Source organism: Taudactylus pleione, unplaced genomic scaffold (assembly GCF_031769625.1).
Source record: "Taudactylus pleione unplaced genomic scaffold, aTauple2 ptg000391l, whole genome shotgun sequence".
Lineage (NCBI taxonomy): Eukaryota > Metazoa > Chordata > Amphibia > Anura > Myobatrachidae > Taudactylus > Taudactylus pleione.
In genome coordinates this window covers 8,493,678-8,565,766 of record NW_028284792.1, presented here as the reverse complement: position 1 = coordinate 8,565,766, position 72,089 = coordinate 8,493,678, and the positions used below count along the sequence as shown (strand labels likewise).

Genomic DNA, 72,089 nt, shown 5'->3' with positions numbered 1-72,089 from the left:
ATAATTCCCTGAGAGGGATCCAATCGTATCCCTTGCAGCACCCCCCGAGGCACGTGTGTCACTCGACACATGCGCAGAAGGACTCCCAGGACCCCAATCATTCTATCACAAAGGACAGCTCTTACTGAGAGAACTGTCCTTTGTGACTTTAAAATACAAGCATATGGCGTTAGTAAATACCGTTATGCTTGCAATGAGTGGTGGGATGCATCACATTCAAAATGCAATGCGTCATGTATCCCGCCCTAACTCTCAATCTGTATGCAAAGTGCTACAATGCTATTTTATACATGTTTAAAACTAATGCTTGTGCAGTTAAAGTATCAGCCCAGCGTCCGTATTGCGATGCGGCTCAGAAAAAGGTGGTACTGTACGGTACACTTCTCAGAGCTGCGCAGTCACGCCGGGCATCTGGCACCATTTGGTGTATTGAGGCTAGATGTGTGAGAACACATCTTTACTGTATATACTACTCATCATGTAACTGTTTTATCACAGCTAATGTACAATACAGCACTTTATTCTGTAATATGTTTCTATATTAGATCTGCAATTTATAAAATCAAGGGAACAAATGAACAATAGTGAGCTAAGAAAACAACATTCTACATATTTCCTGTTGTGTCCACTTGTTCCTTTTTCCTATTCATCATACATTTAACCTATAACACTACCTACATATGGGAATTCCACAGTTAAATATAGTTGAGTTGGGGGCTTCCTAGCATCCTCCTTCAATGCTCAATAGGGCTATAATTGTTTCTTTAAATATTTATCACATGTCCTACACACATCCCACAGCTTTAGGAAAAGTATAAAACCTGAGGCAAAAATCATAAAAGAAGCCATTGCCTTCCAGGTCATTGATTGCAATATTCATCATGAGAGCTGCCTGCTTTTTCGTCTTTGTGGCACTAGTGTTGGGAGTTCAATGCAATAGTATATGTGAGTATCTCTCATTCTCTATAGAAATCATGTAGAATGCTATTGAGTAGTAATAAATTATAATGTCTTAAGTTCTGTCACAGTATTGGGGATTTTAAATTAATAAATAAATAAATATATATGTACATATATATATACATATATATATATATATATATATATATATACATATATATATATATATATATATATATAGAGAGAGAGAGAGAGAGCAATTATGGCCGGCACTCAGTCTGGTTGAAATGTGCGCCTGGTGCCTTCCTCAATTACCCTTCCCAACCAAGGACAGGGACAAAATCTATAGAGCAATCGGCAGCACTCGCGGCGACTTCACAAAGAAGGCAATGCACTCGTAGGTAAGTATATCAATGTTTCAGAACTCTAATCAAGGTTCTTTCCTCGGGATACAATCGATTGATTATATCCTGAGGAATGAACCTTGAATAGAGTTCTGAAACATTGATATACTTACCTACGAGTGTATTGTCTTCTTTGTGAAGTCGCCGTGAGTGCCGCCTATTGCTCTATATATATATATATATATATATATATATATTTTATTTTTTTTTTGGAATGTTATGTTCATGTAGGATTAATATATTTTCTTACATTTATTGGCTATTTTAAACAACTCTTTATGGTTTGAAGATATATCAGTGTCACAGGAAATAACTTATTTTTTCAGTCTGCCAAAGCAGATATTATACTCAGTGCAGGGGTGTAACTAGGTATTTGAAGGCCCCATAACAAAAGTTTGTAAGGGCACCGATGTAAAATGTATATAACACGTAACTTTGACAAGGAAGATGGGCCCCCTAATCTCTGGGCCCCATAGCAGCTGCACCCCTTTACACCTATGGTAATTACATCCATGACTCAGTGTTTGGCAAAGATTGGACTATCAATTTGAAGAATATTGTAACAATTTCATTTTATCAAACAGCCAAAAATATGAAAAAATACATCTTTCCAAGATGCTCTCTAAATCAACCAATTATCTTGAGAACACAGGTAACATACAGTTGTTGCAATGAAGTAGAGTCGAGAGAGCGTGGACACAAAAGGTGTCCTTTTTGTGTAGGTTTGGTACTATTCGCATTCATGTTTTTTTATTTGTTCTAATGGTGATCCAATGCTAGTTGCTCTCTCATGACGTTTACATGTCTGTCCCAAGACATTTTAAAATGCCAACCCCAATGTAGAAGCACTGTTTCTGCAGTGGGATATATAAGGGGCAATACAATTTTTAGCAAAGGCCATGGGTTGCCAGCATTCAAACTATTTCTCTGGCAACTCATGGCCACAAACATAGCGGAATTTCCTTTGCAGCCATAATTGTAATTGTACTGTAATTGTCAGCAGTGTGCGCACACATTCTAAGAATTTAAGTGCCTTAGGGGTAGATTTGGCCACTGGGAGAGCGGGGCACTTCCTTCTGGCCCAGACCTCATCTTTCAACAGTACAGTGCTATATTGACAGCCGCTGTCACTCAGTGACAGTGCCGAGGCCATGCTCAGGGCACTGCTCTCTGATCTGTGCCTGCGGTCAATCATCACATCAGTAACAGCCAGGAAGTTTGTGGCGCGCAGGCTCAGTGTACTATACAGAGTCACACACTTTGGCCATGCAGACTTCCTGGGTAGAGGGACTGGCCCTGCCTCCTTATGACAGTCCGTGGCTGGGAAGTTGGCAGTGGAAAGGCCCCACCCTCTCCTGTCAGGCTGTGTTTATGAGAGCTACCATGGCAGGATTGGGCATGGGGGTTGTTCCCTGGGCCAGTGACGTGCGGTGAGGTCAGTAGCTGGGGAGGCACACATGGAGATGGGTCTGAGTACTGGGAGTCTGTCTCACCTCCTACTCACTGTAACTCTCCCCTCACTACACTAAGCTTCAGTGACCATTGATTCTCCTACCTACATCACTGTCATCTCTTGCTGCTGCACACTTAGCTCCAATCTCTAAACACTGCAGTGCACTTCCTGGTTACATGACAGATCCAAGGTGTCCATCAAGGAATGCCCCCTATACTCAGAGGCATGCCTCTATTAGCTCTTGTTCTGTGCAGCTTACTGCCCATAGTGTGACCCCACCCCCCAGCTCAGCAAGCAGTGTCTGACTATATAAAAGTGAGGCTGAACTGTTGTTGCCTCATATCTCATCTGCCCGCAGTCCCAGAGAGCTCTACAAAACTGGTAAGTGTTAACTATAAAAATTATTACAATAAACAAAGATGTTTATAATTTATAAATATCTTCTTTGTATTATTCTAATAATTTTTATATCAAATCTCAGCATTATGACAGGAGAGGTTTTGCCTCACCTGCCTACCCTGACTGTACATCCCTGTCCTGGGCCCCTTCTCTCAAGCAGCTTCACTGCAGAACACTTCTAATACTATATAGTATGTATCCCCGCCCCCAGCTCTCTTCTTCCCCTCTACTCCTCACCCTGGTACCACAGGCCAGACCATTTCAATTTTACTAGAGGCACTCAAACATGGGACTTTTATAACTGTAGGCATTATCCTTGTCTGTACTTTTCATCATTGCCGCTCCAAACTTTATGGAGTTCAATTGCAAAGGTCTGTAAGTACGGAATCGGTATGAAATACCGGCGGCTGTTTAAATCCCGATAGGAGAAGCCCAACAGGTCAACATGCCGACTAGTGCTAGTAAGTACCCTAACACTCTCCTCTCCCCCCCAAACCTTAACTCTCCTTTAGTGGTGCCTAACCCTAAAACTCCCGGGGTAGTGCCTAACCCTAAGTCCCACTGGGGGTGCCTAAACCTAACCCCGCTTCCTTCCCGCACCCTAAACCTAACCCTCCCTGGGGGGTGCCTAACCTTACCCTCCCCCCAGTGGTGCCTAATCCTAACCCACCCTTCCCCTAGCCTAACCCTCCCCGGGGGGTGCCTAGCCCTAAGACCCCCCACCCCCATGGCTAAGTGCTAAGACGCCCGGACTTATCTCGTTCGGTCCAGCGTCTGTCTATCTTCCGGCATTGGGATTAAGACAGGCGTCGGTATTTTGACACCTATCTTAAGTCCCCCGTTGGGCTTTAGCAGTCGGGATATAGACCGGAGGCATTTAGTCTGCCGATCTATTAACTACATCCCGTAAGTATTACTGTACATCTTGGAGGACATTTACCCCTTTCCCCTCTGCCTAATGTGCATTTAAGGTGCACTATCTGGCCCGGCTCCAGGTCTACTTACACCCTGTGTAAGAAATTTTGAAGTGCCCCCCATATCCATAATTAATACTTTTTTTTACCTGAAAAAAATATATCCTATTTTTTAATTAAAAAATTATTCCACAGAAGGGAAACACATATCATGGAATCAAGAATTTAAGCAACAATGCCATTTATTCTAAAATAAATTATATCAACAAACATTATAGCATGATTATTAACTTTTTGTTATAAAAAATATCAGTTTGTTTTCGACTTAGTACATACTCAAATTCTCAGCAAGCGCCAGTGACAGTCACTATTGACACAGTGTCTGTACATACTATCACACCCAATTGCCATGAACTTCAAGGGGCATGTCCAATTGGATGTAAGGTTCTGCCCACAAAAAGTTAAGCGGACCTCGTGACCAATTTTGGATTACCTTGGGTATGCATGGTCCTGACACAAGCTATATCCAATTTAATAAAAATAAATTGCAAGATTTTCTGCAGGCAAAATCCAGCTAGAGGGAATCTGTGTGATCCCTGTCACTGTGCCTGAAGCTGAATCACCTTCTGAAATCACTCTGCAGACCAACATTGAAGACCATGTATAGCAGGGCTGCCATCGGGGGGGGATGCCAGGACAGAAGTCCCATTCCCGGAGAGAAGAGGGCCTGCCACAGTGGCATTGTGTGGCTGCGATCAATCTCCTCTCCTGATTATAACCTCCCTATGCTAAGCTTTGCCAGGAAAAAAGATTGTGGATTGATTATTCTGTCTTCCACAGTCTGAATGTATCGAGTTCTGAGCTGCTCGTGAACCTGCCAGAGGGTGACAGTGTGTGAATGAAACCATCTCCTCAGCCCCAGAACCTGTATAATTTAAGAGTGTCTCAGTTTATGGGATTGTGTGACAGTGTGTGGCTCTGACGAAGTTCAAACCTAGGCAAAAACCTAATCCTGATCAAACTACACCACCTTGCTAAATTTGGTGGCGCTAGGTACAAAACTCTAGCTGTGCATAAAGGACAGACACACACACTTTCTCGCTTATTAGATATTTGATGAATCCCTAATGGGAATTTCTCTCCTCATTTATTGTTCTTGGTATGGGATATCCTCTTCACTTGCCCCAATTTTTGTGAAGTCTGAGGTAGATTACCCTCACCCTCCATGTAGCCTGCGTAATGATGTTGCACCTCCTATAATAAAATTAGAATTTTACCTTTAGATCAGCATTCCTCAACAGCCCCAGGGCCAGGCTCAGCAGCAAGCATCTCCAAATCCCAGCCAGACCCTGAGAATCAAGACAAAGTTCACCTCCTCACTCGCCTCACGGATTCCACCTCTACAGGCTCAGCCTCACTTCCGGACTCTAGAGTCAGCAACACCAATGTGGCCATGCTCTGCCCTGTGCTTGCTTTGTCACTGCAACAGCCATGGCTCTTCACTTGCTGTGCACGGGCGGGATGGCTATGTGACCTGTGATGTCACATGCCGCCTCGCCATCTGTGGGTCACGTCCAACCCACGATTGTGCCCTGGAGAGCCCAGCTGGCTGCTATTAGGACTAAGTTAACTGGCAGCAAGTTTAACTTAGTAAGCAAACGAGGGTGGGGAATTGGTGGCGGCTGCACTGCACCCACTATGGGGTGGGGCCCATGTGCGGCCGCACAGCTGGAATGGGCCTCAAGCCGGTCCTGTCCGTTATAACAGTGTTAGTATTTTTAACATTACACATCCTTGGACGCAGTAGCAATGTGAAAATAATGCAAATGTAGCAGGAGGCATCTGAGGACAACAGACAGCGTCACAGGTCCGAGTGCTGTATCCTAAGATGCAGTATTGGATCACCCGGTCGCAGCCATCAGCCATTCGAGAAAGCCAAAGGCTACTCAGAATGGCTGTCTTACCTGCGTAACCGAGGCCAGGAAATCTGAGCCTTCTGATGCAGAGCATCATCTCGGCACTCCCAGAAAATAGGGGCGACATGCCCCTGTTTTTGGGAACGCAGGCCAGCACCACCCCCTCTCAGCCCCCAAACGACTGCAGCCTGTCAATCAGGCTGTGGCTTGGAGACACTGTGAGCGAACTCGCAGATGAAGGCCTTCACTTGTGTAGTACACATCCTGTGCATGCGCAGTCCTCCCATCATCAGAGATGTATGCAAACTATAGTGATTGCATGCATCTCTGAATGAGGTCCTATATCGCACAATTTCTGATGGCATCCCTGGGGACAGGTATGGAGGCACGTGAGGAGGAGCGGCTGCAACAATGAACCACTCTCTCGGACATTTACTGAGCGCTGCAGCCCGTGACTGTAAAGTAAGGAGAGGAGAGCCAGGGTGTGAGGGCAGGGTGAGGGTGATGGAGGAGAGGATGTGGCTGGGGTGAGAGGGATGGAGGAGGGTGATGAAGGAGAGGATGGAGCCGGGTGTGAGGGAAGAGAATGAAAAGTAACTGATCAACCATTAGGCATATCAGACTGCAGCCTATGATGTCAGGACTTGGGTGGGTGCCAACCATCCCTATTGGGACATAGCCGGAGCAATCATGGGCAACTTTGAGAAGCACCCAGCTCCTCCCAGTATTTTCAGCATTGTGAAACCGCAGCATTGGCAGATGTCAGTGTAGAGGAGCTGAAAGGGAGCAGTCACCATGTCTGTAAAGAAGATGCGCACTCCATTGTGAGGTCCAACCAGGACCCCAACCACTCCATTAGGCATCTCAGACCAATTGCTGCTTTGCTGTGAAGTTTTTAATAAAAATCCATCCAGTGGAAGGCCCAGAACAGGCTCCCCAGGTCAATGTTCTGCCCAGCGTACACCAACTGGAGGACCGACCGGGACCTCAACTCCCTAGTATGTCTTCTGGGATCCAATGTTACCACTTTGTGAAGTTTTTGTTCAAATCCATCCAGTGGAAGGCTCAGAATAAGCTCCCCGGGTCAAAGTTCTGCTCAGCATACACCAATGGGAGGTCCAACTGGGACCATAACCCCCCTAAAACCTGGCCAGGATGCTACTGGACCATCTTGCATTGGTTTCATCCCAATCAGTGAAGGGGTGTCCGAATGCATAACCAGACAGACAGACAAACAAATACTTTTATATGTAAGATTATGCTATATACATGTGTGCTTGTTGCTGTTAAAAAATAAAGTAATGCAGTCTATACAATTTGTCAGGGAAGGTAGCAGCCACAAAAAGTCTTGGAGGGTCACAATGTAAGTGCATTGATTATTGTACAAGAATATATTTGTTGCTGCTCTTAGTAAATGCCCTGCTAATGTTACTGATACTACATTTCAGTGACATAATGTAGTACATCCAGTCAATTAATATACACATGACTAAATTTGGCTGATCTGCTCCAGTGACTTACCTTCAATACAGTATGATCAAATTAAATTATCATAATAAAAGTGCCCCAAAAGTGAAAAAACAAATAACAATTTGGATACTCACTTTTCAGTTCTGCATTCCAACATACAGTACCAGAAAGAAACTAAAAATATTTTGTGTTAAGCCTAACTTCCTGTTGTGTCCTATTTGTCAAAATGAACCTATAAATACTGTATGTCTAACATATTTTTCTGAACACTACATATATTTAATCTGCAGCAACAAGCAGTACAAAGTACATACTGAAGATACTGTATATGAAAAAAGCATTATATTATGTTTCACATTATGATATATTTAAAGTATTAAGTGTATTTTGCAATGTTAAATGAATTTACAGTTGCAAAAAATATGTACAATACCTAATGCCCTTTGGAGGATAGGTTGTCACAGTAAGATATGTACAAATAGACTGCACATGTGTCAACCAGAAATACTAGTATCAAGTATCATGTTATATAAAAAGCCTTTAATAGCTAATGATCGTTGCACACAATAAACATAAAGTTAGATAAAACACATCAATAAACTTTTGATATTACAATGCATGTAAACATGGAAACCAATAAAATAAGGATATAAAAATAATAAAAAAGTGCTGTGCTTATGGGTAGACTGCAGCTACTGTGTATATGGATATGTACAGCAATTAATGTTTAGCAATGTACGCTATATGTCATGATGAGGAAAAAAAACAATGTTCATTCTGCAAATACAGGTTGAGTCTCCCATATCCAAAATGCTTGGGACCAGGGGTATTTTGGATAACGGAATATTCCGTATTTTGGAATAATTGCATATCATAATGAAATATCTTGGGAATGGGACCCCAATATACACACAGAATGCATATATGTGTTATATGCACCTTATACACATAGACTGCAGCTCATTTTATACAATATTTTCAATAATTTTGTGGCTCAAGCAAAGTTTGTGTACATACATTAAATAATTTTATGTTTCATTTACACCCTATACACACAGCCTGAAGGTAATTTTATACCATATTTTTAATAATTTGTGCCTTAGACAAAGTTTGTGTACATTGAACCATCAAAAATCAAAGGTTTTATTATCTCAGTCATGCCAAAATTATTCCGTAATTCGGAATATTCCGTATTTCTGAATATTTGGATATGGGAGACTCAACCTGTATAAATGAAAATATCCCCGGCGATATGGATATACTAATCAAGGCTGGTCCGTGATTATTAGTACATCGACCTCGTAGACTGCAACTACTTGAAAACTGGCTGTATAACGAGGACAGGTCTGGGAGATGGATGGGTACATTCCCACAAAGTACTTATATATATATACCAGGTCCTTTATACAGACTGTGCTCATGCACCAAGAACCTGTGTCAGAAATGTAGACTTACCTCTGCACATCTGTGTACCATGATTCTAATTGCAGAACAAACAATGGCGTAGATGTATGAAGCAGTGAAAAGAGTGGAGAAGTGGACTAGGGGAGAAGTTCCCCATGGAAACCAATCATCTCCTACCTGTTATTTTATAGAATGTACTTGATAAATGTAACCTCAGAGCTGATTGGTTGCCATAGGCAACTTATCCACTGGCACACTTCTCCACTTTTTCACTGCTTCATACATCTACCCCAGTGTTTTTTTCCCTCATCATGACATATAGCGTACATTGCTAAACATTAATTGCTGTACATATCCATAAATACCGTGGTTGCAGTCTACCCAGCTCAGATGGTATTAACCCTCTAAACCAGTGATTTTCAATCTCTTTCAACTCGAGGCACACTACACAAGATTTTAAAATTGCAAAGGCACATTATACGGCAATGCAGCATGCGTGACCAATGAAAAAACACATATGTTGGCTCCCACATAAATACACACACTATATTGGCCTCCTCAGGAATAAAACACACACATTGGCCTCCTCAGGAATAAAACACACTACATTGGCCTCCTCAGGAATAAAATACACAAATTGGCCTCCTCAGGAATAAAACACACACATTGGCCTCCTCAGGAAAAAAACACACACATTGGCCTCCTCAGGAATAAAACACACACATTGGCCTCCTCAGGAATAAAATACACAAATTGGCATCCTCAGGAATAAAACACAAACATTGGCCTCCTCAGGAAAAAAACACACACATTGGCCTCCTCAGGAATAAAACACACACATTGGCCTCCTCAGGAATAAAATACACAAATTGGCCTCCTCAGGAATAAAATACACAAATTGGTCTCCTCAGGAATAAAACACACTACATTGGCCTCCTCAGGAATAAAATACACAAATTGGCCTCCTCAGGAATAAAACACACTACATTGGCCTCCTCAGGAATAAAATACACAAATTGGCCTCCTCAGGAATAAAACACACTACATTGGCCTCCTCAGGAATAAAATACACAAATTGGTCTCCTCAGGAATAAAACACACTACATTGGCCTCCTCAGGAATAAAATACACAAATTGGTCTCCTCAGGAATAAAACACACTACATTGGCCTCCTCAGGAATAAAATACACAAATTGGCCTCCTCAGGAATAAAACACACACATTGGCCTCCTCAGGAATAAAACACACACATTGGCCTCCTCAGGAAAAAAACACACACATTGGCCTCCTCAGGAATAAAACACACACATTGACCTCCTCAGGAATAAAACGCACTACATTGGCCTCCTCAGGAATAAAACGCACTACATTGGCCTCCTCAGGAATAAAACGCACTACATTGGCCTCCTCAGGAATAAAACACACTACATTGCCTCCTCAGGAATAAAACACACTACATTGGCCTCCTCAGGAATAAAATACATTACAGTACAAGTGCTATGACCTGACTGTCGCGGCACACTTGATAACCACTCACGACACACTAGTGTGCTGCGGCACAGTGGTTGAAAAAACTCTGCTCTAAACATTAGCACAGCACAGCACTTTTTTTTATCATTTGATATCCTTATTTTATTAGTTTCCATGTTTATATGCATTGTAATACCAAACTTTTTTTATGTATTTTACCTAAATTTATGCTTATTGTGTGCAACGATCATTAGCCATTAAAATGTTTTTTATATAGCATGAATACTTAAGACTACTATTTCTGGTTGACACAAGCACAATCTATTTGGGGAAGCTTAGCACAGCTCTTTTGATCAGACAGCTGCAATGTTTGACCAACACTTGTTTAGACAGCTGCAGTGTTTGACCAATTAAAAACCTACTACTTAGCACATGGTTCTGACTTAATTTATACACATTTTATGTTGTCACAGTGCATGTGCACGCTTCATCAGCTAGTTGTGTAAGCAAAAAAATGAATGTAACATGATGAGTATAACATTACACTAATGTGGAATAAATAAATGTTCTGCAACAAATAGAAACTAGAGGGCCTGATTCAGACCCACTCGCGAGCGCTGGGCGCTCGCAAGCTGGTCGATGTTGCCCTAGTGCGCATGCGCACGACAGAGGAAGCTCCGTCGTGCGCATGCGCAAGACCCGAATAGCGTCGGCCAAGCCGTTGCTATGGGTCTCGCACCAAAGGGAGCGTGCTGTCGATGGTGAGTGACAGCACGCCCCCTTTGGTGGGCGTGCCAGGGGCGTGGCTGCCCAGATGGAGGCGTTCCCATGGGAACGCTTACCGTCTGGGTCCGGCCCCACTGACATCACTAGTGATGTCAGTGGGAGTGCTTTTGGCTCTGATAGAGCCAAAAGCACTCCTGGGCTTGCGGCAGCGAGACCCTACCGCAGGGTCTCGTCGCAAGCCCGATGGTCGTGATGGTCTTGACCATCGCGACCATCTTTTTGGCCGCTCGCATAAGTTGTGGATGGTCACCCACAGCTATGCGAGCGGCCAGAAGGCCGCTCCAATAATAGGTAGGACGGGCCTAATTCAGAGCGAGCGCTCTTGTCAGAGCGTCCGGCTCTGAATCAGGCCCAGAGTCCATAAGATATTGAGCTGCAAACATTTATCTTCACCAAAAACCTCTTGAGACACAGAGTCCATAAGATATTGAGCTGCAAACATTTATCTTCACCAAAAACCTCTTGAGATACGTTGAGCACTTAAAAGGCAATTTACAAATCTGCCTGTTGGTGCATGGACAGAGCTGGGCACTCCAAAGGCAGGACATACTCCATAATGCTATATTTTCCCTAATATGTCCTGTGTCTATTACATGAGGAACTAAACAGCACTGTTCATCAGTACCAGGTTACTTTCCAAATAAAACATATTTTAAAATAATCATGCTTCAGCACCATAATACAGTAATAGGATATACTTGTCTAACCAACCACCTAAAATATAAAATCAAATGCATAAAAATACATAAACAAAAAGTCCAATAAATCTGACTGTATCTGATATGTAGAGATGGAGCAATGACAAAATCTGTAAGTGTCAAGGAAGTACCAATTTAATTTAACCTATTGCACTTATTTTATTTCAGATTACAAAGGTACTCAGGCAAAATGTTGTGAACCAAAGGAGACATGTTTGAAGAGCCGAGACATTCTTAATTATGAAAGCACTTCTACAAACTGCCTAAACAAAACTTATCTGTAAGTATGACTTATAATTATTTCTAAGCTTCCATGATTCATTTTGTTCCTAAGACCTTTTTCATGCACTATTATATTGGATGTGGTACTTCCACTGTCCAAGCTCGAAATTATCTCACCATTTCATTCAGATGTGGACGCAAATTCAATATTTACGCAGTTGAGCATTTATCGGCCGACTTTACATGCATAGAGGTCGCACTGTGCACGCTCCAAGATACCTTAGCAATGCCGCTCACTGTGAAGATTTTTTTGCAAAATGACATTGATTGACAGATTGGGACAGTTACGACAAAACCGCAGGTTTGTCGCAGCCATTTTTGGGGCGTGTCAGCCTACTACTAAGATCCTGTCCAGAAAACTTGGTGCCAGTGTCTCAGTTCCTGGGGCCATTCTGCATGAGCATATGATTATCGAAGGATCTGCAACTACCACTGCGTGTTTGTACGCACTTGCTTGGATTTGCGAAGCCGCTAGTGGGCATCTCAATACATTTCCAGGTGGCTGCAGCATTAGCGTATTTTCACACAGCAGCTGCGTACGGGATCACAGCTGCAATTGCATTAGCCTACACACCTGAATCAGGCCCTCAGTCCCAATGTACAATTATAAATGGCAACTGACTTAAACAGTTGTATACTCAATCAGCTATGTTTTCTAGCTGTGGGTACGGGATGCCGGTGGTAAAAATCCCGACACCGACATCCCAACAGGGTTAGAAGGATACCGACACCTGTTGGTAGGTATCCTAACCCTCTCCCTCTGCCTACCCCTCCCTCCCCGGTGCCTGAACCTAACCTCCACCTCTCAGGGTTGTCTTAACAGCAGTGTGGGTCCTGGGCAAAGCAATGCACTGGGGCCCCTACCCACCCTTTCACAGGAACAAATGGTAAATGGTTAATAAAATGAAACCCTCCTGCATGCCCATCAGACCTCCCACACATGCAGAGAGACTCTATCTGACTGGTTTGAAGCTGGCGGATGAAGTGAAACTGTGACTGAGGTGAGTACTCGTCATCGGAGGGGAGATGGGGTGGGGGAGGTTAGATCAGAATACAGTGCACCGGTGGCCAACTTATAAAAATATCACAAATTTACCAACTGGCTGCGGCTGCAGGGGGGTGGGTTGGCGGGCCCCTACAAGCTTCGGGCCCTTGGGCAACTGCCCAACAAGCCCAATGGAAGAGATGGCCCTGCCACCTTTAGTACCTAAACTTAACCTCCCACCAACCTAAACCTAACCCTCCCCCATAGTGCCTAACCCTAACCCTCCTCCTAACCTCACTACTTACCTTTGGAATGCTGGCAGTCGAGATGTCGGCGCCGGGATTCTGACAGGTGTCAGTATTCCGGCGCAGGGATTCTAAGCGCTGGCATCCCATGTGCCGGGATACTGACCGTATTGTCAGTATCCTGGCACATATGTGTCTATACGTGTCCATCAGGTGCTGGCGGAGGCAGCATCAGGGACCTGACTCCCAGGAACACCTCTCACCTAGGGATGACCATCAATGGTTAACAAACATTGATGGTTAATCACTGGAGGTTAATGGTTTTGCAACACGATTAATAATAAATTTACCCCCTTGTTTTGCTATTTTTAATATTTTTAACTATGTATTGAATCTGCTTGTTCTTTACTACATCCCTGCTTGAGTGCTTGATGTACTGACTTCATCTTATTAACTTCTTACCTTTACTTCCTCATTCCTTCCACTCTTGTAACTGGACTTCATCTCTGATACCAGAATCATAACAAGTGGTCACTAGTGTATTATTATTATATGTTTACATGATTATAATGCTCTTGGTATATCACACTGAGCATTAAATACTACAGTATTTATTTTTATATTATATACGGGTCACAAGATTATTTCTGTATTATATAGAACTCACTAGAATGCTTTAGTACTAGCCTTGCAGTAGTGAATACAGTTGACCACCATTTTACTTGAATTACAAAATGGCATATATATGGATATAAGTAAAGTAGTGGCCATCTGTTCATCCCAAAAAGTTTAGTACTGTTATAAGACTCTTCCCACCCCCCAACCCCAATCCCTAATTTCTGTACCAGGGCCCCTTACTGCCCCAATCCACCATGTTTTGTAATAGTCATGGCAGCATACAAAGATGTCGCTTTCCAAAAACTTTTTTTTTTTTTTCAAATTACTTGTAGGTGTGAAGTATTGAGTATTTGAAATATCTTGTAAACACGTCTTTGGTAATACAGTATACTTTAATAGACTTTGATATTAAATAACAAATTACATCATACGGTAAAATACAAGGATATGATTAACTTCTGCACCATGTTACACCTATCCGGCTGGTCAGCCCATAGGCACTGCGAGTGTCCTGCCTAGTCATTAGAACCTTTCCATTCACATAGCAGTATAGTTGATGCTCCTTATCATTACCGTTGCCTTTATAAGTCAGGCAACTGGCAGTCAGGCAGTCTGACCGAGGATCGAAGTGCTGGACATTTGGAGTTTCCAGGCAAAATGTTGGATTGCGGTAACAATTCTTTCAAGAAAAGCAGAGTTTAGTATTTGATCTTCTGTTAGTGAATAGCACCAAAAACTATTTTTTTTTATCTTTAAACATACAACTAAAAAATGGAAGGTAGTTACTTAGATGACATTCAGAATGTTTTTACTTTAATCATAAAGGTATAATACAGACAAGGTTAAAATGCTTTGAATAACATTACTACCATGTCTGCATTTTCTGGTCGACATTAATCTGTACACATTCAATCAATGAACACATCATACCAAACCCCTTGATTCAGAGACAGACACAGTTACAGCCGCAGTTGCAATTTTCTGTGGAGTGCAGCAGCCATATCATACAAGCGCTAGTTTCAGCCTTCCCCTTGTGTTCTAGTGTCTACAGGGCAGCACCCGGCTCATGTCACTGAGGGGGAGTCTGCACCTTGGTGTCACCCCTTGGTGGGTGACACCAGGGTGCAGCCCGCACCCCCGACACCACCTTGTGACGCTACTGACTACACACACATTAGCACTGCTTCCACCTCTGAATCAGGCCCTTGTTATACTTTCAGAACCTGATACTTACTGCACAAAGATAAATAACATATTGTTTTTCTTTTAGGGTGACATTAAAATCAAATAGAACAGTCTGCGTTGCCGCTGAAGCTGATGATGTATTAGAAGCTATCCAGTGTTTTGAACAAAACAAAAATGGCAATCAGTCAGAAATGTGCAAAACAGAAGCCACCAAAATATGCCCAACAAAGAAAAGAAACAAAAATAAAAGAAGCAGAAACCCTTAGTTACTAAAATCTTTAGTTATTAAATATGCTGTTTTGTCTTTCCTATAGTTTTGTAACATTGCTTCACAGTCATTTCATTATTATTATTATCCTTTATTTATATGGCGCCACAAAGGTTCCGTAGCGCCTTACACAGTACATATATGAACACACAAGAAACACAGTTATTAGCAGTATAAAACAATGCGGGACAAGGACATGGTTTATAGACATAGCTGCATAAAACCAGCAGCAGGGCGTCAGAAACCAAGTGTTAGGTGCCAATTGGGGAGTTAGGAGTACATGATAGTATAAATAGGGAAAGGAGAAGCACGTGAGGGACGAGAGCTTACATTGTAAAGCGGAGGGGCAGACAGACAGATGGGGTAGATAGGGAGGAAGGAACATGGAGCAGTGGGTTAGGATATATGCTGTGGAATGTGTGTGTTTTAAGATGACCTTATGTTATGTTAAACTTCTTCAAAAAGTTCTTCATTCATCTATCTCTATAACAACAAAAAATATTTATGTTATTTACATGAGAAATGTACTAAATAAAGTTGTTCCACTTTCATTTTTGTCTGTTACATTATAGCATCTAAATACATCCAGTTAAAAATGCAGATATTAGGGACTGTCCCACCATCCTAATAGTGAATATTTCTGTTCCAGCTGCTGGGTGCTATGCCATGATCCTGTGAGTGGGTGCGTCTCACATGTTATATCCACCCACAAAGAGATGCAACCATGTCCAACATGCTGTGGCCACGATTCCTCCAGTGGGGGGCACCCAGGATGTTGCTGCACCCAGGCCCAGGATTTCTCACTTCTCTTGGCAGCCCTGGAGGCAGGGGCAGGCTGGGCCGGGGCGCAGGGTGCCATGTGCCCCCCGGGCCGCACCGTCACCTAGCGTACTGGGCCGCCACATCCACAAAAATGTAGTAAAGAAGGACTGTGATACTGCCACGCATAGGCAGCCGTATCACACCTGAAGACTGCTGTATGTGGCTGTGCTCACTGCTCAGTGAGTCACAGCTGACAGCCTGAGCACGCCAAGCAGGAAGGGGAGGGGGGGGTGGAATCGCCTGCTGAGCCTCCAACACATTCAGCGTTCAAGGCTCCAGACAGGGCGCGTGGTGTGGGCAGAGCGGCACTCACAGCTGCTGACACGCCCACGCCCTGGCCGTGCAGCTACTGTATGCTGGCACATGCAATAAATTTTTTTTCCTTTGTCTTTGAAAGCCCTGGCATGTGTGATGCTCTGACGTCACGTCGCTCTAGAGACAGAACAGAGGAGAGGAGCCACGTGCGTAACAAGGTAAGAGGAGAAAGGGGTTGGCTGGGGAGTGGGGACATTCGAAGGGGCCCAGCTGGGGCTGGCTGGGGAGTGAGAACATAAAAGGCTGGGGGCCTGGTGCTGGCTAGGGAGTCGGGGACATAGACGGCTGGGGCTGGCTGGGGAGTGGGGGAAATAGAAGGGGGCTGCCTGGGGAGTGGGGGCATAAAAGGCTGAAGCTGGCAGGGGAGTGGGGGACATAGAAGGCTGGGGCTAGCTGGGGAGTGGGGGACATAGAAGGCTGGGGCTGGCTGGGGAGTGGGGGACATAGAAGAGGGCTGGCTGGGGAGTGGGATACATAGAAGGGAGCTGCTGGCGAGTGAGGACATAAAAGACTGGGGCTGGCTGGGAGTGGGGACATTGAAAGGGGGCAGCTAGGGCTGGCTGGGGAAACTGAAGGGGGGCTGGCTGGGCACATAGAAGGGTTGCACCTGGGGCTGGCTGGGCACATAGAAGGGGGGCTGCTGGGGCTGGCTGCAGAATTAGAAGGGTGCTGCTGGGGACACAGAAGGGGATCTGCTGGGGCTGGGGACACAGAAGGGGGCTGCTTGGATTGTCTGGGGACACAAGGGGGTCTGCTGGGGATGGAGAAACAAAAGGGGGGCTGCTGGAGCTGGGGACACCATTTAAGGATGGGCCATCACCTATGGGCCAGTGCTCTGTACTTGCCCCCCAGGCTAAAAGTTGCCAGCCAGCCCCTGCCTGGAGGTGACAGGCAGAGACAGCAGGGAGTGGGGCTTAGTGGTGGGGTAGCAAGGCCATGGAGGGAAGGAGGTGATTGAGAGTGGAGGAACAGGAAATATGGGGGAGGAAATCAGAGGGTTGGAAGGGAGACTGAGGAGAGAAAAAAGGGGGAACAGCAAATGGAGACTAGAGAGGGATGATAGGGGTGGAAAAAGTAGGTAAAGTAGAGGATTATGCAGGGGCACTGAATAAGAGAGGTGGTTGACTTACCGCCAGTCACTGCATTCCTACTATTCGCATATGCACTAACATATGCGATTAGTAGCGCAAAGGACAGCACTTCCGAGTTATCCTTTACGATCCACCCTGCGCCGTGGACTTCTGGGTTTATGAGTTCATCTGCACATGCGCAGAGTAACGCTGCGGCCACGGGGCATGCTGGGAGGGATCCGGTCGGATCCCTCATAGCAGCGCGATGCGGTAGAAGCCCATAGGCTTCTATAGGGTAATGCCAGCAAAACCTGGCGTTACCCTCCGCATCGGAGCCAGGCGGCCAGGCCAATAGTGCATATGGAAAATGCGGTAAAACCCCGAAAACAGGGTTTTTATCCCATTTTCCATATGGTGCGTCTCGCTGAATAAGTGACATGAAAACTTGAGTGGAGGCTGTGTGAAATGGAGGCAGTGTGGATAAATGTAGTTAAATGTTCAAAAATACAGGTAAAAGAACAGTGCTGCTAATGTATGAGCACAGCTACAAAAGTGAAATACAAATAGAAGTATGTGAGTAGTGGGTGCAGGAATTAGTTACTAAAATAAAGAATGTTTAAAGTGGACAGATTTGACGCAATGGAAAAAGGCAATACAAACAGTATTTTCAGTAGTATGAAGGCAAAAATGGCATTGTACAGAACCGATCCAGTCAGAGGTGTTTTGAACAACAAGATTAATCACTAAGAGCAGCACGCAGATAGGGGAGTACTTGCAATGTCCAAGTCGGGAGTGCAGTAAGGAGTTTCCTGGATATACATACAGCAGGTGTTAGTGATGGTGAATTAGCTAATTCACATAAGTATGTTGTATGATGTTCTTCAGAAGAAGTTCTGGCTTTCAGGATGTTCCCCTTCAGTTTTCCTCCTGCGTAACTCCGTCTTAGTTGTCAAATTGTAATTACACTTATAATCTAACACTGACTATAGCAGCCTACGGCTATGCAGCCATCTCGATCACTAATAGGTATAGCTACAAACATGTGTCTGTGTGCTCACTGATTGGGACCCCACCCCCTCCCCCAGTACTCAACACACACTAGATTGGGATGCAATAAAGTCTGAACAAATGGTGAGAGGGGAGTACAACAGCACAGATTCACAATAAATTAGTAACTTTATTTATAGTAATGGCTGCTAAAGTAAAAGTAGTGGCAAATTACCGAAAACTATTTTTCAAAGCTGTGCTATAGCAATCAAGGTAACAGCACCTGATGGGAACAGTAGTGGCAAATTACCTAAAACTATTTTTTAAAGCATGATTTGAGGAAACATAAGGGAACATGTAATGTACAAACAATCAAGTATACCAGGGGTGGCCAAAGCGTCGACCATGATTGACCAGCGGACCGCAGACACTTGACCGGTAGATCATGGTGGCATCCAGCAGCAGCCAATAAGAATCAAACTGATTTTAATTGGCTTGCTGCGCTGAAGTCATGGCTGGCTGAAGCCACAGCTGTCCCTGTTAGCTATTATGTGTGACAGCAATAAGAATGAGAATCAGGCTGATACTAATTGTCTGAGATTGACATGTGATTTCAAGAGTCGTGATCCTCTCCATCACCGCCAGTGGCTCCATGCTGCATTCGGGACACAGGACCTCATTCAGAGGGGAGGACCTCTTGAATTTTCAAGACGTCCTCCTTTGCGGTGGTAAGGCTGTGGGTTAACACCCACAGCCTTACGACCGCCTAAGCTGATGGTCGCGATGGTCAAGACCATCGCGACCATCGGGGCTTACGATGAGACCCTAGGGTAGGGTCTCCCTTGTCGTAAGCTCTGGAGAGCTTCTGGCTCTGTCTGAGCCGGAAGCTCTCCACTGACATCACTAGTGATGTCAGTGGGGCCGCCCCCAAACGGTAGGCATTCCCTTGGGAACGCCCCCGTTTGGGCTGCCACCCCCCCGGCCCGCCTTCCAAACGGGGCGAGCTGTCAATCAACATCGACAGCTCGCCCCCTTTGGATCGAGACCCGCTACGACCGGCGCTGTTGGTCGTAGCGGGTCTCACCATGCTCAACCATGCTCTGTGGGGGGCCATCGACCGGGTCCGAGCGCATCGGCGCTAACGACAAGGTCTGAATGACCCCCACAGTCTGCACAGCGCACGCACGCTGCTAGACAGCGGCTCTGCATCTATAAGTACAGCCACTCTGAGACACAGCGCCTCTGAACTACTGAGGCTCCCGTGGAGCATGAGCTGGATAATGAAAAGGTGGCACACTGTGTGGACTAGGAGTGTGATGAGAGAGTTATCATCCCACTGTTCAATTCAATACCACCTGTGACTAACACCTTGTTGCAAGGAGCAACAACTAACAAGCAGTTTACTGCTGGTTTCTATCTGCAGCATCGATATGTCTCAAACTGTGGACACTGGTTTCCTGATTGCAATACTAACCTGATATGTTTTGTTAGTTTACGGTTCATTGGACCAGAGCCCTAAAACGTATACCTCCCAGCTGTCCCAATTTTGGCCGGGACAGTCCATATGCTGCGCGATTGTCGCTGAGGAAACCAACTTGGTAAATTGCAAAGGATTTTTGACTTTTATAGCACAGATGTGTCCTCATACATCTAGGCTGAATGCGCCATGTGGTGCGAGTGAGCTGCCAGGTTTCATGCAACTCTGCTAGTGCTGGACATCTTTTTCGCCCCAAAGTGCATTTTATTTGCAGTATGATGTACTAGGACGCACCAGGAGACTGTGCTGATTACTTTGATATGCGACACTTATACACCTGTGTGCGACTGAATCTGTAAATGAAGCACAATGGAACTTGGAGTGGAAAATAACTGCGGACGCTGAATCGTAGAACTTTATATACAGATTCAGAGACTCAGTTGCACACAGATATACAAGTGTCACATATTAAATTAATCAGCACAGTCTCCCAGTGCGTCACATAGGACCTGATGCACTAAGAGGGGCTGTTTGGCGCAATTTGTAGCAAGAATGTATGAGAACAAATCTGTAGATCACTGAGTCCAAAAGTCTGGCCATCCTGAAGTATACTGTTATAGAATACAATATGTTGTTATATAAAATCATAACAATAAAAAAAATAAGAACATAAATATGTTTTGCAATAACGTCTTTTTGTGTAAGACCAAGTCATACTTTTACTATATAGGACATTATTCAGAAATACTAATTGCTGCTTATTTATGGCTAGACTATATTAAATAACCAAACAACTTTTTATTTACATTTTTTCACTGCTACTTTTGTTATTATGGGCAGATTCAATTAGCCGCTACTCTGTGCATTAAGCCCCAGAGGGTGCACTTAATGCAGATTTTTTTTCTTGCAGACTCATGGGAGGAAAAATCTGTGTCAAATACACCCTCTGGAATTTACCACGCGGGGTAACCCATTCATTCTGGGCATTTTGCCTGGGAAATTGCCTAATAATTGAATAGCTCCGGGCTTAAGCTGTGTGGTAAACACAGCAGCTAATTAAATCTGCCCCTTAGTGTACTCATATGAAATTAATTTTTTTTTTTTATTCTTCACAGTACTGTTAAATATTGCAAAAATAGAATTGTTTTTTAAAAAATTTATAAATAAAGTGGATTTATTGTCAATGCAAATCTATGAGGGGTATTCAATATGAAACGTTAACTTCACTGTCGAAGTTAATGTTTCATATCGGAGTTTTTACCTGTGTTAAAGTATCGGGCGCGCTCCCGCTTATCCCCGCATTCAATATAAAATTAACAAAAACGGGAAACTCCGAAGTTGGATTTGCGTAAAGTTACGAATTTTTCCTTAAAAAAATTGTAAGACCCCCCTAAAGTTGCAAAAACATGGGGGATCACTATGGGTACCCCCGTTTTAGCCTTTAATTGAAAGTCGGGGATTTAAATAGCCGCAGCAAGTGTTTTTTTCCCGACATTGAAGAAGTGTTGCAGAAGAGCACTTAGGTTATTTTTTTCGTTTTTTTAAGTGGTCCCATCAAATTTGGGGTACATGAAAATGGGTACTAGCATATTTTTATGTCCCTAAAGTAAGTTTTTAAAAATTAGAAACTCTGAAGCTCCGGAGCTCGTTACCAAAGGGGCGGCTGTCGATGTTGATCGACAGCTCGCCCCGTTTGGTAATTGGGCCGGGGGGAGTGGTTTGCAAAATGGAGGCGTTCCTAAGCGAACGCCTACCGTTTTGTGGGCGGATGCACTGACATCATCAGTGATGTCATTGGTGAGTTTCCTGCTCAAACAGAGCAGGAAGCTCCCTGGGGCTTACGAGTCCCGAGACCCAACCTTAGGGTCTCGCCGTAAGCCCCGATGGTCGCGATGGTGATCACCATCGCGACCATCCAACTGGTCGGTCGTTAAGCTGTGGGTGGTAACCCACAGCTTAGCGATCGATAAGGAGGCGGTCGTTCAGGATGCAAGCAGCCGCCCTGATTCAGTGCGACCGCTTTCATATAACAACCGCCTCTGAATGAGGTGCTATGTCCCAATAAACAATTCTTAAAATTAAGATATGTCTCCTAAGTGTGAAGAGATGTGTTTGAGGAACATACAGAGCTAGGTAACATCTACATGTCAAATGGTTAGATGGGAAACTTTCCTATTCGACATTCTCTCCTTAAGAAACCTCCTGCTCTACATTCAATAAACTTTGCTAATGACAAGACTTTAACAAAAGGCCTTCCTGTGCACTTACAAAACTAGTTCCTGTGAGTCATAGGCCTTAGCCTCCTATTGATTTTAGGACTTATCACTCTATTGACCAGTGTGCAGCAGAATTATAATTCAAATACTGACAAGAAACATAACTTGACAGATCCAATTATCTATATTACCTACAACCTGTATGATAGAAATATACAGTACAGAGCAGGGATCAGCATGAGTTTAGAGAAGCTGACAGGTGCTGAAACCTGTGCTACATGGAAGTTTGCCATGGAGATGCAGTGAAAGCTGGAGAAGTTATGGAAGGTCACTAGCAATCCAGGTGATAATCCTGAAGATGTAGATAGAGCTATAGGGACATTTGGTCTAGTAGTGGAATCATGTTTATTTTATTATCCATGGAAATGCTACAGCATATATGTGAATAACTCTACAAATGGCTAATGAAGATAAAGGTTTTTTGATGAGAATTACACATTGTATGCAACTAAGTTTAGAGCATGTAAGATCATGAACGAATACATAGTAGAAAGAATGTTATCTCTCAGCAATTGACTTTAGTTGGTGTCATAATAGATGATGCAGAGGTTTCTATGGTGATGCTGCAAAATCTTAGACTAGAGTACAACTTACACTAGAGTACAACTTCTTGGTAGTAGCATTGGAGCCAAGTACTTTTTAGCTGACCAGAGAGATTATACGTACTAAATTATTGCATTTTCAAGAGCACATACCTACAGAAATAAATAATGAAAATTGTCTTACTGTCTAAAATTTGAATGCACAAAAACCCTAAGATCAGATGTTTCAAGTGTCACACATTGGGACATAAGGCCTCAACATGCAGATAAAATGCAACAAGTGACACGTTATGAATGAGTGCACCTTAAATGTAGCAGATAGTAAGAATTGCTGGTACATGGACTCAGGAGCCATGAGGCATTTCAGCTGTAATCCAAGTTGTTTCAAGTCATTCAAATTATGTGGGTCAATCATAGTCTGAGGGTAAAGGAGGCAAGGTCCTAAATGCCACTAACAGAAATAAAACCCAGGCGCTTTTTAGAGTTATAAAATCCTTCCAGTCTCAATGCAGTTGAATGAGGTAGTCAGCCTCATAAATGTAAAGACATACAGTATATGTTGTGATAGGATCACTGGTAAAGTGGTCTGTGGCAGGTACATTTGTCCCAGATTCCTGTCTTTTGTGTTTTAAACCCCCAGGAGAAAGTCTGCAGTGTAGCAGGCTTGAGTTTCGGCTTTTTGAAAAGCCGGTTTGGGACCTGGGGGTTGTGGGTGAGAGGAGAGGGAGGGCTCCACCCACAGCCACTCCAGGTTTTGGTTCTCGCAGCCTGGTAACAGGCTTGTTAGTTTTCCACCTGAGAGTGGCCAATATAAGCCTAGTGTGTTTAGGGCTGAGTGTCTCACCTGGGAGAGCAGGCAGGGAGTTTGCTCAGAGACACTTGGATACCTAACTGTGAGTGTTGTGCTGTGCTTTTGTTGCTGGCGAGGGCATTAGGCCCTGCCAGGTTCTGGTAGTGAGGGAACTACCTGTGAAGTTAGTGCCCCGACAGGGCTAGGATTGATATTTATGTTTTCTTTATGTTTCTGACATTGTACAATAAAGACTGGCGCCGACCAGCTTGTACTTGCATCCAGACTGGTGTGCTGCTTCCCTGCTGCTGTGTGTGTGTGTAAGGAAGGAGTCCTCTACCCAGGAGAGGGACCCCCTAACCTAACTGTGTCACAATGTATACAGAAAGCACAGTCACAGAGATTGGAGGTTACAGTTATTGCACTCAAACCAATGTATCAAAAGAATATATAACATTTATTTATAAAATAGTCACACACATAATCTTGGCAACTAACAGTAAATAAAAATATTTTAGCAGACTAGTAATAATGACCTTAAAAATATATATATAGTATTATTAGACATATGTCATTAAATACTTGATCTCTGGATATGGCCCAGAAATGAATATTCTCTTTTTTCCGAAGAGGTAGGATAAGTCTTTTTTATCAAAGTCACTGAATGTTAATGTGGCTAAGTAGACTTTGTAGTTATTAAGAGTATCCTTTCAATAGATATTTTTTACCTGCAGGTTCCAATCCTGTACAGCAAGGGTATATGCCGGGGGTTATTTCACTCTAGTACCTGGATGGTACTGCGCTCAACCCGACCCGCAGGGAGCGACTAACACCAGTGAGTGTTATTTTGGGAATCCTAGGGCCGCATGAGCAGCGGTGAGAGAAGTCCCACTCCGTGCCGTTTACAGCTCCAGCTGTTTGTGTGGTGAAGGCAGGCTCTTTAGAGGTAGCCCCAGGCTGTGTCCAACAGTCCTGTCTTGCACTCTATGTGCCGCCATATGTTATAATGGCAAAGTCAAGTCCATTCCCCCGACTGACTTGTAGCTGGGCTCTTTTCTGTGAGCGGGGACTGTGGCTCCCCAAATTCCTACGATCTCTACGATACGGCTCACCTCGGCTCCTACCTGACACTGGGAGATCCAACGGCTACTTGCTGACAGCGTTCAGCTATACAAGCCTCCAAGTGCCTACCACCACAGTCCCCGCTCACAGAAAAAGCCATTAGTGGTCTTGAGAGGAGGGGATACAGTGTCCAAATGACACGGAGTAAAGCTGGCCACACATCTAAAGATTATCTGTCCAACCAGCCAACTAGTTGATTGGTTGGAAAGAAAATCTGGTAAGGTATGGGAGTAACTGATGATCAGCAGTTTGCTCCTAAATGCCAGAAACAGATGAAAATGGTCATCAGACAAGTTTGTTAAATGTTTGATCTACACAATTTGTTCAAACAACAGTTTTTGTCTATTTTCCGGCGTTGTGAGCAAATTTCTGATTGTTACTTGCTTTCATACCTTATCAGATTTTCTTTCCAACTAATCAACTAGTTGGATGGTTGGACAAATAATCTTTAGATGTGTGGCCAGCTTAAGTGCATTGTGTACAACCAAAGAGGGACTGTTATTGCTACACAAACCCGGTACCATGCAAATGTCGCAGAGGAATCCAGCCAATCAATGGAGCTGTGGCACAGGTGACTAGGACACCTACAGATGTGTCCTTGCTCATATCCTCCATTCTGAAGAATTAAAACCTTAATGTCTTGTTCATGGTTAACAAACTAATTAGAAATTTAGAGAAACCTAAGCAGTAGTTATTTTATGGTCTTGCTGTTTGCAGCTGCTGTCATTGGTTAAAAACCTGGCTCCTCTGTGACGATTCCTCCCTGTTACCGGCAGCCTAATGCTGACAGCGTATTGTGATTTGATCTGGGAGGGGGGACCCAGCACAGCCTCTCAGAACCCCCAATGACTGTTCCATCTAACACCATCCTGAAATTATGATATGTTTTAACCATAAGCTTCATAAGGTTAAGATGTTTTTGCTTGACAAATTGACTCTATTAGGGGTATTCAATATGGGTGCGATAACATCGTTTTTTGCGTTAATATCGCACTTTTTAACTTTGTTGCGTTAATATCACTGGTTTTAGTTTTACACCGTATTCAATTTCAAAGACTTATCGCAGTTTTGAAAAGTCTTTGATAAAAAACGGTGATAACTTTTCACCATTGAATAGGTGTCGAAAAAAAGTGCAGAATTGGGGTTTAGGGGTGCAGGCTTAAAAAAAATAGCCTGCACCCCTGAGATTGACATTTAAAAAAGAACTGTGTCAAAAAAAGTTTTTAAAAAAAATAGGGACACCCCAAAAAATTAATTTAAAAATTGGGGTGCAAAAAAAAAAATGGGAAAAAATTGTTAAACAATAGGGAAATAGGTTCAGGGCTATTCTGCAAGGATGCGGCAGGTGTTTTCTATAATAGAATTATAGCGGCAGGTGCACAAAATGCAGAATTTTTAAAAACTGACTTTAGGGACTTAAAAATATGCTAGTACCCATTTCATGTACCCCAAATTTGATGGAACCACTTAAAAAAATGAAAAAAATAACCTAAGTGCTCTTCTGCATCACTTCTTCAATGTCGGAAAAAAAACACCTGCTGCGGCTATTTAAATCCCCGACTTTCAATTAAAGGCTAAAACGGGGGTACCCATAGTGTTCCCCCATGTTTTTACAACTTTAGGGGGGTCTTACAATTATTTTAAGGAAAAATTCGTAACTTTACGCAAATCCAACTTCGGAGTTTCCCGTTTTCGTTAATTTTATTTTGAATACGGGGATAAGCGGGAGCGCGCACCATACCTTTATGCAGAAAAAAACTCCGATATGAAACGTTAACTTCGCCAGGGAAGTTAACCTTTCATATTGAATACCCCTCTTAATGGTCAGATTCAGTCAGTAACTCCTTGGCCAGCGTTCCCCAAAAAAAGGGCAAAGTCTGACAGGCATTTTGTACTCTACGTTTAAAGAAAATCTTCTAATCACTCCAAATTGAGATCATTCTTTACAGTGACTAAAATGGAGAGGACGTCTTATGAGAGCTTTAATCATGGAGTGATTTTTAAAATACTGGCAGCAATGTTTGGACAAGTGTCCATAGTGCACAATAAAAAAAGGTTTGATTTGTTTGTTTTTTAATAGAAATTCAAACTTCTATTTCATCAGACTTATCAAATCCTGGAAAAAGATAAAGTACCAATCAATCAGCTTCTGTCATTTTACAGGTTGTGTATATCAACTTTGTATAGGGAAAAGGGGATGAGGATATCATAAGCACTGGTGGGACTACTGACAGAATCACTTGTAAAGTAGATGTATTCCAAAATAAGTATACTATGTGGGACAAAATCCCAAGATACTCTCTTTTTGTGGGGCACTCAAACTACTTTATTATAAAACTTATCTTTTAATATGTATGCTATTAAAACAATGAAATAATGTGACAAACATCTATACGTGAACACTGAAAAAAAAAACAAACACAACATGTAATCTGGACCACAGTAGGTCCAGTTATGAGTGACTGATAAGAGATAGGGAAATTTTTTTTTTATATATATATATATATATATATATATATATACGATCTCTAAATCCCAATATGGGACAGACACAAAAATTATAACACTGTGGTCAAAAAGGCGAAAATATGTATATATTGAAGGGGATTTATATAAGGATATCTGCCCTTCAATGTAATAGTCGGTGACTACCTAGCTAACTCCCTGTAAATAGGGGTGGTTCCAAAATTGCTGTCTATACTGATAAATTTCATGCATGAAGCATCATCATATGGGAACAAATGTATAATACCACAATAAATGATTGAGAAAGCCCCCTCCGGCGAAACACATGTTTGGGCACTTCAGGGAACCCCTTACAGCCACCAGGGGCACTCCCTGTCGGCAGACTACCACGAGCAGCAACCACAACAGGTATCTCCTGCTGGGAACAGAGTGCAGAGCGCACCCTGCCTCCTGCCCTGCACTGTTCATTACATCAGGGCACAGCAGGGCTAGCTCTGTGCATGGATGTCCCTCTCTCCTGTACTCTTTCTGATGACTAGGGAATCCCCAGAACCGCTCACCTATGGTTCACTGTGTATCACACACATACCATAGGAAGCAGCATTCTGAGGAATATTAACCCTTTTCACATTTTTTCTTTTGATTTCTTTTACACTATTGTGTCTTATTCCTCACACTGTTATCTGCTATAGGTACTCTCATTGTGCGAGGCGCAGGAGAGCAAGTCTGCACTGCATTGTCATCAGATTCGCCCTCTAAACGCCCTGTCCAACAGCAGGTACCTGTGTCCTATTATTTATATCCCATGTATAGGGTGGAATCCGCTCACACAGTGTCCTATGCAGAAAGAAGACAATCCAATTATCGCATACACAGGCTAATAGCCAATAGAGCTATGCTGAGTAAATTGAAAACATGTGGGTATGTGGTAGCTAACCTTTTTTATACAATGACATCACAGTCAAAAATCTGCTTACAGCGACGTTCAATGCACCTAAAATGCTGTAAGCATTTGCAATTTGTGTGTGTATTTTTTGGGACTTTCGTGAAGAATAATTTAGTTTTACTCATATCCTAGATACACTTCTTTAGCTTTAGTTCACTATGGGAAATACTAAGGGACAATTTTATTAAAGGCCAGTTTGGGCAATTTTTTTTGGGGGGGGGGCATTTATTTTTGGTAATTTTGCAAACCCCAGATTTACTAAGGTCATAACTGCCAAAATGTAACCAGTTTTCTAAAATGCCCATTTCAAATCATAATCCCAATTTCCCAATGTAAAACTGTCAAAAGACCATTGTAAAAACTGCTCAAGAACTGAGGTGTCTTTGATAGGAGAGATGGTTCAATCCACTGACAGTTTTGAATCCTCTTGTCTGCACAACATATGTAAAAAAAAAAAAGTATTCTCCCTCCTGTCCAAATATTGTCTAAAAATACAATGCATTTGTAGATGAAAAAAAAAAGGAAACATAATATAATCATGGTGCCCCCATTACATCTTTTATGTAATATTATGGGCCCACTACATTTCTAATACTCATTTTTGGACTCCTAATTATAAATAAGAAGTAATAGCTCCCAGATACACTTTATTAACAAACTAATGAGCCACATATTTTATTTAGCAATACCTGTATATTAAAGAGGATATCACAGATTTTATTTATTAATATATTGGACAGATGCACATATTAGATTTGTTACAGTAACGGGAGCACATACTACATTTATTACAGTAATAAAGCCACATACTAGATTTAATACAGCAATAGGGGCACAAATTAGATTTATTACAGTAATGGGGACACATAATACATTTCTTACAATAACAGGAGCACATTTACTCCCTGCAATGTGCACCAGTTCCAAACCACTACCATCTTTTCTTTTTACATTTCCCCCTAAGTCTTATTTATGAAAGAGCAAACACCCAGCACAAAGGCCTTTTTTGTGACATACTGCACCACCCAGTATAAATGTTTGCTCAATCCACAAGGAAGCATTTGGGGCAGGAGCGTATCTATAATGGGTGCACCCATACTTCCAAATACTTACCTCTCTGAAGTCCCACATCGGCTGGAGAGGCGCTACACAGAATGCCTGGAAAGTGCCCACAATGGCCACTTTCCTGGCGTTCTGCGCATGTGCAGTAGGGAAATCACCGGGAAAATGGCTGCCGTGCAATTCTCCCGGAGTAGTGCGCATGCTAGTGCCCGGAGTCTACTGAATGTGTCAGTACGCCGCGACCCCCGGAGAGAGAGGAGGGGTCCCCGGATGGTGAGTAAACACAGGCCCCCTCCTCTCTAAATACGCCCCTGGTTTGGGGACTTTCCTTACTCAGTGCAGATTAGGACCATGAGTGCGCCCACAGGCAAAGAATATACTTTTTTTAGCAGATTTAAATGAGATACAGGGGTTAGGAGCTGCATTTGGCGCAGAGTTCCCTTCTTACAAGGGCACACAGCCTTTTTTCCTGCAAAGGACATTGCTTTTCCCGGCCTAGTGGTGCTTCACTCTATACACCTTGCACATGCTCAGAGTGTTTGCATCTTAGACATGAGTCTGTATCATCTCCTGCACCTACCAATGTACAGTTAATGTATATGCTTTTGTAACATCCAATAAAGTCAGGCAATAGTAACCATAATATAAACATATACAATCTAAATAAAGAAAACAACATTTAAATCTACTGCAAGATTTAGTCATTATTTTTTATTTAAATTCTACATAAATACAAAGTAAATAATGGAGGGAATCTCAACATAGAAGGCATATTTTTAAAATCCTACAATATACAATCCTGCATTCTGTTTCTATCTGTTTACATGTTTTATCCCCTTTTGAGCTATACTTCTTATTTTTATTATTATTATATTAGTAGTATTATAATTATACCATTAAATATTTAGATAGACCTAAAAATTATAGACCAGGTATTCTATTGCCCCAGTATTCTATCTTTGAAGTATAATAAATGTTGATTGTTCCTCCAACCCCAGTTATACCCCAGAATATGTGGTATGTTTGTCTTAGTCACTGATATCAATAAAAATAGTTACCTGACTATTAAACCAAGCTCCCACATGTTGAGTTACACGAATGTCGTAAGTGCAATAAACTTTTTCCAAGCTTAGTAACTTTCGAGATTGCCTCTACCCTCTAGTGCTTTTCCTTATACTGTCATCTACTCCTCACTTAGACGCCTAACACCTTGTTGCTTACACCCTGTTGCTTATTGGAGTGTTGTGATCACTAATGCAGCATTGTATATAAACTGTCCTTGTCCTGCATTGTATTGTACTGTAAGTCACCTGTTGCTTGTTCACTTATTTGTCTATGTACTCTGTAAGGCGCTACAGAACACTTGTGGTGCCATATAAAGGATGATGATGATAGAGCAATGTAATAAACCTTGTTCTTATGCCATGAATTAGCATTGTCACCTCCAGTACACTTCAGAAGTTTTTTGGTCCTAAAGACATTTTAATAATATTCATTTGGTCCTGTTCCTTGATTGTTAGTGTCATCGGCATTTCACCACCAAGTGATTTTGAATTCATAAATAGGGCGCTTGCAATAATAGTGATTAACAAGATGCTTGTCACACACCCCGATGCACTGATGCTCCACAGTGATGCCTCTCTCTGAGAGATCGGTAACTATACAGTGCAGAAGATCGTACACGTCAGCCACCGCTTCCCAGGGCCCAAATGACACATCCACCTCACAGTGGTGCTCAAAGTGCTTAGATTCATTCTCGCTCCTCTCAAAACGTAGTGTGTTGAATTGTGGGCACTCATAAGGAGTGATGGGCATCTCTTCCTTGAAGACACAGACCTTCAACTTGGCAAATCGTGCTTTTCTCTGAATAGCTCGTAGTTTCCCAATCTCAATGATGCGCTCCAAGTGGTCTTTGAAAGACAGTTGTGATAATTATGTTAGAGAAAAATTAGTTGACATTTGCATTTTGTAAAATTTCAAGCTCATTATCTAAGAATTATCTAAAAGGATGCGTGTCATGCAGATCTCAAATATCTAACTATAGCAGTAAATCCTGACTAAAACCTATATGAAATGTAATTTTAAAAACATACCAAATGGTCTAGAACTGCTCAACATGTCTGCTAAAGCTGGGTGTTTTTCTGCCATTTCATAGCTCATGAAGTACAAATTTCCCACTTGTAATGTCTGTCTGTATGGTTTATTGTTGAATCACTATAAATATATCAGAGCTGCTCTGCTATTTTGGTGTCACCCCCTCAGATGCTGACACTGAGCAGCCACATTGTGCAGGGAGGCCGGGAGGGGCTGGGGACTGCCCAGCAGCTGCAGGAACAAAGGGCAAGTCCCCAGTGTGCCAAGAACGGTTGGCGTGACATGCAGTCACGCCCCCAAAATGTCACACAGCAGGGGACATGGCTTCATGGTTGCGAAGCCACATCTACTGGGGACTATGGACACAAGAGGATGTGAGACATCTTCTTGACATGGGCGTCTGAAAGTGAGGGGCAAGGGGGCGGATCATCTGACCAGGGCCAGTGCAAGGTTTTTGGGCACCCTATGCAAAACTTCAGCCTACTGCCCCCCACCATCACTAATACCCAGGGCCATAACTAGGGAGGTGCAAACGGTGCGGCCGCACAGAGCGCATCGCTCTGTCAGCTGTACCGCTGCTCACCCACAGCTCCTGCAAATGGCTAGCAGGGTATCTGTAATGGCACCCAGCTGCTAGAGTCTCTGCAGCAGTGCCACCTAGAGCATCCTTAGGATGCTCCAGACTGTCATATTGCTGCCATCGCTCCTGAGAATGCTCCGGGGATTGCTGTAATAACCCGCTACCAGCCACACCCCCTCCACGTGACGTCATATGGAGGGGGTGTGGCCTGCACTGCGAGCGCTAGCTACAGCACTTTTTATACCCACTTACTAGTCAGTAAGGTGATAGTGAGGAGGCGGATACTTATAAGTTCCCCTGACGCCTGTCTGCATTGAGTAGAACAAGGATGTCTCTCTCAGAGATATCCTTAATTATGTGATGGGTAGACTCAGTGATGCTCCCCTAGATCCTGGCGTCCTAGACAGCTGCCTAGAGCTGCCTAATGGTAGATCCGGCCCTGCATCTGACATGCATGGAAGTCTGTGAAGGTATCATCTGGTGATAGAAAAATGTAATGCAGGACATTTCAATATTACACCTGGGATGTAGTTACATCCATGGCGTATGTATAATGGGTGCAGGGTTTGTGATACATATGGGCCCTTGAGCCCAGGAGGGCCCACACCCTGCACCTATATATTATACTTACTTCTCCAGAGTCTCTTGTCAGCGCTGTAGAAATCTCCAGAAAAATGGCACAACAGGTAGGTTTGCGCATGTGTAGTAAAAACACCACCAGGAACAAGGCGCAGGGGTCATGTTCCCAGGGAACTGGCCATGCGTAGCAGATTCACTATAGTGCTGCAGTCTAAAGCGGTGCAAGAGAAGGGTGGGAGCTACATGGAGATTGCACCCTCCTCTCAAACTGCCCTTGCGTTACATAGTCAACATTTATGCTGTCAACAGTCAAAATGTGGACAGCACAATGTCAACAGGAGAATGGCAATATGGTTGTAATGTTATTTAAAGCATTTTAACAGTGTCGGGAAATTATAACTTTAAACATGACTGTAAAGCATCATGTTTAAAGTTAAAATACTTTAAAAAACAATACAACTGTGTTGGAATTATCCTGTCAACATTACGCTGTCAACATTTTCAAAACAGAATTCGGGTTATGCCTCAAACCAACGGATTGACTGATGACATCATCTCCAAGCATCCCCTGTAACGAAGACCTGGGTCCGATGTGAACGGCTCAACCCAGGAAATAGTGTAAAAAGGGTAAAACCCGGCTCTTGTCAATGCTCACTCCATGCTCAGTGTCCTGGGTTGGAGCCGGGTTTTTGGTGGAAAAGGGTTATTAGTGGCAGCATGTGAAAGAATGACAAAATCACTGGAGTTAGAAGACAATTTGATGCCTGCTGCATCTGTTCCATTCTAGAGAAAATTAGCTTATAACATCATACAATTTAGCTATTGGTGTTTTGAAGGACCTATTACACTTTAGAACTTGCACATGCTCATAGTGCTACAGGAAGAAAGAAGACTGCGGAAACCTCTTGGCGATCATTTTGTATTGGCCAAAAAATAAAAAAATAAAAATACAGTAGTATGCTGTTGGTAGTAAATACTAACCAAGGGCCCTGATTCAGAGTTGTACGCTAATGCAGCCGCTGCTGTACTTGTGTATGCTGTGCGAAAATATGCAAATGTTGCACCTGCCGGGATTTGTATTGAGATGCCCATCTGCAGCTTTGCAAAACCAAGCAGCTGCGTATAAAGATGCAGCATTGGTCACAGATCATTCGATTATCACAGTTCTGAGTAATCTAATGGCTGCTGAGAAAGGCTGCGGGAACTGAGGCACCGGAGCCAACTTCACTGCATAGGGGATCGCAGACGCAGGCTGTGACATAACCCAGAAATAGTCATGACATGCATGCACTCTTTGCCATCATTCCCTGTTACGTCCCACAAACATTCCCTGACTGTCAATCATACTGCGAGTAAATAGTAGCTGTGAGCGACTTCTGTAATGTACCTTGAGGCATGCACAGAGATAATCACTGAACTGCGACATCGGTATTGTGTACATCTCTGAATCAGACCCCAGTACTCTATTTACAACCCACAGCATCTAAAACACAACACTGATATACAGACAGGGGGGTAATTCAGAGATGGAGTCAGCCACCATTTTGTCTGTATGCTAATGCTGCCGCTGTTGGGTGTCCAATTGAAATGTCTACTGGCTGTGGCGTGATTAAGCTGATGTGCATACAAGGCTCTATCGGTGTACCATCGGACTCTGCTCCTGCCTATGGCCGACGCACAATGTCCAAGTGATCGTGGTAGCTAGTTTCAGAGCAACTGTATATCAGTACTAACAACAGAATCACACTGATACTGTGCAGGCTGGTGTTTGTATAATTCAAAGAGGTAAAATTGCATTATAATTCCTCCACCCTGTATATACAGATGTATCTTGCATGAAACACACTGCACATGCCCTAATTGGAGTATATCCAATGCACATACGTAGACCTGCACACATCTAACCTTATGACCGGAGAGGCATATCAGGGGCATGTTTATGTAGCAACAGTTCAATACGGGCATGTGTACGAAACTACGGCTCGGCTTACACAGATCAGCATTTACGCACATATGCGCCTGTACGAAGTGTATGTTTTGCGCCAGCTATAGCGCAGATGCAGGTACACACTGATGATGACTTGTTGCAAACTTGCCACATCTGCTGCCCATGCGGCTGCATCTCAAGATCTGTACATCTTGTCATATATGTGGATATAAATGCCAGAAGACCACAGTAACCCCAATAAACATGGCAGGAGGGTGCCATACTACCACGGTACCAGGGGTGTCTTAAGAGAGGAGGGGGCCCGTGTGCACTCCCTGTGCGGGGCCCCCTCCTCTCTCCCCGGTGGCCGGCAGCTGACTGATGCAGCTAGCCAGCCACCGAAGCCTTAGTAGACTCTGGGCACTAGAGCGTGCCCGGAGTCTACTGCGCATGTGCAGAAAGGCGGAAAGTGGCCGCAGTGGCCATTTTCCGGTGTTCTGAGCAGCGCAGACACCTGACGTGGGACCACGGACAGGTAAGTCTAAAATAATATGGGTGCAGTGTGTGCGGTGCGGGGCCCCCTGGGGGCCCGTGTGCCGCGCACACACTGCACCCATTATAGATACCCACTGCACGGTACCCTGTCTGTGCTGCAAAATATATTTAATTTCCTCTGTGTGTGCTATTCCTGCGTACAAGTGCTCCATCCTAAGGGAGCAGAGTGGGCAGTATCAGATCTAGCACTGGGATATGGGGGGTGGCGCATGGTCAATGTCATCTCTTTTGGGCATGTGTAGTCAGGCATCAAAGGGGTTTCATGCTGCATGCACCTGTGCCACAGCAGGGAGGTACAGGAGAACCCAACACTGGTTCTGCTCATACACTGTTTTTACAAACACTATTGTTTTTATTAATTCACATCCATTTTACTACCAGCTCTGATTCAGCCCCACACAGTATAAAAAAGAGCAACTGGGTAGTGGGTAACAACTGGTTAGAAATATGCTGTAGATACTGAGGTACAAACCACTTATGAAAAATAAGTTACCATATTGGCACGAAATGTGCTTTGCCTTTCATGACAGGTACACATTTCCTCACACACAAAAGGCGAGTGGTGAGTGCCTGTTTCTTCAGTACAAACAGTCATGATCAGAAGCAATAGAGGAATTTCATATCATTTAACCATTGTACAGCGCCATATTCACCCTATCAGTAACTTCTTGCACTAAGAACTATTTTTTGCTTCCCATGTCTTAATTAGTCTCCCTACCAAATGGTTGTTAGATCAAGCTACTGACCGCTCTGTACAGGGGAAGTTTAATTATGGCCACCCTAGTTTAATTATGGCCAGAGAAGAAAATGTTGCAATGAGATCTAGAAATGCAATATTGCCTTTGAGAGGATATCCCTTTCCTTACCTTTGTAATATGGCATTAAGTCCAGAAAAGCTTGCCTCACTTTCTCTCCAGTAAGTGGCTGCATTTTGTCTAAAAGGTCAAGCAGAGGCCCAATTGAGTAGTACTGAGCCTCCTTGTACACCATTTTCACACGGTCTCGTGAAGGAAGTTCACTACAGCGCAAAAAGTTTAGAATGTCCCTGAAAACACAAAAATGCATCAATATTAATGAAAACAAACATTGAACATTCAGAAATTCTTAGGTAAAATGAATGAGGAATATCTGTCCACCTGCTGATGCTTCTGTGCACGGCCCTGTTGCTACCACTGCTCCGCACTTCCTCTGCTGCCACTGCCCCACACACCTGCTGCCTGCCCCCGCAGCCATCTCTCCCTCTGCACCCCCAAAACACCTCCTGTGTGCTGTCCGCTCCTCCACCCATGCTAGTGTACCTATTTGTTGTCCTTCTGCCCTGCAGGTGGCCCAGTTTGCTCATCAAAACCCTCATGGTTAATAAATTATAAAAAAGCAATAAAATTCCATAGACAAAAAAACCTTATGGTTTCACATGTCCCATTAAGACTTCTTAGACATGATCTGAAATTTCACAAAACCTTCGGAATTTGTGCCACTCAAACTATAAAAAGCAATGAAATTATGATCATTAAGGTTGAAACCTTAATGGACATGTTACTTGCGCAATACAGATATGGTATGCCATCACACCCTGTGGTTGACTGCAGATTCAGCACTCTTACAGAGTGAGATTGCTGTCACTCACAAAATGGTGGAGCTGCTAATTCACAGAATTGTATGTTCATTGGAATACACACATGCAGTCTATGCAAGTGAGGTATGAGCAGAAGATACAGCTGCACATATGGGATAAGAGTGGAGTGGATGGAGGAAGAGATAGAGTGGTGTGGATGGGGACATATAAGTGTGGAGAGGTAGGGAGCAGCACTGATGGGAATAAACCAAAGTGATGCTGATTGGTGGAAAACAGTGGTGCGGATGGGGGGGACAAAGTGATGCAGATGCGTGCAAAACAGTCGTACAGATATAGGGGAGAGTGGCACGGTTTGGGAGAACAGAGCAACGTGGATGGGGTTGCACAGTGGCATGGATGGGGGAAGACAGAGCAGCGCAGATGGGTAAAGACAGATTGGTATGGAGGAGGGAATACAGACTAGCACTATGGGAGAACACACATCAGTAGAGATTGGGAAAGATAGATTGGTGCAGATAAAGGGAAAGACAGATTGCCACGGTTAGGGGGCATAGTCGTGCAGATGGAGGGATAAAAAATGGCACAGATGAGGGGAAGACAAAGTGGTGTGACTAGGGGGAAGGTGGTGGTGCACATAAAAGGAAACAGAGTGGCACAGATGCAGGAAGACAGGGCGGCGAGGACAGGGAAAGACAGATTGGTGCGGATGAGAAAATAAAAAACTAGCACAGTTAGGAGACCACACAGCTGTAGAGATTGGGGAAGTTATAGCAGCATAAAGGTGAAGATAGTGTACATTACAGAATAATATAGTTTTAGAAATTAAGAAGCTGAAAGTGTATTCTCAATTAGATGATTGTATGCAGTAAGAATAATGTTGGAACCCAGTGAGATTGTTGTGGTGAACAAATGGGAAGATTGTGGGCACTGAGTGTGCCACATAACTGCTCAAACCTCAGTTTCATAGACTGCATGTGTGTATTCCAATGAGCACACAATTCTGTGAAGTAGCAGCTCCACCATTTTGTGAGTGACAGCAATCTCACTCTGAATCTGCAGTTAACCACAGGGTGTGATGGAAACCCATATCTGTATTGTGCAAGGAACACGTCCATTAAGGTGTCAGCCTTAATGATCGCAATTTCATTGCTTTTTATAGTTTGAGTGGCACAAATTCCGAAGGTTTTGTGAAATTTCAGATCATGTCTAAGAAGCCTTAATGGGACATGTGAAACCGTAAGGTTTTTTGTCTATCGAATATACATATATATATATATATATATATATATACAGTGTATACACAGTCGAGTCACATTATTATGACCACTAGATAATATCCAGAATAACCGCCGTTTGCAGCACAGACAGCAGCTAGACAAGCTTGGAGTGACTCAATAAGGTGCTGGTAGGTATCTGGAGCCATGCTGACTGCAATGCATTCCACAGCTGCTGGAGGGTGCATGGTGGAGTATCCATAGAGCGAACGCAATGATCAAGGTGGTCCCACAAATGCTCAATTGGGTTCACATTGATGAGTGGGCCCAGAGAATGCCATGAAAACATTACCCAGACCATAACTCTGCCACCACCAGCTTGTGTTCTTCCAGCAATGGTTGCAGGGTGTTTTTTCTCTGATGTTTCTGTCCTGACATGCCAACATCCATCCATTTGATGAAGCAGAAAACGTGACTTATCGGAGAAGGCAATCTTTCGCCAATCAGCGGAGGTCAAATTCCGATACAGGCGTGATAATTGAAGCCTTTTCCACAGATGCTCCTTCGTTAGCATAGGTCCAGTGACCATCCATTTGCTTCGGAGCCCCATACGCAGCAGAGCTTGCTGAACTGTCATTTTAGACACACGTCTGGTGGCTCCCAGGTTCATTTTGACGGTGAGCTGCTCCACTGTAGTGTGCGGTCGGCCTTCACACACCTTCGTAGCCGACATTCACCTCTCACATCAATGGCACGTGGTGCTCCATAGTTTCCACATCTGTTATTCACAATGGTACCATTTGTCCAGTCACGATACAACTTCACCACAGCAGCAGGCGAACAGTTCACAAACTGCGCTGTATCAGAAATACTGCCACCCTTGGCCCAAAAGTCAATAATCATCCCCTTTTGCAACTCAAATAAATCGCCCCCTTTACCCATGATAGCATCGATTGATATGTGTGCAGACGGCCTATCGCACACCTTATATACCCACCAAGCCAGCGCACAGCATGTGACGTACGTAATGGGCTATACGCTGCCGACATCAAATGTAGGAGGTGGTCATAATAATGTGACTTGACTGTGTATATAAAATTTTGTCCAATAAACATGGTGAGGGAGCGTTTTATTTAAGCCAGGGCTCGACAAATTCCGGAGGCCAGGTCGCCATGGCTACCAGATTTTGCTGCTTGGCTACTAGATTTTGCAGTGAGGGAGAAAGCAGATCCTCATCAGCTCTGGCGGAGATTCATGCCTATAGTATTGCGGTGTTCATATAATGCACAGGAGTGCATGTGCTGAGTGTCGCCTGCGTTGTCTGCTGTGCCTCAGTCCGTCCTGGCCTGCGCTGACTCCTCCTGTCCGTCCCATCCTGCGCTGACTCCTCCTGTCCTTCTCTGACCCATGCTGTCTGTCTCAGTCTACGCTGATCCTCTTGTACGTCCCGGCTGTCTACTGTCTCCTATCTCCGGCTGCATAGAGTTCTCCGGTAGTAGGGTCTATGCATAGCCAGGGATTGCGGAGCGTCTTCAGAGGGATAGTAGTGTGACCACGAGGGGAGGGGGGTTGTGTTGTACTTTCTGGCACCATTATTATATGTGAAATGTGGTCCGTTATTACTGGAGGGTATGGGGTGGAGCAGAGGAGCTGTGCAGAGCAGTGAGGGGGCCTCCATTTTACTGTATCCATTAAACTGTGACCACTTTGTAGACTAGTCTAGTGTGTATAACAGTTGCATAACACACAGAGCTGTGCTCCTCACTCACTCCTGTCATTTTTTGGGGGGACAGTGTTCTGGCTTCTACACTTTCATCCTGGCTCCTAGATTTTAGAAAAATTTGTCAAGCCCTGATTTAAGCTATGTAGTAAATTATGTATGTTTTGATTGTATTGCTCTTGTAAGACATAAATTGTCAGCAGGAAATTAGTGTAAATGCACATTGGTGCTTGAAAGTTTGTGAACCCTTCAGAATTGTTCTATATTTCGTTGAAATTTGGCCTAAAAGTAGATAAAGAGAACCAAATCAAACAAATGAGACAAAAAATGTAGACGTGCTCATTTTTTTATTGAGGAAAAAGATCCAAAATCACATATCTGTGAGTGCCAAAAGTATGTGAACCTTTGCTTTCAGTATCTGGTATGACCCCCTTGTGCAGCAATAATGGCTTCTAAGCGTTTCCAGTAATTGTTGATTAGTCCTGAACATTGGCTTGGAGGAATTTTTACCCCATTCCTCCACACAAAACAGCTTCAACTCTGTTATGTTGATGGGTTTCCTCCCATGTACTGCTCGCTTCAGGTCCTTCCACAACATTTCAATTGGATTAAGGTCAGAATTTTGACTTGGCCATTCCAAAACTTTAAATTTATACTTCTTTAACCATTCTTTGGTCAAATGACTTGTGTGCTTTGGGTCGTTGTCTGCTGCATGACCCATATTCTCTTGAGATGCAGCTCATGGACAGATGTGCTGACATTTTCCTTTAGAATATTCTGGTATAATTCAGAATTCATTGTCCCATCAATGATGGAAAGTTGTCCTGGGCCAGAGGCAGCAAAGCAGGCCCAAACCATGATACCACCACCACTGTCTTTCACAGATGTTATGAGGATTTTATGCTGGAATGCAGTGTTCTCCTTTCTCCAAACATAAAATAAGATCCCAAATCACATATCTGTGAGTGCAAAAAGTATGTGAACCTATGCTTTCAGTTTCTGGTATGACCCCTTTGTGCAGCAATAACGACTTCTAAGCATTTCCACTAATTGTTGATTAGTCCTGAACATCGGCTGTAGGAATTTACCTCATTCCTCCATACAAAACAGCTTCAACTCTGTTATGTTGATGGGTTTCCTCCCATGAACTGCTCGCATCAGATCCTTCCACAACAATTCGATTGGATTAAGGTCAGAACTTTGACTTGGCCATTCCAAAACTTTAAATTTATTCTTCTTTAACCATTCTTTTGTCAAATGACTTGTGTGCTTTGGGTCATTGTCTTGCTGCATGACCCACGTCTCATGAGATGCAGCTCATGGACAGATGTTCTGACATTTTCCTTTGGAATATTCTGGTATAATTCAGAATTCATTGTCCCATCAATGATGGCAAATTGTCCTGGGCCAGAGGCAGCAAAACAGACCCAAACCATGATACCACCACCGTCTTTCACAGATGGTATGAGGATTTTATGCTGGAATGCAGTGTTCTCCTTTCTCCAAACATAACGCCTCATTTAAATCAAAAAGCTCTATTTTGGACTCATCTGTCCACAAAACATTGAATAAATAGTCGTCTGGCTTGTCCAGGTGATCTTTAGCAAGCTGCAGATGGGCAGCAATGTTCTCGTTGGAGAGCAGTGGCTTTCTCCTTGCAATCCTGCCATGCACACCATTGTTGTTCAGTGTCCTCCTGATGGTGGACTCATGAACATTAACATTAGCTAATGTGAGAAAGGTCTTCAGTTGCTTAGAGGTTACCTTGGGTTCCTTTGTGACCTTTCAAACTATTAGACACCTTGCTCTTGGCGTGATTGTTGTTGGTCGACCACTCCTGCTGAGTAATAATGGTCTGAAATTTCCTCCATTTGTACACACTGGGCCAAATGTAATAGGGTGAGAGTTTAGAAAATGTGAGAGTTTAGCAGTAAACTCTCACATTGGTCAAGTTTTATCTTCAAAATGGGAAAACATCTGGATGAGAGTTTTTCTGAGTCTAAAAACATGCGAGTTTGCATGTTTTCGGATTCTATTACATTGGCTGAGTTTAAAAAGTGTGAGAGTTTACTGGTTAATGTTCACATTTTCTAAACTCTCACATTATTACATTTGGCCCAATCTGTCTGTGTTGATTGGTGGAGTCCAAACTCTTTAGAGAAGGTTTTGTAACCTTTTCCAAACAACTTCTTCTGATTACATGAGAAATCTCCTTTGTTCAGACTTTGATTGATCTGTTCACACCTGATTGTCATCCCATAGATTGAAAATACCTGACTCTAATTTCACCTTCAAAATATCTGCTAAGCCTAAAGGTTCATATACTTTTGCCACTCACAGATATGTGATACTGGATCATTTTCCTCCCAAAAAAATGAGCATTACTCATTTTTTTGTCTTGAATGATCTGGTTCTCTTTATCTACTTTTAGGATTTGTGTGAAAATCTGAGGAAGTTTTAGGTAAAATTTCAGCAAAAATATAGAAAGGATTCACAAACTTTCAAACACCTCTGTATATATGTCCCACAGACTCCAGGAAAGGTAAGTGTCCATCCCACATCCCACCCACTTCCTAGTGAAATGTGCTGGGAGCAAAATGCTGCGATTACTGGGTCCATGCAGTGGGGTGTGGTCAATATCACAGTATTCTATGAAAATGACATTGGCGAGGCCTAACGAAGTGCCAGCCCTGCCCCCATCAGCGATCAGATGTAACTCTCATCTGGACTTCTCCCGGAGGGATGGAAACAAATATCGCCAAGTATGACACAGATGGGGCTGCACCAAGTGTCTGCTTTCCTGCAATCAGTTTGACTCTCAGCATCACCTGAAATTAAAATGCCTGCTCTATAGGCCCCAGAGATTAGGCATTGCTAGAAAAAAACATCTGCAAGTCCTGACAGGTCTGTTTATTACTGTAACTATGTAACAATTAAGCTGGCCTGAGAGAATGAAATACAAACTAAACACTTTATAAGAAATAACTTAAAAACAACAACAAAATCCTTTGTTTGATGAAAAGAGAAAGATTGTAAGCATGATACTAGTGTTCTAGCCTCCAATCATACTACTAGTGTTCTAGCCTCCAATCATACTTAGATATGTACAACAGCTTGCAAAAGTATTTAGTCCCCTAAAACATCAACAGATTTGTCTGTATTATAAATGACACTTACACAGACTGTTCCATACAGTATTTTTACTGCAAATCAGTCAGCTTTAAGAATACATTTTCAGTCTCATAATTCATCATTTGTATGCAGATTTTTTATTTTTTTTAAATAAAAACTTAAAACTGAAAAATTATGTTTGCATCCATATTTAACCATGTGCTGTTAAAGTTCCAGGTTTGCACATATTGCCCTAACAGAAAATCTGTTGAATGTTTAGGGGGTGAATACTTTTGCAAGTCACTGTACAGTATATGCGTGTTGTTACCAAATTAGTAGAAGGGTTTTGCTATCACCCATAAAACCATGATGTATTCAACTGACAGGCTTTTAAAGTGCACATACTGGCCCTCATTCAGACCCACTCGCGAGCGGCTGTCCGCTCGCAAGTGGGTCGATGGTCCCCACTGCGCATGCGCACGACGGAGGGAGCTCTGTCGTGCGCATGCACGAGACCCGACGAGCAAAGGACTTTCCTTCGCTCGGAGTGTCTCATCAAAGGGGGCGTGCTGTCGATGGTGACTGACAGCACGCCCCCTTTGGTGGGCGTGCCGGGGGCGTGCCTGCCAGACGTAGGCGTTCCCAAGGGAACGCCTACCGTCTGAAGCCGGCCCCACTGACATCACTAGTGATGTCAGTGGGAGTGATTTTGGCTCTGATAGAGCCAAAATCACTCCTGGCCTTGCGGTTGAAAAACCCAACCGCAGGCTTTTGCTCGCAGTTTCGATGGTCGCGATGGTCAAGACCATCGCGACCATCATCCTGCACGCTCATATATGCTGTGGGTGGTGACCCACAGCTATACGAGCGTCCAGGAGGACCCTCCATATTAATGGAGGTGGGCCCTGATTCAGAGCGAGCGCTCTGGTCAGAGCGTCCGGCTCTGAATCAGGGCCACTGTCTTCTGACAAGAACAAGCATCATAGATGCTGCTCCATAAAACATGTACATATAAGTGCAAGGTATCATGTGACTCAAAAAGAACATGTGATAGGAGGCAGCAATTTATTAGTACTGTTACTAACAGTGGGCCTGATTCACTACGGATCGCTATTGCGATCACAGCTGCGATCACACACGCAAACATGCTGCAAAAATATGCTAATGTTTGCAATTGCAAAGCCAGCATAGAGACGCCCACTACCGCTTCCGCACATCCGTAAGGCCTCGCAGACCTGCATATTCATTAGTACCATCGGGTAACATCGGCCCCTCACGCACAAATACAACAGGTCTGACCTTACTCAGAAATTGCAACAGTCATCGCACACAGTGAGTACTCAAGTTGTGTAGGCTGTCGCAGTAGCTAATTTATGTACGCCCAGGAAACGGCATTCAAACGGGCAGGCATGCCTGTGTTTCTACAACCACTCCTCCGTCACTACCCCTAAACGCTGACGTCTCATCCCTTGATCTGCGAAGACTTTGTATCTGCGTAAGTGATCTCAGTGCAATCGCAATGCTAACTAATGCACCCGCACTGTTATGCATACACATGCACAGTATGCACCATCGGCCGATCTGCGTACGCTGTTGCAGTTACAATCTGTGATGAATCAGGCCCAGTATCCTATCCATGAAGCATGAAATCTGAGCTCAGAAAGATTTGCCCCAGCCCTGGTTTTTCCTGTTTTGGTATGAATCTATGATGCTGAAAACCTTTTTTTATAGGTAGACTCAAGGGGCCTGTAGTACCCGACAAAGTGCATATCCAGAGACAGTGAACACACAACAAGACATAAAGGACCTGAATCAGAGTCACATACAAAGCTGCTGCATTGCATGTCTGACGTCAGCTGCGGATTTCCGCCTGTATTCAGAGTCAGCCGCACCTATGTGACTGCACAAACGCTTGTGAGGGCAACAAAGCTGGATGTAAAACAGTATAAACATGTCAGTAAATAACTAGACATATATGCAAATACAGCAAAATGGGAAGAAAGACAATCAATGCACATTCACAAAAACTGAGAAAATGGATTATTAATGTAGGAGCCATAAATATTTTAGAGGGAGGGGAGCCAATCAGGAATTTTGGATAAAGATATAACGTTAATGATGCCCAGCATTGCCAGGTCGAAGGATCTCTCTTCTCTCCGCACACCCCACCCCTTAACTTACCCCGGCCATGACATCTTTCAGTCTGCTCCAGGTCTTGTTATGGCTCACCCCTTCAGTCTGTCCCCACGTAGTGCATGATCCGTTGGCGTGTTACAGAGGGGAGGGGTGAGCATGCTGGTAGCCGACCGTTAGATGCTTTGCATGTCCATCTCAGGACAGACCATCCACAATTATTGTATAGAAACCTCATATATTATGTACAGCCATGGCTAAAATTTTTGAGAATGACACAAGTATTGATTTTCACAAAGTTTGCTGCTTCAGTGTTGTTTTGTCAGATGTTACTATGGCAGTGGTTCCCAAAATGTTTTGAATCACGGCACCCTAGAGCATCAGCATTGTTTTCACGGCACCCCTAAGTTTAAGTTTGTTATTGAGAGATTCAGAAATTTTTTTGTAAAGTGAAGTAAATTGTGTTTACCTGTTATCCTTAGGTTCAGTTATGTGGTGGTGGTGGAGGACAGGTTTGCGCTTCTGTTTTTCCACATAATTAAATTAAATTGACCTTAAATAATTTGATTTGGTGCTGGACCACCAACCTGAGGCACCCCTGCAAGTGTCCTGAGGCACCCATGGAGCCACGACGCACAGTTTGGGAACCACTGTACTATGGTATACTGAAGTAAAATTAAAAGCATTTCATAAGTGTCAAAGGCTTTTATTGACAATTACATTAAGTTTATACAAAGAGTCAATATTTGCAGTGTTGACCTTTCTTTTTCAAGACCTCTGCAATTCGCCCTGGCATGCTGTCAATCAACTTCTGGGCCACACACTGACTGATGGCTGCCCATTCTTGCCTAATCAATGCTTGGAGTTTGTCAGAATTTGTGGGTTTTTGTGTGTCCATCCGCCTCTTGAGGATTGACCACAAATTCTCAATGGGATTAAGGTCTGGGGAGTTTCCTGGCCATGGACTGAAAATTTAGATGTTTTGCTCCCCGAGCCACTAAGTTATCACTTTTGCCTTATGGCAAGGTGCTCCATCATGCTGGAAAAGACATTGTTCGTCACTAAACTGTTCTTGGATGGTTGGGAGAAGTTGCTCTTCGAGGACGTTTTGGTGCCATTCTTTATTCATGGCTGTGTTCTTAAGCAAAATTGTGAGGGATCCCACTCCCTTGGCTGAGAAGCAATCACACACATGAATGGTCTCAGGATGCTTTACTGTTGGCATGACACAGGGCAAAGACTTTTGGAGGATGGCCTGGTGTTAAGAAGGGCAGCAAAGAAGCCACTTCTCTCTAGGAAAAACATCAGGGACAGACTGATATTCTGCAAAAGGTACAGGGGTTATTGAGGACTGGGGTAAAGTTACTTACTCTGATAAATCCCCTTTCAGCTTGTTTGGGGCATCTGGAAAAACAGTTGTCTGGAGAAGGAAAGGTGAGCGCTACCAGCAGTCCTGTGTCCAAAAATTGACTATTTGCATAAACTTAATGTAATTGTCAATAAAAGCCTTTGACACTAATGAAATGCTTGTAATATTACTTCAGTATACCATAGTAACATCTGACAAAAAGGTCTAAAAACACTGAAGCAGCAAACTTTGTGAAATCCAATACTTGTGTCATTCTCAAAACTTTTGGCCATGGCTGTATAATGTGCATTTGTAATCAACTCTGTACTCTGGACCTTAAATACCTGATCTCAGGAAGGGATCTCTTCACTGTTGTTCCTCACTGGCTCTATCCTTACCACCAATGCTTCTTTTCCTTTGTCTCTTTCTCCCCATGGACGACTGTAACACTGTTTGCTTGTCCATACAATGGGTACAGGATCATTGAGAGCTGTTGTTTCTTCCCCGAGACTTGCTACTGCCAGTTGACACAGGCTACAGCTAGTTGCCCCTACCCTGTACTCATCACTCCCTGTCTGTGCTTTTACTGCAATGTTTGTGTCTGTGCTTTGTACTCATGTGATGGCTCACTGGTTTTATGTCTACCGTAAGGCGCTGTGAACACCTTGTGGAATTTAATAAATAAAAGGTAATAATAATACTTATAGCAAACTATAAAAGGGTCATATGTACTATTGTTTTAGTTCATTGAGAATGGTGATGCCTCAACCAATAGTAACATAACAGAATTATTTTAAAGGTAACTAATGTTCGCTTTATATACAGGTTATTAAAATATATTATTATTTTATTTTTATATATTGCACCCATTATGCAGCACTGTACATATACTGCATTTGTTATTCACATCATTCCCTGCCCTATTGAAATATGTTCCCTAACATACAAGAGCTCACACATATGGGTACACTTTATTTAGCAGTCAATTAACTTACCAGTATATGTATCCATAAAATAAGCAGCTTCTCCAGTTCTGGAGTTGGTGAGCCTGCTTTCAATGTGAACTGCCTTGTGTAAATGACTGCATGCACGAACTATACAATATGGCTGACAATGGAGTAATTATAAGAGCACAGTGCAGCCATCAGCAGATCAGAGGAGATCGCAAGCGGCAGCTGCATATTGGGCCATTTGCTCTTACCCAAAGTATGTTCCATCTCTGTCAATGAAGTATCGGCCCATAGCATCTGTTGGAATGTGATGACGTCCGCTAAACATGGCAGCCAACATGGTGTCCTCATACCTCTGAAGTGTTGACAGTCTGGTAGTGAAGCACATCCCTCCCACATTAAGCGGAATTACTTCAGGAAGCTATGGAAACAAAACCAGTGTACTTCTCCAACTATCAATGGTATATGGACTGGGGTTCATAATAAGTCCATTTTGTGAAGATGTGCATTGTACATAGACGGGAATAAAATAATTATAGACCTCTTAAATTGTACAGATAGATATATTGATCTGTTTTACATTTCAACACTTTTCATACATTCAGCCACAATTTCAGGGAGGGATTTTCTACTTTATAAAACAGAGGCAGCCAACTGCGTGAGTAAAGTTACTATTGATAATAGTTATCAACTAAAGCCACAATGATGAAAACCATCAAATAAAAAGAAGCTGTTTGTGGTTTAACAATAACTCTTAAATTATACTTAATAAATTAACCTAAAATTGTAATCCATGCCAGTGGTGCATCATGTATAAATGAGAGGCCAATCTGATATTAAATATATCCCATACTTTACCCAAATGGCCTCATTGATACAGCATTTGAGATACTACATAGGCCTCAAGGGCGTAGCTACAAAAGGTGCAGAGAGTGCGGTTGTTACAGGGCCCAGGCCACCTCTGGGGCCCGGCCCTCTCCCTGCACCGAGTAACACTGCCATCTCCTGAGCATTTCTATTCTCACCAGAGTGCTGCTGCAGGGCATCTGGGCCCAGAGCTGATCTAAGCTACAGCCATCTCTAGCTGCTGCCTGCATGTATTGTGATGTCACAGTGCAGGTCACAGCCCTATATAAGGGATGCCCAGCTACTGGCAGCCATTTTGTGGTGACACTTTGTCCTACATTGAAAATCTCTGAGTAGTTCCTGATATATTTAAGCGACTTTGGATAACAACTACTGATGTGGTCTTTCGATTACATCTTCCAATAAGGTTCTGAATAACAACATCTTCAGACAAAGAATCTGAACAACATCTTCAGATAAGGACTATATAACAAGTTTTGGCCTGACATCCATAGCCCTTCATTCACCTCCTTACATTATATCTGCAGATTTTAATTTAGAAGCAATGGATAAAGCTACTTATTCATCTAATATGATGCTGCATGACTTAAGATGGGTACACACATACCTCTGGGGATTCAACTCCAGACCAGACTATTGACATAATCATACCTCTAAGTGCTGCTGCAGCCCATCTGCTGTCACTAGCCCAGACGGCTCCACCTCTCCTCACTGATACCCCTTTACACTGTCCAAATATCCCGGGTTATTGCTGTGTCAACCTGGGTCGCGGCTCAGTGTAATAGGGACCAGCTTTGGATACCTGGGTCGAGTGACCTGGCAATCTAACCCGGGTAGCGAGCAGGGTTTAACACTGGAATGACCTGTGTAGGGTGAACGGGTGACCCAGGTCATCTGACCCGGGTCCTGTAAACACCCTGTGGAGAGCCAGCTCACCAGCGCTGGGAGATTGTCATCTCCAAACACCGGCAGAGGAGAAGCCCCGGCAATAACCCTGGTCCAGCCTGTAGTATAAACGGATCTCAATCTGCTGAGACACTTCTTGAAACCGTGTTCAGTGACCCGGGCTGGACCAGGGTTTTAGGTGTAAATGGGGTATTACTGATTTATTAGTGAATCATAGTCTTCCTTATATACCAAGTAATATAATAAACTTTTAGGATAAGGAATACTATATAATTTTTTTAGAAAATATATTTTTCCATTTATATGACTTACTATATGCTAATCACCATTCATTTAGGGGTCTATGTATCAATAATCGCATGCGCACAGTGTCAGCTTCCAGAGCCAGCCAGGGGCTGCAAGAAAGAGATCGAAAGATCTCTCTCCTGCCCCTGGAGCCCCCATAGGCTTAAAGCCGTTTACACCATCTGAAGATGGTGTAAACTACCGGGGCTAAACTCCGAACTGCTTCGCTTTTTGGCTTTTAGTACATAGGGGTTAGATCGTAGTCCACATTGATAATAATGGTGACTGCGATCTGCAGTGCTAATTAGCACTTTGCCGGAGATTTCTGTGAAAAATTCTGCATTGTGCTTTTAGTACATAGGAGCAATACATACATTTATGTAGAAACTGCAGTTTCTGCAAAATTTTATGTACCCAACAGCTTGAAACATAGGACATTATTCAGAGTCGGTCGCGAGCGCCGATGGGATCGCAACCGACTCGATGGTTAGGCCTGCGCATGCACAGTGGCCACGTGCGCAAGCCCTGGAGCGACAGAGAAACTCTGTCGCTACGGAGCTCGCTACCAAAGGGGCGGCTGTCGATGTTGATCGACAGCTGCCCCCGTTTGATAGGCGGGCCGGGCGGATGGTTTCCAAAACGGAGGCGTTCCTTTACGAACGCCTACCGTTTTGTGGGCTTACGAGTGCCCAGACCCAACCTTAGGGTCTGGTCATAAGCCCTGATGGTCGCGATGGTGATCACCATCGCGACCATCAACCTGGTCGGTCGTTAAGCTGTGGGTGGTAACCCACACCTTAACGATCGACAAGGAGGCGGCCGTTCAGTATGCAAGCGGCCGCCCTGATTCAGTGCGACCGCTTGCATCTAACGACCGTCTCTGAATGAGGGTCATAGTCCCCTTAATCCTGCATGTCAGATAAGTAGGCAGATACTGTAGTGCAAATATTAGATCATTTACAATCATAATGGATAAACTGAACAATAATTTGCACAGGAGGGGCGCTGTGGAAATTTTGCTATGTTGCCTCTATAGTTCTTGCTATGCCCCTGATAGGCCTTCATGGTCCTCCATGGTCGGAGTACATAAATTATGCTGTGTTAGTCACTTTTGTGGGTATGTGTGGCAGACAGGACTATCTGTCAGTTTGAGTCTATGGGGAAGATATACTAAGCTCTAGAAAGTGATAAATTGGAGAGTGATAAACTGCCAGCCACTCAGCTCCTAACTGTCATGTCACAGGCTGTGCTTAAAAAATTACAGTTAGGAGCTGAGTGGTTGTTTGTTTATCACTCTCCAATTTATCACTTTCCAGATCTTAGTCAGGGTTGCCGACAATCTGGCTGCCTCTTCCAGGAAGAGGCAGCCAGATCGGCACAGCAGGGGGCGTGATACGAATTTGGGGGCGGGTGAAGGGCGTGACTGTGTGATCGAGGCCACGCTTCTGCTACACAATGCCGAGATTACAGGCATTGTGCAGCCAGGGGCGGGGCCACAATAACACGATTCAGTGCAAATCGCGTCATAGGTTCCCCCGGACCGGCCAATTACAAGGAGGAGCGAATGGTGGGGAGGTGGCACTGGCCAGGAGACCTGCCCACTCTTCTGGGAGGCTGGGAGTACCACACAATTTTTTGGAGACTCCCTACCACCCCGGGAGAGTAGACAATGAGCTTAGTACATCTGCCTTATGTGTGTCAGTCTCTGTCATCGTGGGTCTGTGCATCAGTCTGTCACTGACAACTTGCAAGCATAGGTGTGTTATATAACTGGATTTTGTAACTAAAAGTTATGTATTATAGGGAGTAATGATTCACCTAATGAAAATTATTAAGATATTCACTTTGATGTTCCAAGTCGTGTATGCATGCACTCAGCTAAATTATACTTTTTTATGGCTACAAAACTCCTGAGTGACTTCTAATATAATAGTGGGTACATTATCCTATATATCACTGAAACAGACTTGAACATACCGACCTCCTCCATTCTTTTCACTACTTTCCTTTACTCTCTTTTTACCTCTAGTCTTCTGGATTACAATATGTTTGTTTACCTTCTTAAAATGAATAGTTTAAACTTAATGCTAAAATCTAAAAACTTTGCTACATTTTCTGCTTAGTATGCTTAAGTGCTCAGGATAACCTGGTCTTATAATAACCATCTAATTAGTTATTGAAGTTGGAGTATGATTCCTGAAATGTCGATCTCTCTTGTTTATAATGTTCAATAATACGGCACATAAAAACAAAAGAAAAAACAGAAATACATAGTGCAATTTGTTTATTTTTTATCCACCATGTGTTTTGCACTTCAACCACTAGATGGCGCTAGTGCCTCTCTCACAGTGGAAAATCTCCGTAATATAGGAAAAAAGTGCCTAACTCCCAACTTTTCTTTCTAAATAATTATCCTGTGATGGGTTCAAAATCAAATGTGCATCTCTTCCCCGTCTGGGAAATACTTGTAGATTCCAATATTGTATGCACATACAAGCGAAAAATAATATGATGCAATGGTGAAAAAGATAGAAACCCTAGATTGTAAGCTCCTAGGAGCAGGGTCCTCCACCCCACTGTCTGACAGCCTTCTTCTCTAGCACTTCTATGACAGCCTTCTCCTTCAGAGCTGTATTGTGTATGGAGAATTGTGTTGCTAACTGTTACTTGTGTTCTGTTTATATTTTGGTTACTGTATTGTAATGTAATGTTCTGTGTACCCTTTACTGTATGTACTGCGCTGCGGACCACTTGTGGCGCCCTATAAATAAAATGTAATAATAATAAAATAATGATATACCGAATGCCTGACAAATGGCATAACAAATAAAATTGATGGACCAGTCCCAGAGTTATAATCTGACCAGTCCCAGAGGTATAAGCTGCCTACCACATGTAAATGGAGAGTAAGCATGTAACTATAGGTAAGAAGTCCCAGAAACTCCACAATCAAAATGCTGAACCGCTAGTCCCCAGTGTGCAGGCTTGGCTACCCTCTTAGGTCTGCTATCTACGCATTTTGTCCTCAGTTTGCAGGTTTGGCTACCCTCTTAGATCTGCTTTCTACACATTTTGGGGGTCATTCAGACCCGGTCGCAAGCACTGAGCGCTCGCAACCGGGTCGATGTTTCCCCACTGGGCATGCGCACGTTGGAGCCGGCTCCGAGGTGCGCATGCGCGAGACCCAGCTAGTGACGGGCGCTCCGTCGCTAGGGGTCTCGCACCAAAGGGGACGAGCTGTCGATGGTGAGTGACAGCTCGCTCCATTTGGGAGGCGTGCAGGGGGCGTGGCCAGCCAAACGGAGGCGTTCCCGATGGAACGCTTGCCGTTTGGGGGTGGCCCCACTGACATCAGCAATGATGTCAGTGGGGAAGTTCCTGCTCGATCAGAACAGGAAACTCCCTGGGGCTTGCGAGTGCCGAGACCCAACCTTAGGGTCTTGTCGCAAGCCCCGATGGTCGCGATGGTCTTGACCATCGCAACCATCACCCTGGTTGGTCGCTAGAGCTGTGGGTGGTAACCCACAACTTAGCGATCGACCAAGAGGCGGCACTACTAGATGCAAGCGTCCGCCCTCATTCAGAGCAACCGCTTACATCTAACGACCGCCTCTGAATGAGGTCCTTTGTCCCCAGTTTGCAGGCTTGGCTACCCTCTTAGGTCAGCTATGGCTTTCCCCTTCCCCTACTAAACTTTGGGTGGACATAGAAAAATACATGTCAGGATCTTCTCTGGACTAAGCCTACTAGCAGAGACCCCTTTCCTCTTTAAGACTAAAGAGTGTATCTGCCTCTCTACTGGCGTGGGATAAATAGATTAGATTATCAGGTGTTATATTTCCATTTTAGCAGTCTAGTTTCAAAGCTAATCCCTAGTCTGTCCTGATGAAATTGGCATAATCGAGGTATTCTTACAATTAGAGACTTGTATGATAATCATAAGCTAAAATCATTCCATCAGACATTGGGTACTTTCCAACTCTACCAACTGACAACCTTTCCCTCCCCTTCTCCTTTTATAGCCTCCAAATGTTCCTCTCCAGTCTACTTCAATGTGGTAGAATACTCTTTTGTCTTCTATAGAAGATAAAAAAACTTGTAATTCGAACTAAGGGGTAGATGTACTAAGCCTTGGAGAGTGATAAAGTGGAGATAAATAAAGTACCAACCAATCAGCTCCTGTCAGTTTTCAGGATGGATTTGAAAAATGTCAGTTAAGAGCTGATTGGTTGGTCCTTTATCTTTCTCCACTTTATTACACTGCAAGGCTTAGTACATCTCCCCCTAAATGAGAAGCAGACCTCCACATTGCCGTGACAGATGAGGATTGGAAGGTAATCTTTACGCATATATTCAGGATGTCCAAATGCCTAAATCATACACTTACATGAAATATGGTCGGAGACTTCAAAATGTTGCTGGAGAAACTGCGGAATGGTGGGTTCCCTACTCCATATCTTTTGGTCGTGCTCAGTAATTCAGCCACTTTGGGTGGTAGTTTTTAACTTAAATTTCACAGGTTACCTCAGAATCGCTCCCCCTCTCCTCCTGAACTTGCACTATTTCTCGCCATCAGTTAAATCATATAGCAAATATGTAATTGGCCATATTCTTGTAGTTACAAAAGTGGCCTTTCCCACTATTGGAAACAATTTGATCCTCCTCTTACCTAAAATAATTTCTTATATCGCAGCTTTGAAATGTGGTCTCTTGGATGGAAATACTCTATGGCCATGTCTTCCCCCATGATTAAATGGAGCCTTTGGTAGTACCATACTACCCATTTCACCCCACCCTCCACTCTTCCCACATTACCCTCTTCTTACATTTCTTATATGGGTGTATTGTTATCAGCTGTTCCTTGGTCCTCCTGTAAGGTGTGTAACCATGGTGTATTGCATCCACTTCTCTTTTATATTCTTTTGTTCCCCCATCCCTTCCTCCCCTTGACATGCCGTTCCTTCCCTTCCATGAGTTATACTGTAAGCTGTACACCCTGAATTGTATGTTTTCATGTGTTCAAATCCCATAGGACTTGTACTGCTATCATTTTTAATAAAAATAAGATTAACAGGTTATTAATTAACATTTAATGTAAAGCTAGCATTTGATAAACATGCTAATTCGATAGACTTCTGCTCTTTTTAATGGTTTAAAATGTTCTTTTCACTGTGCACAATATTGTGCATAGAAAAGCTTGTTCATTTGCAAGGTAGCATTACACATATATTACTGACATTTACAGGAAGCTAACCACTTTGATGCATAATGTCACCGTCAACATTTTCCATTTTAAATGTAGTATCTCTTAATCAGGAGAAGAGAAGTGTCTAGCAGAGCATCTTTCATCAGGGCCAGCAGCCCGGAAGGTGCCCTGTATATGGGCTCTACGGAAGAGGTTATCAGCAGAAGGCCAGGAATATTGTTCCAGGCTGTTTTCATTGGAATGAATTCCACAGGCTGAGTTTCCAGGACATCCTGAGCATATGTGGTGGGAGAGGGTGGGCGGTGGCTTATAATTCTTAGTAGAGTGGGATACATTAAGCACCAAAATATATCACAATTCCTATATATTTATTTGTAAAATAATACAATAGTGCCACATATATTAAATAGAATTTCATTGAGAGGAGTCCATTCTTGCTTTCTGTCAATTATCACATTACATTTTTATATTTGCACAACATGCATGTAATAACCACATAAATATGACCATTATCTGGACAATACAATATACATACAACTGGTTATACAAAATATTCTTCCCCTTTTACATTTTTCCCATTCTATTCTTTTAGTAACTCTTATAGGTGCTAAATCTACACCAATATAATAAGAATGTTGTGTCTGTCTGTTCCAAGTTGGTGCAAAAACTACTGAAGTGATTTTCATGAAAACGCATCATTTTGCAGTGGAAACTCCTAGAAATAACCTGCACTTTGTTTCATCTCCATCCGTCAAGTTACGCTGAGCAATAACTAAAACAAAATTAATTGATGTCATCAATTCAAGAGATAGGAGTGGCACCATGCGGTAAGGAGTGGGGGAGGGCGGAGAAGGGGCTTTGGGCCCACGTTCACATGAATACTATAGGCTACATAGCAGTCTGTGCACAGGGCACACAGTGACATTGGTGTGAGTGGTGGGTGAAGGCTCTGCTGCTACCAGTCTGTATAGTGCTGCTGGACACATGGGCCACTCCTGCTACAACACCTCAAATACAAAAAAACATTGGCAGAAACGATTTCATCATGGGCCAAGCCGCAGGCAACAGCTAGTACTAAATATTCTACAAGGTCTAAAAAACAACCATAATGAACTACAATTAAAAATAGACAATAGTCTGTTACATACATACATACCCCCTTTGCTACACTTAAAATACACAGGGCGGTATTCAATTGTTTTAGAGCGCCCGATCTCCCGTCTAAAGTGACAGGAGAATACATGGCACTATTCAATGGATGCTTGTAATCACGCTGATTGCGCCCATAGAGGTCGGGTTTAGACGCGTAAAAATGGCTACTTCTGACCAAAGTACTGGGCGCGATCGCGAAAAGTGCTGTTTGCGCACCCAAACAGGTCACTTTTCCCCCATTTCAGCTCGGACCCCCCTGGGGGTGCGAGCTGAAATGGTGCACTGGCCGCTGATCGCGCCTGACAGAAGCAACAATTGAATAGCTCCTGTCGGGCGTGTAGAAGGGCGAAACAATTGAATACCACCCACAGAGGCTAATACAATCAGTAGTAAAGTTTCATTGGAAATAATAGAAGGTCATGTGGGCAGACAAACCTTGTTTGTTTTTGCTTGCATCTCATAGAGACAAAAAAATAAAATATACAGTATATATATGAATATATAGAGAGCAATAACATTTTGCAATAAATAAATAGAGGTTTTAGCATAATCATGGCCAAGGTTATGGGTCTACCCACCGCGTCCAGGTAACCTCTTAGGGTAGGTCCCTAACATACTGGGGTTAAAATACAGAGCGCAGGACACCAGGGGTGTATCTAGGGATCCAAGCGCCCCCGGCAATGTAATGGACTGGCGCCCACCTACCCACCCCCTCTATGCAGTGCCCCCAGTAGTAATCCCCCCTATGCTGCAATGCGCCCAGTAGTAGCCCCCCTATACAGTGCCCCCAGTAGTAGACCCCAGTAGTACTCCCCCTATACAGTGCCCCCAGTAGTAGTCCTCCTATACAGTAGTGGCCACCCCCCCCAGTAGTGGCCACCCCTATACAGTGCCCCCAGTAGTGGACAACCTTATACAGTGCTCCCAGTAGTGGCCACCCCCCATAAATTGCCCCTAGTAGTGGCTGCCCCTATACAGTGCCCCCAGTAGTGGGCGCCCCCCCATAAAGTGCCCCCAGTAGCGGCCACCCCCTATTTCAGTGCCCCCCCCCGTAATTCCAGGCTTACACACACAAAGAACAAAATAAAAATTCAACTTACCTGATCCCCGCTCCTGACGCGACCGCCGCTGTCTGCTCTGAGTCCCGGCCCGCTCTTCTCCTGGATGGGAGAGACGTCATGACGTATGACTTCTCTCCCATCACATGCTGCGGGGGGAGCTGGAACACGGAGCTCATGAGTGAGCTCCAGACGGCTCCCTCCGCGGACGACGCAGCAGCAAATGAGAGTCTGATTGACTCTCATTGGCTGGCTGGCGGCTGTGTGTTTGTAAACTGTGTAGGGTAGACCGCTATCATTGCGGTCTGCCCTACACTTGTGGTGCCGGGGGACTTGTCCACCCCTTGGCTGCTGGTGGCGCCCCTGGCAAGTGCCATCCTGGCCAATGGGTAGATATGCCCCTGCAGAACACCCCCAAACCAGCCCAGCTAAGCCACCCCAGGGCATCACTCTAATGCAAAAGGTGAAGTGTAAAAGAGTGTTAGATAGATAGGAGCAGCTACTGCATATATTAGAAGTAAGGTGAAAAATAGAGGTGTGAAAATATAATAAACAAACAATAAAGGTGCTAAAAGTGCAAAAAAAGAAAAATGTGTTATAAAGTGATACCCTGAAGCAGAGTGCTGGAAGGTGTTCTCACACAGATTGGTGGGTGACAGGAGCTACCCACCAATCAGAGTGCAGGAAACTGTAAGAGCGCCGACAAAGAGGGACCACAGGACTAATTTGATTGAGTCTCTGCCATATATCTGAGGTCTGATGTTTAAAGGAATTTAACTCCTTCTTGTACATAGGTAGTATAAAGATGTATAAGTAGGGGCGGATCTTACCTAGGGGCTGCGAGGCTGCAGCCCTTCCAGTAAAATCAGCCACTTCAGTCACGGACTGCACTGGCTACACTGTGACTGCAGGTGGCTTAATATTGGAAGTGCCACCTGTCAGTCACGCTGAAGACAGGCATCCCCAGGGGATGCCCAGTCCGGGCTGAGATCAATAGAGAGTGGATTCCAGTGGAAGCTGCTTCTCTGCCTTTCAGCCAGCCCTACAGGGTTTCTCGGGGCTGCAACCAATGCAGCCCTGAGAAGCTCGTGTTCTGCATGCGTGGTGCTACTGCCGATCATGCGCTTGCGCTGGCCCTGATGCCTACCACATTCATTGAGTAGGTGCCGGAACCGATCAGTTAAGTCAATCAGGTACCTCCGGAGCAGTGCTGGCCAGGGAACAAAGTCCACGCCGGTGTCGTGGAGCGGCCCCTGCTGCGGATCCGGTGGATGCTGCTTCTGGCGCCGCAGTAGCTGGGGTGCGGGGTCCATGTCAGCATCGTGCGGCAGACCCTGTCACGGACGCGGCGGATACTGCTTCCAGCACTGCAGCGGCTAGGGAGCAGAGTCCACGCCGGTGCTGGCACTGCTGAGACCGGGCCCGCCGTGGCTGCTGCTGGGACATTTGGTTGCGGGCAGGAGCGCGCCGAGTCGGCTGCATGTGGGCGTGCTCTCCCGTCCAACCCACGGGACACAGGCAGAAGTCCCGCCGAGGACACAGACCACCATCTGTGGTGCCTGGGAGGCATGCTTCACCTGGAGGCCTTCCCGTCCCTTGCTCACAGAGGGCGCCCGCAATGTTCGTGAGTGGGGGCGGGGCTTAGTCCGGGGGTCAGCCATTTTGCAGGGAGTTTGCTGCCAACTCCTGACTCCATGTCTGGGGGCGTTGACACCATGGCCACTAGTATGGCAGAAGCAAGTGTCCCTAGTTTACACAATATTACCAGGCTGGTGCAAGCCGAGGCAGCCTCTGCAGCGTTGGGTATTGCTGCACCTCCCCCCATTGCTGTGCAGCCAGAACCTTAAGCTATTGTGTCTGCCTTATCCACTCTGGCTGCTGCTTTTGCCCCATTTTTAGCAGCTGCGCCAGCAGGTTCTTTTCAGACTGTCATGCCTGCTAACGTTAATTCTGCAAGTGGTCAAGGGGAGTCGGATGTAGATCAGTTGGTGCAAGCATTGAGAGCTGTTGCACCTAGTCTGGTCCAGCAGAGTTTAGTGACTGCCGCACCCTCCCCTCCTGTGAGTCAGGGCGCTGGTCAGGGTGGTGCAGATTTTAGGTTGCCTGCCGCAGAGGTGGCAGCAGGTGTCCTTTCTTTTCTTTCAGATTGCAGTGTCGAGGAAGGGGAACATGCTGATGAAGACGCTGGTGAGGGGCCGTCCAGCTTTTCCTCTGATACTGATACATTGGGGGCTTCCGGTGGGTCTCTCTAAGACTCTAGTTGTTTAACATCTTCTTTCTCTTCCTCTGTATCTAATGCGGACAGCGCTGGAAGAGCATGTAAGCGAGCAGCAAAATATGCAAACTTGGAGGCAAGGCGACGCTCGAGGCGGAGGCATTGCACCCCTAAGTGTAAGCCAGTGGAGAAAGGGTTGGAAGGTTCTGCAGGGGTACACTGCGACAATACCGATGTGCTGCGAGATTTAAGGGCCACTTGCCACACTAATATCCACAAGGGAGACTATGTGGATATTTTTGCTCTTACAGAGAAAGCGAAGAAGGCGTTAAAGCGGCTAGGGCAAAAGGCGGTATAGGTTTGGAAGCATTCAAATCTTACAATAATTGGTTGGCCAGTTTTTGCGTTTTATCTGCTTGTTACTTGGAGACACATCCGGAGGAGCACCTGAACGTCATCAGGTATCTGCATTTAATTCACAGCATGCAGCTATCCTCCAGGGGCATGGCTTGGCGTGCTTACGATGAGGAATTTCGTCGCAAGCAAGATGGCACGCAGGTAATGGACCTAGGGTGGAAGGACGTGGAGGTGTGGCTGGAGGTCACGCAGCCTTCGCGTCCAGCCTATGAGGTGTACAACGCGAGCAAAGCGTCTAGTTTGGTTCAACAGGGCCAACAGCAGGCGTCTGGGGGCAAATGTTTCGCTTTTAATAATGCTACCTGTACGCAGGGACGAAAATGTAATTTTCGTCACCTCTGCTTGCAATGTGGTGGCAACCACCCAGTTTCCAAGTGTTTCAAGCTAGGTGCCCAGCAGCAGCCTGCACAGCCGGCAAAAGGTGCAAGTGCTAAGTAAAGCTCCATCCCGTCCGTGTCAAGGCGATGGCAAACTGGTTGAGTTGGTACCCGGATTTGCAGGATGCTAAATTTTTGTTAGAGGGTTTCAGTTTTGGTTTTCGTTTACCTATTTGCAGGGCTGTTGACACAGGTTCGCCTAGAAATTTGAAGTCTGCGTTTGAGTTGCCTCACATTGTGAGGGATAAAGTGGCTGGTGAGCTTGGCGTTGTGCGCATGGCCGGGCCTTTTGCTGAATCCCCCATTAGGAATCTTGTTATTTTCCCGGTGGGAGTGGTTCCCAAGAAAATTCCCAGAAAATGCAGGCTCATTCAGCATCTATCTTATCAGTCAGGTTCGTCAGTAAATGATGCCATACCAGTTGAGGTTGCCTCGGTGGTGTACCAGTCTTTTGACGATGCTTTGGACGTGATTAGGTGTTATGGTCTGGCCGCACTGATGGCTAAGATAGATGTTGAGTCAGCATTTGTCTACTTCCTTTGCACCCGGAGTCATTCCAGTTTATGGGTTTTTGCTTGGACAACGGATATTACATAGACAACTGTTTGCCTATGGGGTGTTCTGTGCATTTTTCAAGCGATTTAGCACCTTCCTACACTGGTGCGTGGAATTTTCTTGCAGTGGTCATGGGATAGCCCACTATTTCGATGACTTCTGTGTGTCTGCCCTTCCGGTTCAGACAGATGCAGTTATCTTTTGTTTTCATTGCAAGCGCTGTTTTTTTTTTATTTATTTTGGCGTTCCCGTTACTGCAGACAAAACTGAGGGTCCTTCCTCTTGCTTGTCATTCCTTGATATTGAGATTGATACCTCGGAGGGTTTTTGTCGCCTTTCTCATGATAAGTTGGACAAGTTGCGCAATGCCATAGCGGAGTGCACGGCTTCCAGTAAAATTACCCTGCGGCAGGCGCAATCCCTCCTGGGCCTGTTGAACTTTGCCTGTAAGTGTAAGGTTATACTAATGGGCAGAGTTTTTTCGCGTAAATTGGAAAGGGCCACGGCTGGAGTCACTAAGCCGAGACATTTGCTATGTTTATCCTCAGAGATTAAGCTGAACCTGTCTGTTTGGGTCTCGTTTCTGCAGGATTAAATGGCGTTCGGTTGTGACGCTGACAATTTCCAACTGCAGCTGTTTACCGATGCAGAAGGTGCCACGGGGTGGAGAATGAGGTAACTGATGCGTTATCACGTTTCCAGTGGGCTAGATTCCGATCTTTGGCCCCTGGTGCTGACACTGTGCTTTGCCCGTCTTATGTTTGGCAGGTGATCAAGCCAGCATGGAGGGCTTAGCAGAACATTCTCTAGCCCAGCATAAAGTCAGGCACGGAATGAATGGGAAGATTATTCCCATAGCAGCAGCCAGGCAGGTAAGAGTCAGCATCGTTCGATGCTTTCTTTTATTTGGAGTCTCCGATTGGCTGGCAGATCCAGGGCTTCTGTTGTGCGCTCTTTGGCGGGCATTGCATTTTATTGTAAAATGAAGGACCTCCCTGACTTTACTAAGTTTTTCGATTATGAAGGCTTTAAAGGGTTGGGCACGGGTCTCCCAGCCAGTAGCTGACCATAGGTGACCTGTGGATGCATATCTGCTTCCGGCAGTATTAGGGGCAGTTCAATGGGTGGCTTTTACTGCGTACAAGTCGGTTCTGATTCAAGTGGCGTTTTCAGTGGCATTTCACGGTATCTTGCGGATTTCAGAGCTGGTGGCATCTTCCAAATGGGTTGATGCCATCATGCTCCACTTGGATGTTCTCTGTAGGATAGGGCGGTCGAAGACCAACCAAGCTGTTAGGGGTAGCTGGATCTCGTTGGGTCCATCTAGGGATGAACGGACCTGCCTTGTGGCAGCGTGTTACACGTTATTATGGCCGGATGCTCCTGGTTCATGGCTCATGCATATGGACAGGACTCCACTTACAAAGTATAAGTTTTGTTGGTTTTTGAAGTAGTGTGTCAGGTTTAGGCCTCTCACCTCAGGACTTTGGAACGCACAGGTTTAGGCCTCTCACCTCAGGACTTTGGAACGCACTCTTTTAGGATCGGCGCTGCAACTTCAGTGGCAGCTGCAGGTTTCTCTGCATCGGAAATTAAGGCCCTGGGACGATGGAAATCGGATAGCTATAAAAGTTACATTAGGCCCAGTCGTTAAAGGGCATTTGTTTAAAGTCATGTTGCAGTATGACATTGTTACGTTTATGGCCATGTTCATGGCCCACTGTGCCATTTTTGTCTTATGTCTTGTCCTGTCTTGTTTGTTACCCTTGTCCATCCTACTCGGGATTAGCTACTCACCATTGCTGGCAATGGGAGTCGAGGGATTTTACAATTTTTGCCTGAACTGAAGGACTAATTCTGCCATTTTCAATCAATTAATTAGGTTCTAGTCTATCCCTCAGCAGGGTTTTATTTTACCTCCGGCCGAGTTCACCTGTTTTTTCCCAATTCCCCCCCCCCCCTGCCCATTCTTTCCCTTTGTGTCTTTTTGTTTGTCTTAGCCACTTTAATTGGTCAAGTTGTCAACCAATAGTACATTTTCTTTTTTGGCAGATCCTCACTAATTCACCATAAATGTTATTGTTTTTATGACATTTACTAATGTTTTTTCTTTATTGCTTTTCCTCCACTTTTAGGGTTGCTCTTTGACGTACAAGACATTTGGACATTTGTAATAGGCCACTCATATATTTTCTGGGCTTTGAGCATTGAGCTAGGGTCCGTTGGATAGGTTTCAGAGGTGTGAGGTGGCATTCCTTTTGTCCTAGACTGTTGGAGTATGCAAGACGTTTTGGTGTGCCACATATTTTGGTGGCCCATTTAGGAGGTAACAACTTGGGGCAGAGGTCCACTTTGGAATTGCGAGTCGATATAATCAATGATTTGGCGAGGGTGCTGTCGGCTTGGCCCTCATGTAGACTCATTTGGTCTTTCATTGTACCTCGCCAAGTGTGGCGTGGGGTTAGGAATTTTCCTGCTATAGACGAGGCTCGGAAAAAAATTAATTCTGCAGTAGCTAAATTTGTGGTGGCCAATGATGGCCATGTCATTCTCCATATGGGTATTCAATTTCGTTTCAGTTATCTGTATAGGGCTGACAGGGTCCATTTAACGGAGGAGGGTCTGTCATTGTTTGTCGAGGATCTATTTAGGGAGTTGGTGTTATTGGGGTAGTCCTTTGTATGGTGGCGGTGCGGCAGTTCTATGAGCAGAACCTTGCTGTGGCGGGAAAGAACGGCAGGTCACCAGTCCGGGTGCAATTATTTAGTTGAGGTGCGCTCCCTTGACTGGTAGTTGGCTGTACCAACCTAACGGGGGGTAGTATCATCACCCAAATGGGTGGGTAGTCAAGGTAGAGGATGAGTGATACCTTTTGTTGTTTATATGGTTTATATTGTTATGTTCATGCACTCTGGGCAATATACACCTGCTATTCACGTTGTTGTTTGTGTGTGGACATTGAAAAATTGGCTGATTTCTGGCCGTCCTTTCTTTGACACTATACATCCTTAAATAAATAATAAATAATTATTGCTCCAATAAATAGCCATCAAGTTATCGGCCAAATCTACGTCTCAGTGTCTTTCTTTACTTTAGTTAAGGGTAAGTGGTTTGCACATATGACAAACCTCATCCGATAGGTTTATAATTTGGAAGGGAATGTAATTTTTTAGTTGTTAGTTTACCTTGGAGATTGTAGACATTTTTATATTTTATCTGGTTTCACTGAAGACACTTTCATTTCTTCTTAAATAAGCAAAATGTGCTAAGTAGTTTTATAGGGGTATTCAATGTGGGTGCGATAACATCGTTTTTTGCGTTAATATCGCACTTTTTAACGTTTTTGCGTTAATATCACTTGTTTTAGTTTTACACCGTATTCAATTTCAAAGACTTATCGCAGTTTTGAAAAGTCTTTGATAAAAAACGGTGATAACTTTTCACCATTGAATAGGTGTCGAAAAAAAGTGCATAATTGGGGTTTAGGGGTGCAGGCTTAAAAAAAATAGCCTGCACCCCTGAGATTGACATTTAAAAAAGAACTGTCAAAAAAAGTTTTAAAAAAAAATAGGGACACCCCAAAAAATTAATTTAAAAATTGGGGTGCTAAAAAAAAAAAATGGGAAAAAATTGTTAAACAATAGGGAAATAGGTTCAGGGCTATTCTGCAAGTATGCGGCAGGTGTTTTCTAGAATATAATTATAGCGGCAGGTGCACAAATGCAGAATTTTTAAAAAATTACTTTAGGGACACCAAAATATGCTAGTACCCATTTTCATGTACCCCAAATTTGATGGGACCACTTAAAAAAACGAAAAAAATAACCTAAGTGCTCTTCTGCATCACTTCTTCAATGTCGGAAAAAATACACCTGCTGCGGCTATTTAAATCCCTGACTTTCAATTAAAGGCTAAAACGGGGGTACCCATAGTGTTCCCCCATGTTTTTACAACTTTAGGGGGGTCTTACAATTATTTTAAGGAAAAATTCGTAACTTTACGCAAATCCAACTTCGGAGTTTCCCGTTTCCGTTAATTTTATTTTGAAAACGGGGATAAGCGGGAGCGCACACCATACCTTTACGCAGAAAAAAATCTCCGATATATTGAATACCCCTTAGTATTTTAACTGCTTTGTCTATCCTGGTGTAGTTCACCTGTGTTTTTTTTTTGGTGTTTTTTGCCATCTAATTTAATTGCTTACGTATATATACTTCACCCATTTTGCTCTACTTAGAAAACTTATTTCATGGAAATATTTTTCCTGTAAACCTTGCAGTATCAGTTATGTGCTTTCGGGAAATGGAGAAAAATTAAAGACAAAAGGAAAGCTTCCAGCGTTGAATTGGGGGGACGCATGGGCATCGTAACGTGGGTGCAAGGGGGGCGGTTTGCAATTGAAAAGCGTGGCAGCCGAGGACAGTCGGGGGCTGTGATGTATAGCAATATGCATTACGGCGGAGGAGGTGTAATCATGTTTACACCTCCTCCTCCGTACGGTGCAGTGCCAATATATTTGTCGGTAGCCAGCTCATGTTGTACATAAATAGACCCCTAAGTCAGATCAATGCAACATTTAAAATGCAGTAGGTGCATACTCTAACTACACTATGTTGCATCTCAAGCTGGGGGTACTGTATTTATGAATGATATCACTGATTTATTTTCTAAATGGCCCTAACTGCCTATTTGCTACATGTGTAAAGGTGTCCATCCACTAGACGATTAAGTTGAGCGATTGAACGATAACGATCGTTCAATCGTTTGCAAATCATTTGCAAAAATGTCTAAAACGACCAGAGATGCGCGTGCCCGCTGGACGTTTAGACATCATCGTGCAAACATGCTTGAGAACCTGACGATATCGTCAGGTTCAGCATGTTTGCAAAAGATTTATGATGACCCTGCACTGAACGACTGCTCGTTCAGTGCAGGCTCATCACAGACTGACAAACGACTGCACGATTACAATGTCATAATCATGCAGCCGTTTTCATATCTGCAAGTGGATGGGCACCTTAACCATAACATATGTTGTAGACAATAGTAAATAACGGAAAGGGTTCGGCAAAGCCGGCGGTTCAAATCCCAACAGAGGCAGAGTGAAAATCCTGACTGCACTAAGGTAAGTATAAACTAACCTAACCTCCCCCCTAACCCTCCCTTAGGGGTGCCTAACCCTAACCTCCCCCCAGTGCCTAACCCTAATCCCCCCCTCTAAGAGCCTAAACCTAACCCCCCTTCCCCGTTGCCTAAACCTAAGTCTCCCGGGGGGGTGCCTAACCCTAACCTCCTCCCAGGGGTGCCTATCCCTAACCCCCCTTCCCCTAGCCTAACCCTAACTTCCCGGGGGGGGGTCCCTAACCCTAAGTCCCCCCCCCGGGAGCTCCTAACTTAACCCTCCCCCCACGGCTGCCCACACCCGTCACCCAGCTTACCTTCGATCGGTGAGCAGGGTGTCGGGCTCCCGGCGTAGGTAAATTGACAGGCGTCGGGATGTCAATGTCTGTCATTTAGCCCTTGCCGGGATTACACAGTCGGGAATCCGGCGGTCGGGATTCCGTCCGTCGGCTTCCCGACTGCTTCCCGAATGGAAGATATCATTATGTTCACATATGATAAAATGGTCAGTATATTCATATAAGGCAGTATGTTCATGTAAGATGGTCAGCAGGGCTGCCATCAGGGGGGGACTGCTGGATCTGCGATGCAACAAGGGCCCCAACGCATACTGGATCATGACTGAAAATCTGCAGCGCTGACAGCAGTCAGGTTTGCATATAGTTCCCTTGCCCTTATACAGATCTACCCAGTGCTCGAAGTGTGTCAGTATGTGACGGTATGACATACCGGAACTTTGGCAAAGTACAAATTTAGAAGTGGACTGCACAGTAATCTACAGTGTAGTCTCAGCCGGACATAAAATACTGAGGGCCTGATTCAGACCCACTCGCGAGCGGCTGTCCGCTCGCAAGTGGGTCGATGGTGTGCACTGCGCATGCGCACGACGGAGGGAGCTCCGTCGTGCGCATGCGTGAGACGCAACGAGCGAAGGACTTTCCTTCGCTCGTTGTGTCTGATCAAAGGGGGCGTGCTGTCGATGTTGATTGACAGCACGCCCCCTTTGGTGGGCGTGCCTGCCAGACGGAGGCGTTCCCAAGGGAACGCCTACCGTCAGAAGCCGGCCCCACTGACATCACTAGTGATGTCAGTGGGAGTGATTTTGGCTCTGATAGAGCCAAAATCACTCCTGGCCTTGCGGTTGAGAAACTCAACCACAGGCTTCTGCTCGCACTGGCGATGGTCGCGATGGTCAAGACCATCGTGGCCATCATCCTGCACGCTCGTATAGGCTGTGGGTGGTGACCCACAGCTATACGAGCGTCCAGGAGGACGCTCCATATTTATGGAGGTGGGCCCTGATTCAGAGCGAGCGCTCTGGTCAGAGTGTCCGGCTCTGAATCAGGGCCTGAGACCGCTGACACTGAGGACCTCATTCAGAGCCGGTCGCACAGAGCGTGCGGTCGGTCTGAATGAGGGGAGGACCTCTTGAATTTTCAAGACGTCCTCCTTTGCGGTAGTAAGTCTGTGGGTTAACACCCACAGCCTTACGGCCGCCTAAGGTGATGGTCGCGATGGTCAAGACCATCGCGACCATCGGGGCTTACGACGAGACCCTAGGGTAGGGTCTCCCTTGTCGTAAGCCCCGGAGAGCTTTCGGCTCTGTCTGAGCCGGAAGCTCTCCACTGACATCACTAGTGATGTCAGTGGGGCCGCCCCCAAACGGTAGGCGTTCCCATGGGAACGCCCCCGTTTGGGCTGCCACCCCCCTGTCCCGCCTTCCAAACGGGGCGAGCTGTCAATCAACATCGACAGCTCGCCCCCTTTGGATCGAGACCCGCTACGATCGGCGCTGTCGGTCGTAGCGGGTCTCACGCATGCGCGCGACGGCGCCGGCGTGTGCGCATGCTCTGTGGGGGGCCATCGACCCGGTCCGAGCGCATCGACGCTAACGACCGGGTCTGAATGACCCCCAGATTCCCTAATCCTTGCTCTGACAGCACCGCTGTCTCCTTGCACTCCTCTCCCCTCTGTGTAGTCCCTGTTCTCCTAATACCTCACCTTCGTGTGTCACTGCATGCACTGCCCAGCATCTGTTTTCCCTCCTCATACTACCTGTCCTCCTAGTGACTCACCCCCTGCGTGTCCCTCCACTGCCTGGCAGCTGTCTCCCCTCCTCCTTATAGTCCTTATCCAGTGTCCACATAGTGCCTCTCTCCTGTGTGTCGCTGCACTGCCCGGCAGCTGTCTCCTCTCCTCCTTATAGTCTCTATCCAGTGCCCACATAGTGCCTCTCTCCACCATGTGCCCCTGCACTGCCCGGCAGCTGTCTCCCCTCCTCCTTATAGTCCCTACCCAGTGTCCACATAGTGCCTCTCTCCTCTGTGTGTCCCTGCACTGCCCGGCAGCTGTCTCCCCTCCTCCTTATAGTCCCTATCCAGTGTCCACATAGTGCCTCTCTCCTCTGTGTGTCCCTGCACTGCCCGGCAGCTGTCTCCCCTCCTCCTTATAGTCCCTATCCAGTGTCCACATAGTGCCTCTCTCCCCAATGTGTCCCAGCTGTCTCCTTCCTCCTCACAGTCCCTGTCCACATAGTGCCACCCCCACCACCACCTTTGTCTGTACCTGCACTGCCCGGCAGCTTTCTCCCCTCCTTGAACTTCCTGTTTTCAAAGTACCTCTCACCCCAGACTCCTCTTTGAGACTGGATGCATTAGCTGACAAGGCACTTGGTAGACACCTGGAAGCCACAGTTATTTAAAGTCATTTTTTTCTGTTCATGTGACGCCTTTATATTTTATTCTGGTGGGGGCCATTGTATTTATTTTTTTATGTGGTTTTATTTTTTAAGTACTGCGGGGGACAATAGCCCTGATTCAGAGGCGCTCGCTATTTGCGAGCGCTCGCTCAGAATCAGGGTGGATTTTTTTGTAAAAAAATCCGCCTCCAGCCGCTCGCATGGCTGTGGGTGACCACCCACAGCTTTTGCGAGCGGCCTGGTAATGGTTGCGATTATCGCAACAATCAGGCATTGCATCGAGACCCTTGTGGTAGGGTCTAAAAGAGCAGGAAGTTCACTACTGACATCATGAATGATGTCAGTAGGGCCGCCCACAAACAGCAGGCGTTACCTCCGTTTGTCCAGCCACCCCCCCCCTACAAAACGGGGTGAGCTGTCAATCAACATCAACAGCCACCCCGCTTTGTAGCGAGCCCCGGAGCGAGTGAAGTTCTCACTCGCTCCGGGGCTCGCACGCGTGCATTGCGCACGCCGCGCGTGTGCACTGGCCTACCATCGGCCTGCTTGCGAGCGCTATACGCTCGTGAGCGGGTCTGAATCAGGCCCTATGTGTTTGTTTGTTTTTTCCTGTCAGGGGCCATTGTGTGTTTGTTTTTATTTTTTTCATGTGAAGCCTATGGGGTCTATTCATGGAGCAGAGAAAAGTCCTGTTTTGCGGAAAACAGGGCTTTTCTCTGCTTGGTGCAATTCACAAAACGGGTTACCGTGGAGAAGTTCATTACTTTTCCAGGGGAACCCCTCGCTCCGTGGCTGAATCGCATCACCATACTTTAGTATGGTGAGTGCAATTAATTTAAGGGCAGAAAGCTCTGCTTTCTGCTTCTCCTTTGTGTTCAGATTCTCCATCTCAGGATAGCAGAATCTGAACACCATCACGAAGTGGGCAGGGAAGTTCCTTACCTTCCTGTCTCCTGCCTGCAGTGCTCGGGTTCTGGCGCTGGTTCCGTCCCCTTGTTGTCCCAGCAGCCTCCTCTGAACCGATGCAATATATAGTGAATAGTAACAATTCAGTTTTCGTATTTTTTTTGAATAGACTCCTATGTGTTTTAATTTTATTCTTTGGGGCCCAAGGTGTATTTTTCTTGCTATGTGTGTAGAGGGGGGGGGTCACTGACAAGCAGAGGGGAATGTGTGTGTATGTGGGGGAGGGTATCACTGTGAGAGAAAGGGGAATGTGGGGGGTGATAGCAGAGAGAGTGGAGAATCTGGAGGGGATCGTTGAGACAGAGAGGGGAATGTATGGGGATGTCACTGAGACAGTCACAGGGGGGATCGCTGAGAGAGGAGAATGTAGTAGGGATCACTGATAAAGAAATGTAGGGGGGATTGCGGCTGCCTGGTACAATAAAGTTTTTTTTCCTTATTGAGACAGGGCGCATGTGACGTCATTACATCACATGCGCCACAACACTGACAGAGGAACCAGCCGCAGTGTGAAGAGGAGCAACCAGAAGACACAGGAGAAGGTGTCTTTGGGCTGTAAGGGGCTGGATGCAGGGGCTGCCTGGAGAGACGGAAGGAGTGTTATCTAGCGAGACAGAAGGGGTGCTGGCTGGGGAGACACTGTGGGGTTGGAGTTGCAGAAACATGGAGAGGGGGGGGCTGCCTATTTTGTCAGTCCCGGGCCCAGTTTCTGATGGCAGCCCTGGTGGTCAGTATGTTCGTATGAAATGTCTGAATTCATATAAAGAACAGTAATTGTGCTTTTAAATATAGTTAAAAAAAAATTCCAATTCAACGTTTATTGGGTTGACACATATATGGGGAGATGTACTAAGCCTTGTTGGAGAGAGATAAAGTGGATGGAGATAAAGTACCAACCAATCAGCTCCTTTCACTTGATAGGCTGTTTGAAAAATTAAAGTTAGGAGCTAATTGGTTGGTACTTTAACTCTACATTTTATCTCTCTCCAAGGCTTAGTACATCTACATCAAAACATGCTAATAAATATCTCTGTAGTACATATGTGCTATCGCTATAAAAGTGTATTATTACAGGATATGTAGTGCACATATTCTGTAATAATACACTAACAAGTGTCAGTGTGGTACATCATCATCATCATTATCCCTCCATGCACAATGACAGTGCCCTTCAGAAGTCAGTGGTTAGTTGATGGGCAGATCAAGGCGCCAATCCCTGTTTGTGGGCACCTTGTACAACCAATGAGTGCAGCAGTAGGAGGGGAGAACTGGAAATTTATATTTCTACCTATGCTATATAAAGTACCGTCCGGGTCAGTTTGTCAGCGCACACACAGATGCCTGGCGGCTGCCCCAGCACTGGGCACATAACACCCAGCAGCAGCAGCAACAGCAGCAGGGACCTACCTGCAGCGGGTGCAGATTGCCGTGCAGAGAGAAGGTGGCACTGTCCGGTGTGGGCGTGGCAGGCTCAATCAGCTCATCTTCTTCAGCATCAGAGCTCGACATGACACCATTCGCGTTCCCTCTGACTTCCAGCGGCCCCGACGCTACCACCATGCCGCTGCTGCCTGTCTTTGCCAGCCGGGAAATCAGTTGACACAGATGGGGAGGGCTGTGCTGTGCCCTGGGCACAGCTACCATACACTCTTCATGCTGTGTGTGCTGCTGCTGGCAATGAGTGCAGGAAGAGGAAGGATTTGTATGGCTGATTGTCAGGATAAACACTTTGGTTGCAGTTACCTCTCTGTGCTGATATTATCTAATTGCATCTGGCAAATGATCTCCCCAGTGGTTCCCAGTAAGTCCTCTGACATCACAGGGGTGGAATCTCATTCTCCCCTGCAAATCATCACGTGGTGGCACTTACAGGAGCCAACGCACCGGAAATGCTGCTGCAGCTAAATGAGGGAGAGAGCTGCCAGGCAGCCCAGGGGCCAACAACATTGGTGCCAGGGGGGACACGCAGGTAAGCCTGCCCCCACCCCCTTTCTAACCTTACTAGCCTCACAGGCCAGTGAGGGGCAGCAGGGCTGGGTTTCAGGAAGGGGGAGGCACCAGGGGTTAAAACTAAAGGGAGCAGCCAGAGGAGAGAGAGCCCTCTTTCCTCTCTCCTATATCCAGGACATACAAAACACTACACGCTGCCCATCCTCCTGACTGCAGCAGGCTTTGCATTATCAGCCATCAGACTAGTATGGCAGGCTGAGCAAGCTGTCATAGAAAGCCGCAGGCAGGTCATGTATGAATATCGAGGGACCCTGCCAACACAAAGGTACGTAATACTATGTGTTTTAAGGTAATGAAGGGAACTGATTTCATTGAAGGGAGAGAGGCACCTAGCATTGGCCAGGGAGGGTGCCACTTACTGGACTCTGCGGACATAGGTAGGTTAGTGAGATCTACCATGGTGTTATAACTACCAGAGGAGGGAGGGTTAGCATGGGCAAAACACAGAGATTTTGGGAGAGAAGGCACATTTTACTGTAAAATATGTTCTTAGATAGCAGCCAGACAACTTTCAACCCCCTTACCCCCTCCACTTAGCACATTACTGATAAGAGCCCCTTTTGCTTAGCACAAAGGACTTGATTTTATGGCTTTGTGTTACAGAAAGTAAAAAACCTCTGTACATTGCATGTCATTGGCCGGGTGGGGGGAGCAACAGGAATATGCAATAAGGATGGGTATAAGGTAGATATCCTTTACATTATTATTAGAGATGTGCGCCGACCCCTGTGTTTTGGATTTGGATTGGTTTTGCCAAAACCTCACCTCCGTGCCTGTGTTTTCGTGTTTTGGTTTTGGATCTGGATTTTTTTCTTAAAATATCATAAAAACAGCTAAAATCACATAAAATGGGCCTCAATAACATTTATTTCCAATCAATTTTGACCACCTCACAATATTATTTGCTTCATCTAGCTAAGGCCAAAAGGTTGCATCCTGCTAACTGGCTGACTAAGCTAAGTGACACAGTGGGCGGCACTAACATGTGACAGTTCAGTTTCTAATTTCCAACACGGATACAGTGTGTTATTCAGTGGGTTGGATACATCAACAGTGCACTTACTGTGACAGCAGTGTCTGGAGAATGGGGTTGCTGACGGTGTCGTCAGTACATGGAATGGCAGTGCTGCGGTGCTGGCAGTGTCCTTAGTGAAGGGTACCAGTTATGTCGGCAATGCGGGGGGTGCCAGCGGTGTC

The 72,089-nt window shown here is 44.7% G+C and overlaps 1 protein-coding gene across 1 annotated transcript; it reads right to left on the bottom strand.

Moving 5' to 3' along the window:
- Nucleotides 1-29,984: 29,984 nt before the first annotated feature.
- KCTD7 (potassium channel tetramerization domain containing 7) lies at nucleotides 29,985-70,696 on the bottom strand. The gene is made up of 4 exons (XM_088445952.1): nucleotides 70,290-70,696; nucleotides 47,311-47,480; nucleotides 35,874-36,052; nucleotides 29,985-31,182 (listed from the first exon to the last, which is right to left on the bottom strand). The coding sequence occupies exons 1-4, from the start codon at nucleotides 70,524-70,526 to the stop codon at nucleotides 30,806-30,808; spliced, it is 963 nt and encodes a 320-aa protein (XP_088302078.1). The 5' UTR covers nucleotides 70,527-70,696; the 3' UTR covers nucleotides 29,985-30,805.
- Between the last annotated feature and the right edge of the window lie 1,393 nt (nucleotides 70,697-72,089).

Excerpts from the sequence above, each read along its gene's own strand:
- KCTD7 (XM_088445952.1), bottom strand. The coding sequence starts at position 70,526 with ATGGTAGCTGTGCCCAGGGCACAGCACAGCCCTCCCCATCTGTGTCAA. Across the intron at positions 47,481-70,289 it reads GCAATCTGCACCCGCTGCAG|CTTCCTGAAGTAATTCCGCT; the intron begins GTAGGTCCCTGC and ends TTGTTTCCATAG. Across the intron at positions 31,183-35,873 it reads CTTAATGCCATATTACAAAG|ACCACTTGGAGCGCATCATT; the intron begins GTAAGGAAAGGG and ends TGTCTTTCAAAG.